This window comes from Pseudonaja textilis, chromosome 7, assembly GCF_049901715.1.
Source record: "Pseudonaja textilis isolate UNSWEBS1 chromosome 7, rPseTex1.2, whole genome shotgun sequence".
NCBI classification, from domain to species: domain Eukaryota; kingdom Metazoa; phylum Chordata; class Lepidosauria; order Squamata; family Elapidae; genus Pseudonaja; species Pseudonaja textilis.
The window spans coordinates 40,218,271-40,290,359 of record NC_141996.1 but is presented as its reverse complement, the minus strand read 5'-3'; positions in this window follow the sequence as shown (position 1 = coordinate 40,290,359).

Sequence of the window (72,089 nt, the reverse complement as noted above, 5' to 3'; positions counted from 1 at the left end):
TTGGATGATTCTGAAACTCTTTCTGCCTTCCCTCTTGCCCTTCCCCTGGGAGGTGGCGGCAACCTGTACGTACTAACATTGAATTTAAGGTCTTGAAAAACATAAAAGATGCAGCCACTAATTATGGTCTGCGCTCACCTTACACTAGAGGCATACTTGATTCCTTAGTTTCTGGTAATACTGTCATGTTGCTCTATGATTGGAAAATGTTGTTTTCTATGCTCATGACCCCAGCACAATATGTTGTATGGCAGTCTGAGTATGAAAAATGTGTTGATGTAGAAATACGGCGAGGTTTGCCGGCAGCAGTCACGGAAGGCCATCTTAAAGGGACAGGACAATTTGCACTTTAGTTCAACAACAGACTTGTCCCCGTCGTGCTTTTGCCATCATTCATATGTGTGCAATGAATGCTTTAAAACGGGTGGATGATACAGACTCACAATCCACCCAAGCCTTTTTAAAAGTAATGCAGAATCCTGATGAATCCTATGCCTCTTTCATTAGTCGCTTGCAAAATTGCATTGGATCGTCAGATTGACAACGCTACTGCTAAACAGGAATTACTCATGAAATTGGCCTTTTCTAATGCTAATCATGACTGTCAAAAGATTTTGCAACCTGTTGCTAACAAGCCAGGGGTTACTTTGGCTGAGTTTCTCCAGCTTTGTAGAATTGTTGGCACAACCTCCCATAAAATGGATGCGCTCGCAGCGGCTATCTCTTCTTCTTTACCTACCCCCGCTTCCTCTCCTGACGCTTTTGCTTTAACTCGTAATGGTAACTGTTTCAATTGTGGCAAGCCTGGACATTTTAAAAATCAGTGTGGATGCTGGGAGGAGGAGGGCCCTCCGCCTCCTGATTCTAAAGCAAAACCAAAAACTATCTGTCCTCGCTGTCGTAAAGGCTTTCACTGGGCTTCGCAGTGTCGTAGTAACCCCCTCTGCTCAGCCTTCGGAAACTAACTATGGGGCCCTCAGCTAGCCCCGCTACCAAGGCTGACCTCCCACTACCACTTTCCGGTAGTGTTATCTGAAGACCTTGTGTATGATGACCCTGGTGCTGTTGTAACGCTTCCTTTAACTGCAACTCTTTTAACACCCTTGCCTCCCTCATTGCCTATTCTGCTCATTCCCAATTCCACTCTTACCATAGAAGGTATCGTTGCTGCTCCTTACCTATATGACTCCTCTGCTCTCAATAACTTGGCTCTTGCTGCAATAGGGGATCGCTGTTTTTCTTTAAAAAAGGGGACTGTGGTCGCTACGCTTATCTTAATGCCACTTACTGATCCGCCTTCCCTATTTGCATTACAGCAACCTGTGCACGCTTCTAAACCTACCCTGTCTGTTACCTTGAATGGTTACACTTTTGATGGCCTGATTGACACCGGTGCTGATGTTTCTATCATCTGCTCTGCTGAGTGGCCACCTACTTGGTCTCTTACCGAGGCTGCCTCAGTGCAAGGCGTAGGCAGAGCTCAAGCTGCTAAGGTCAGCTCTAATTGGCTCTCTGCTTCTACTCCACATTCAACTATAACAGCATACCTTAAGCCTTATGTTCTTCCCCTGCACTGCAATCTGTGGGGACGTGATTTGCTTTCTCAGTTTCATGCCTATATTCAGCTACCCTAACACCTCTGTGTAAAATCTTTGCTTTCTTTCAATATGTCTATTGCACCATTAACTCTCACATTGAAAACATCTTTGCCTGTATGGACTGATCAATGGCCTCTTACCAAAGAAAAGTTAGAAGCATTGCACCTTCTTGTTCAGCAACAGCTTACGGAGGGGCATATTGAGCCATCTACAAGTCCTTACAACACTCCTGTTTTTGTTATCAAAAAGAAATCAGGCAAATGACGTTTATTACAAGATTTAAGGACTGTGAATATTATCTTGCAGCCCATGGGACCTCTGCAGTGTGGTTTGCCTAATCCTAACTTAATTCCTGTCGGATATGATCTTATCATTATAGATTTGAAGGACTGTTTTTTCTCCATACCTTTAGCACAAAAGGACAGGATCATTTTTGCCTTCACAGTACCCGAGCTCAACAACTCAAAACCTACGGCTCGGTACCAGTGGAAGGTCCTTCCGCAAGGCATGTTAAATTCACCAACTATGTGTCAATTTTTTGTTAACGAGGCGTTACAGCCTTATAGGTCTCAGTTTCCCACTTTTCTTGTTTATCATTACATGGATGACATCTTGATAGCTGCAGATGGGCCAAAAGGAACAGTTCAGAAAACCTTTCCAGTCCTTTTAACCACATTAGCAAAAGCAGGGTTACACATAGCACCTGAAAAATCCAGTCTCATTACCCAATGCAGTATTTAGGTCACAAGGTATTAGCCTCCACGGCTTCTCCATCTATTCCCTCACTTACACTTCCTCAACCAACCACCTTGGTTCAGCTGCAACAATGCCTAGGGGTCATCAATTGGGCTAGACCTTATCTTGCATTGACCACACATATGCTGTCACTACTGTTTCAGGCACTAGTAGGATTAAAGCATCCAGCAGACAAAATTTATCTTTCAGAACAACACTTACACGCTTTGCACCAGGTAAATACAGCTTTAGCCACTAGATGGGTGGACCGTGCCCTCACTGATAGACCACCCTCCCTTGCCATTCTCTCTACCCAACAGCTATACACTGCTATAGTGATTCAAATTTTGGATGAAAAACGCCTCCACATTTTGGAATGGTTACACCTACCACACACTCCCAAGACATCTATAACCACTAGAGCAGCTCAGATGGCTTCCCTAATAGAGAAGGGACGAAAACGAACCAAAGCCTTGATGGGAATGGATGTTTTTACACTATATATCCCTTTTAAGATTGCTCAATGGGAACCTCTCCTGCAAACCTCCATGGTATTGCAGGATGCATTGGAAGATTGGTGTGGTCAAGTGTCATGCCATCTTCCCCTGATACTCGGCTACAAGTTTTGCGAACAGTCCCTTTTGTTCTGAAGTCACCTTTTGTTCAACAGCCCTTGAAAGAAGCCCTTACTGTGTTCACTGATGGCTCTAAGACTATTGGGGCCTGTGTGTGGTACATAGATGCTCAATGGAACAAACGCTTAACTGCCCCGCAGAAATCAGCACAACAGGCTGAATTGGCTGCTTTCTCATTGGCCTTGTCTCTTTTTCCACAGCAACCTTTAAATGTCATATCTGATAGTATGTATGTCACTCAAATGGCTGTTTGCATGTTTGATGCCTATATCTCCCCTGTTACCCCTCCTCTCTCATGACACTTTTTTACAGCTCCAAGCGCTACTGAAGGAAAGAAGTAAGCCCTTGTTTGTGGCTCACATTAGAAGTCATCAACATTTGCCTGGATTTTTATCAGAAGGCAATCATATGGCCGATGAGGCCTGCAAAATCATGACCTCCTCCCCTTTTCCTCAACCACTTTCGGCTGGGGAGAGTCATGACTATTTCCATCAAAATAAGAAGGCCCTGGTACAGCAATTCGGGATTACGTGCCAGGAAGCCACAGCAATAATCCAACAATGTCCCACATGTAGTCTCCAGGCTAGAGGTATCCCTGAGGTATTAATCCCAGGGGTATCCAAGCTTGTGACACATGGCAGATGGACGTTACTCACTACCCTCCCTTTGCTCCCTGGAAATACATTCATGTGTCCGTAGACACTTATTCAGGGTTTATTATGGCAACATTGCAAAGAGGAGAGGCAACTAAAAATGTTATTAATCACTGTATTCAAACATTCGTAACGTTGGGATATCCAAAAATTCTCAAAACAGATAATGGTCCTGATTATGTCAGCTCTCCCTTTGCTGAGTTTTGTCATAAGTGGGCCATCACTCATAAATTCGGTATACCATTCAATAGCCAGGGTCAGGCTATTGTGGAAAGGGCAAACCAAACTCTGAAAAATGCCCTTGATCAGCAAACGGGAAAAAAGGGCTTAGGCCCCCCGAACCTCCCGGCGTTACAAAACATCTTGAACATTACACTCTATGTTCTTAACTTTCTTAACTTCACTGGCTCTCCTCCTTCTACGGCTGCTTCTCGCCATTTTACCAAGCCAGTGCCCCCCTCCTCTCGCCCTCTTGTCTATTTCAGGCAACTTCCAGATCCTGCGTGGAAAGGCCCTGCACAGGTCGCAGCTAGGCCAGCCCGTGTCTCAGAGCAAAGAGTACCCTGTTCTCCTGAAAATATGACCCACCAAGAAAGTAAGTCCTAGTTTGATTTTTACAAGTGTGTCCAATATAAGCCCTACCCCCCTCCAAAAAATAAGCCCTAATTAAAATACTGTCCACTCCAGAGTGGGTTGGTAAAAATGAAGGTAAAGTGGGGGTGGGGGTGGAGCTGCCCTACTACTTATCATTGGACAGTTGTAGCCATGCCTTGAACACCCCAACATCTTCCTTGCCAGTCTATTTCTTCTGCAGTCAGCACGGTTATTCTGAAGGCTGATCAGATTGATCTGGAGCTCTGTTATCAGCTGCAGAGGCCTTCAGGAAAGCCTTGCCAGCTGCAGAAGAAGTTCCTGAAGGCCTCTGACAGTGAAAAGGAGGCTGGGAGCAAACACACAAATGAGGTTAGTCAGTAGATGACATTCCCCGAAAATAAGACCTGGTGCATTTTCTGGTGAAAATAATATATAAGACAGGGTCTTATTTTCAGGGAATCATGGTAGGTTGTGCATCTCCCCAAGCAACCAAGATGTGCCCAGCCCAACAAAGCCAGAAGAAGCTCCAGCAAGAGTGAGGCACCAGAGAATCAGCCCCAGCCACCTCTACATCCCCCACCTTACCTTCTCAGGCCAGGCAAAGAAAGGGAGGGGATAGTGAGGGGTGGAGCCAGCCAGTGATGGGACAAGGAGCCACAGCAGAGGGTCCAAAGAACTGCATGCAGCTCCGGAGTTATGGATCTGGTCTAGGCAGTAGTCATTAAATCCTCTATAGCCAATGAACAAAATATTACAGTACCATGGTGATTCTATAAAGCCATTTCCTTTCCCTGTAAAAGAACAGAGTACCATCCAGATTTTTAAATATTTTAAGCAAAGGAATTCAGCTGCTGCCACTGCTACTGATGGGTGTGCAATAGCTCATAATAATGGTGTATTCTATTCTGCAGTTAAAGCATTACAATTTATTTTACTTCGCTGTCATAAACCTGTTAATATTTTGCATTATCTCCCTGTTATTTGTTTTTTTAAAAAATTCTTGGCTTCATTTCAAATGCCATTTTTCTTGTCATTTTACAATTTAACCTGGACAATTTGGTTTATAATCAATCACGGAGTTTGATCTGTGAATGTCATGTCATCCTAGAAAACTGTCAACCACACAATAACTGAAGCTTGCATTTAACTTTCCATAGACACGGGAAATAGGAAGTTGCCATATGTTTGCTGAGATCATTGGACCATTTATCTAAATATTGTTTTCATTATGTTCTCCAAAATTCTGATAAGACTTTCTGTTATCCCATTTACATATACCATTGATGTCCTTGGCTCTTTTGATTGGAATGAATATATTCTACCTGTCAGCCTAGCATTTTTAATGTAAGATAGAGAAGTTACAGAAAAGGAGACTACCATGCATACATTTTTTTAAAAAAAAGAATGGAACTAAAACTTTTAAAAGGTTTAAGCTGCCATGCAGCAAGCAAGTAGTACAATATAGGTAGTCCTTGATTTATGAGTACAGTTGTGACTAGAATTTTTATTACTAAGTGATGCAGTTTTAAAATGCAATGTCATGTGATGTATCACTTAGTGACAGCAATCCTAGCACTATCTGCTGCTACTGTTAAGTGAATTCTATCAAATGCATATTCACCCCAATCAAAGCCATTCTAGGTTTGGACTTTCCTAGTCCCAAAGTAATGATTCTTCCAAGATATGATACTATCTTCCCTTCAACTCTTCTCCAATTGTCTATTTGCTCTAATCTTTAAATTTTTGTCAGAAATAATAATGAACCATAAAGCTTTGGGGGCTGCTTTTCCTGCAATAGCTTGGCTCTTTTTCTTCATGTGCCATGGCTCTGGAGATGCAAGAAGCCTTTGTACCATGGTGCAGCATAGAGCCTTAGCTGCCCCTGGAAACCTCAGCCCCACGCTTCTGCAATGTCATTTGCAAAAATGAATCAGGCAAACAAAAATTCATTTATACTATAAATTCATTCACCAAGAGTAACACCAACCATAAGAATCTCCATTCTCACCCTGACCTAACCTTACAGCAATGTGTACACTCCTGTGAACTACGCTCTGAGCTCAAAAGACTAAGAACAAGGAAATACTAACCTATACATTGACTACCGCACAGAATGTATCAAAAGCAAGACTTTCAACTTACATCCCAATAACCATCACCCCAACATCCAACATTAGGCAAACATGCCTCTTACTTCTTCCAGGCCTACTACCACATATCTAAAATGCAAACTACTCAGCACAAGAAGTCTCACAAACAAAATGCATAAATTCCTCATCTTACTAAGCATGGTCACATTCAACATTATATTTGTGTGAGATGTGGTTGAATGCATCTTTTCCAGACTCCATTACCACAGTCAGAGAATATCACATTTATCGGTCAGATTTCCAAATCTGTAAAGGAAGTGGAGTTGTTATATTCTATAAAAAAAAATCCCTAAATCTAAAAAAGATTCAAATTACACAGGAGTTTGCTCTTCCAGAGACCATCATCTGTGAACTGTTCTTAAATACCACAATCTGCTTCTTACTATGTTACAGAGCCCCTGATTATGACATAGTTCATGCAAACAAACTAACTTGCACTGCCTCTTGCACACACCCTCCTATTTTCCTTGGTGACCTCAATTTACCTCTTATAGATTGGACCCTAAATGAATATACATCTGAACCCATACATGCAACCCTTTAAAGGCCATTACTACACTAGGACTGGATCAAATAGAAACTAACAACACTAGAGTCAACAACTGCCTCAACCTGATTTTCTGCAACAGCTCAAACTCAATATATGGCCTACAAATACAAGAACTTTTTTCAAACAGTGACTACAGTATGATTGACTTTTGTCTCAATTTACGCCCTCACAAAGAGAATCATAATGATGGATTCCCAAAATACAACTTCAAAAAGGCAATTATGATCTCATAGATACCAATCTATCATCTCTTGATTGGCACTTTCTATTCTCTAGCAGTAATACTACAGAAGACCTTTATAATGCATTCTTACTTGAACTTGAAAGAGTCATTAAACTATATGTACCATTAGTAACCCCAAAAACAAAACAAAAAAAACCAAATTACCCATAACAATAAGGAAACTTCAATAAAAAATCACTCTGGCATAAAAATAAAACTAGCTACATAGCAAACTTTAAAAACTGATACACCTTATGCTGTCGGATAAAGGCAGAATGCACAAATTACTACTGCAAGCAGGAGGAAAGCCTCCTACATACAAAATCTACCCACGCCTTCTACAATTTTGTAAACACCAAACTTTAAGACTCAGGAAACATACCATCCCCCAAAGGATCAAATGGGAAAGACTGCAGCGATGAAGCCATTAAGGCCAACCTCTTCAACACATTATTCAGGTCAGTCTTTGTAAACAGCAATGGCTCATGCCACACATTTCCCAGTCATACCACAGCTGACTACAACGATCTACTATATATTGACTTTACAGAAGATAACATAGAAAAGGCACTACTCTGCCGTAACAGAACATTATATATGAGATATCATTTAGAAACAGCTCCTTACTGAACTTATGGTCCTTAGCTACGGTCATACCTATCTTCAAAAAAAGTGACTCCAGCCTGGTTGAAAACTACAGACCAATCTCACTGTGTTGTGTCATGTGCAAAGTCATGGAATCAATCATTAACCAATTCATCACCCTCCACTTACAGTCAAACAACTTACTCTCCAAAAAACAATTTGGTTTCAGGAAAAAATTGTCCTGCAACCTACAACTCCTACACTGCAAAAACATATGGACTACTCTACTTGACCAGGGTAAAGCAATAGATGCAATTTATATAGACTTCTGCAAAGCCTTTGATTCAGTGGTACATGACAAACTACTGTTAAAACTAAACTCTTACGGCATTTCTGGATCCCTTCATAAGTGGATTATTGAGTTCCTGTCAAACAGGCAACAATAGGGAGCGCTATATCAAACCCTGCTCCAGTTAACAGTGGTGTCCCCCAAGGCAGCTTTCTAGGACCCACGTTGTTTATACTCTATATAAATGACCTTTGCGATGACCTTAGAAGCAACTGCATCCTCTTTGCAGATGACATAAAACTATTCAACACCACTTACAATGTTACTGTCTTTCAAAGTGACCTTGATTATGTGTCTGAATGGTCAAACAATTAGCAACTCCAAATCTCAACCAACAAATGCTTTGTCCTACACATTGGTAAAAAAAAAAAATCAGTACACCAAATACAAGCTAGGTGGATATGACCTCATATACAACCCTCACTTTGTCAAGGACCTCAAAGTACTCATATCTAATGACCTAAGCACCAGAACTCACTGTAACAGCATTGCCAAAAAGGCATTAAGAGTTATAAATCTAATCTTATGAAGCTTTTCCCCAGAAATATGGAATTGCTTACAAAACCTTTGCTAGACCAATATTCGAATACAGCTCATCTGTCTGGAATCTGCACTGTATATCAGACATTAATACAATTGAGCGAGTCCAGAAGTATTTCACGAGAAAAGTATTAAATTCCTCTGCTTGCAACAGAATACCCTATATCAGAGGTCACCAACCGGTGGTCTGCGGACCATTGGTGGTCCATGAGAAAATTTTAGTGGTCTATAGTGCACCTGTGTCTACAACAGGGTGATACTGGCAGTAGATGTACTGTTGTGTGGGGGGAAGGAGGATAGTGTGTGGGAGATCATAGCAGTGGAGCCCTTCCCGGGTGTTTCCTGGCCCGTGAGGGGAGGGTGTGATCTCCCGTGCAACTCCCTTCAGCAGCCACAAAGCGCTTGCAACCCCTCTGGCAGCCACCAAGCCTCCTCCCATTGTGCTTCTCTTTCTCAGCACCAGAAGTGCTCATGTGCTCAGCAGGAAGGAGGAGGCTTGGTAGGTGCCAGAGGAGTGGGGAGTGCTTTGCAGCTCCTGAGGGGAGGGGTTGAGCCTTTCCCTCACAACATCTTCACCGAGGGCATCGCTGGCAGCCGCTTCCTGCGGCTCAGGAACTCCATGCTGTTCCCGCTGCTGCTCGCCTTCTCGATACACAGAGGCAGGAGGCAGCAGCCATGACATGGGTTTGCTAGGGAGACTGCAGGATTGCCCACCTCCCTGCCAGGCATCTGGTCTTCTACACGTGGCTCGTCAGCCTCTGGACATCAGAATCCCACCACCCAGCACCATTTGAGAGGTCCCTCCCCCCCCCACCGGGACAGAAACAGGAGGGGAAGAGAGAGACAAAGAAAGAGAAAGAGAGCGGGGGGAAAGAGAGAGAGAGACATTACAGACAGAGACGGGGGAGAAAAGGAGGAAGAAAAGACACAGAGAGAGAAAGAGGAAGAAAGGAAGTACTAGCAGAGAGAAAATCAAAATGAACTCTGGGATTCCCTTCATTGACTGAGCCATGTAGATCTTCCCAATAAAATGCTGTTGAAATGTTGCTCTCAGCAATTCTTGTCAGCAACCACCACACTTATATAGTTCCCAGAGGTAGAGACACTGGCAGCAAAAAGTTACAAATACAAGCCTGTCCTTGCAATGTTTAAGATTTATTATCAGCAAGGTGCATAGTCTCTATTCTTACTCATTGTAAATAGCTAATGTTGAGTATGTCAAATGCATTACAGCCAATTTTCTTACTGCTAGACACAGCCTCTTACTTTTATTTCCCTAATTAATTGAATTTATCTTGCATTTCTAGGTTTCTTAATAAGCAATAATTCTCCTGAAAAGAAAAAAGAAAAAAGAAATTGACTTTATACAGTAGATGTCCACTGTCTGTAGACAGAGAAATAAAATAATAATAAAAAGAATGATCTTCTAAATTCTTAACTGTGCTGATTAGCACAGTAGGTAGCTGTTAAGAATTAGTCTTGGCATACAAAATATTATTTATACATGAACAGTCTTTTCTTTAGCATTTTTCCATATTGTTTGCATAACTGAAATTAATGTCAGAATGCACATTGAAGGGCGGGGCGAAGCTTTCAGTTATCTATGATCCAAAGTTTACTCCATAATAAGCATCCAGTCATCTGCTCTGCATGTGCACATACTCATTTTTATATTACTAGTGTTATATTTTTGTTACTGTTGTGTACTTAATGCAATTTTTATTTGAATGCTAGCTGTCTTGAGAGTCTGGAACTGGATGAGATATAAACATAAATAACTAAAAGTAATCCTTTCATAACTTTACTATTTACTAATAAAAGTAATGCTTTACATATCTTTCCTCTCATAGCAGAGAAACTTCAGTTCTGTAAATCTCATAGTATAGGTGAAACTCAAAAAATTATAATATCATGCAAAAGTTCATTTATTTCAGTAATGCAACTTAAAAGGTGAAACTAATATATAAGATAGACTCATTACATGAAAAGCAAGATAGTTCAAGCCATGATGTGTCATAATTTAGATAATTATGGCTTACAGCTCATAAAAACCCCAAATCCACAATCTCAGAAAATTAGAATATTACACGCAATCAATAAAACAAGGATTGTACAGAGAACAATATCAAACCTCTGAAAAGTATAAGCATGCATATGTACTCAGTACTTGGTTTGAGCCCCTTTTGCAGCAATTACTGCCTCAATGCAACATGGCATGGAAGCTATCAGCCTATGGCACTGCTGAGGTGTTATGGAAGACCAGAATGCTTCAATAGTGGCTTTCAGCTCTTCTGCATTGTTCGGTCTCATGTCTCTCATCTTTCTCTTGGCAATGCCCCATAGATTCTCTATGGGGTTCAGGTCAGGTGAGTTTGCTGGCCAGTCAAGCACAGTAATCCCATGGTCATTGAAACAGGTTTTGGTGCTGTTGGCAGTGTGGGCAGGTGCCAAGTCCAGCTGGAAAATGAAGTCAGCATCCCCATAAAGCTCATCTGTGGAAGGAAGCATGAAGTGCTCCAAAATCTCCTGGTAGACGGCTGCATTGACCCTGGACTTAATGAAGCACAGTGGACCAACACCAGCAGATGACATGGCTGCCCAAATCAACATAGACTGTGGAAACTTCACACTGGACTTCAAGCATCTTGCAGTGTGTGTCTCTCCATTCTTCCTCCAGATGCTGGGTGCTTGGTTTCCAAATGAGATGCAAAAGTTGCTCTCATCAGAAAAGAGGACTTTAGACCACTGAGCAACAGACCAGGTCTGTTTTTCTTTAGCCCAGGCCAGATGCTTCTGACGTTGTTTGTTGTTCAGGAGTGGCTTGACAAAAGGAATACATTTGGAGCCCATGTCCAGAATCTGTCTGTGTGTGGTGGCTCTTGATGCACTGACTCCAGCCTCAGTCCACCCCTTGTGAAAGTCCCCAATACTTTTGAATGGCCTTTTCCTGACAATCCTCTCCAGGCTGTGGTCATCCCTGCTGCTTGTGCACCTTTTTTTCCCCACACTTTTCCCTTCCACATAACTTTCTATTAATGTGCTTTGATACAGCACTTTGGGAACATCCAAATTCTTTTGCAATTACCTTTTGAGGCTTTCCCTCCTTATGAAAGTGTCAATGATGGTTTTCTGCACAACTGTCAGGTGAGCAGTCTTTCCCATGATTGTGATTCCTACTGAACCTGACTGAGAGACCATTTAAAGGCTCAGGAACCCTTTGCAGGTGTTATGGCTTAATTAGCTGATTAGAGTGGGACACTTTGAGCCTAGAATATTGCACCTTTTCACAATATTCTAATTTTCTGAAATTGTGGATTTGGGGTTTTCATGAGCTGTAAGCCATAATCATCACAATTATGACAAATCATGGCTTGAACTATCTTGCTTTGCATGTAATGAGTCTATGTCATATATTAGTTTCACTGTTTAAGTTGCATTACTGAAATAAATGAACTTTTGCACGATATTATAATTTTTTGTATATTCACATTGCATTTACTTTTAAACCATCATTTACAAACTATACGGACTTGTTTCACATAGTAGACCATAACATCTGTCAAGGACTCAGAAAGAAATAAGAGTATAATATTGCACAAAAGAAATGCATAAGAACAACAAAAATGAGAGAGAGAGAGACTTTAAGCAGTATAATTAATAAGATTCATAGTATAATAATACTTTTGTAAATCAGAAGTGTTTAAGCAATAATTGATTGAGGAAAACTTTGGATGATAGCAGAAAATGTTCATTTATCTTTAATACAGAAGATGCACATGTCTGAACTGATATTATCAGGATGGATTTTGAACTTAGACAAATTATGGTCCCAAGAGATAAGATTTAATTTTTATTGATTAAATTTATAAAGTAGACTCCACAGATGCACTGAAAGTTTCCAACTTGACACTGACTAGCTAACAGAATTTGGAGTTGTTGATATAAAACTGAAAATGTTGATGACCATGCAGCTAGTCTGTAAGTAGCAATTTGTTGTTGAAAAAGAAATTGTAAATAAAATTTCCAACATTGTAATATCTTTGCTATAGTGATTGTTCAAAGTAGGATCACCATATTTTCAGGATGTTGTCAGACTGAAGAAAAAAAAAAACAGAATTCTCTGGGGGGAGGGGGATGCATTGTTTGGATTTTTACTAAAACTAAAAATCGAGATCATGTTAGATATTGTATTTACTGGTACATACATACATACATACATACATACACAGTTTTCTTCATGATATTTCAGAAGTAGTTTGCTATTGCCTCCTTCATAGCACTGAGAGAGACTGACTGACCCAAGGTCATCTAGCTGGCATTCTGCCTAAGCTGGTATCCTGACTGGAAGTTATAGTATCCCTAAATCATTACACAAACTGTCTTTCAACAATATCATATGCTTCTCAATATCAATTGCTTACTCATGTTCTCCTTCTGAGATTTTTGTAGATATTCTTACATTTAATATAGCTTCTTTATAAATATATTTCACTGTAATTTTTTTTCAGTTGTCCTATCTGATAGTTCTAAGAGGCTTTATTGTTACAATAACAAAAAGTTTTATTTGCTTTTCCAACCACGTCCTTTCTCTTCCTGGTCTCTACTATATTCATTTCAGGGCTGATGTTTCTAGGCTTGGCGGTCTTTTAAAAATCAGTTTCAGTTAATTTATTAAATATTTTCTGATTATGTTTATGCACTTTTCGTATCTGCTTCATCCATTTTAATAAAGAGCTGACTTACCAGCAGTCTTTTTTCAAGTAGATGACTAAATAGTTAGAGATTTTACTGGAGAAATGGATGAGGGAAGGACGAGATAGAATGATGATTTCTTGCACATGTATAAAAATTCAGTCAATGAGAAAGGAAATGCAAGTTAGGAAAGTTGATGCTGTAGATAACCCTAAATATATATGCCTAAATTATCAGAGATAAAATATTGCACCATACGGGATTTAAACAATGGCATATTACGTAATGGCAATAGCTGGCTAAGAACCTACTTTAGAATCAAATATCTGTCCACTTTTTTTAGTGCTATGCTTTACCACCATAAATGAAGGATGAAAATAACATTGATTTCTGCTGTATGTATGAATTAAAAATCAGTTCTTACTTCTCATTGTCTAAATTCAATGAATGCAGGGCTGTAAAATAAAATAAATAGTGTTGTATGTAAATTAGAATATATAGTAATCTCATTGTTATTAACACCTAAACACCTTATATACTAATACCAGAGATGTCACTTTTTTTCAGAAAAAAAGAAATAGTCACAAATTATTCTACTATTGGGAACCATTATATTACAACTGTTTTTTGCCTATTATTATTTTGTTATAATTATTGCATAATTACATAGTGATGAAGCCTGAATGAAACTCATTGCATTATAACAGATCAAATGAATCTCATGCAAATAGGGCTTTACATTAAATAACAACAAAACATTCTTTTAAAAATGATTTTAGGTCAATGTGGTATATATTTGACTTAAGATATATCAATGTATGTTTGCATTTCTGGAGTCAGTAAGTTCAGGGAACACATATGTGTGTTAGTATTTACTCAATGTACCATTCATTTATTCTATACAACTAATATGAAAAAAGAAGAGAAAAATGTGTGAATTAATGTTGGTCTGCTTCTGTCACTCATGGCCAATGGTAAGGCTACATTTGGGTTGGCTTTCTTTAAAAAAAACGTTCAGTGAAGATGAGACTGACTAAGTTTTGAAATATCCCATCAAGAAATTATAGCAAAACCTGGATGCAATCCTTCTATTTGAACTTTTTTCCCCATTCTGTTGATGTCTATCATCCTTGAAATAAAAGGTCAACATTTTAAAATCTGGCAACCTTTTTACACTCCTACTTTTTCCCTCTATCCAATTTTCAACTCTTATCACATACTGAAGAGCAATTTAAAGTAGAACCTACTACCTATTCCCTACAATACAATCAGATTTTTTAAAATAATTGAGCTAAAGCACATATCACGATAGAGCAAAACTTATACTCTATCTCTCTGCCATGCTGTAAAGTTTCATACATCTTTGGCTCCACACCCAATTAATTTCCTTCTTTAAAAACTCCACTGGTTCTTAAAAGAGTCACAACAAAAAATTCTCCTATGTTGTAAGTAAAAAGGAGGACTAGTATTTCAGTAAACAAAAAAGAGATGAAGGCATTCCAACTGCCAGTAAAATAAATAAATATACTTCCATTTCATTGTGCTACAAAATAAATAAAATAAATGCACTATAACAGATAACAGATAATCAGAGTTGGAAGGGACCTTGTAGATCATCTAGTCCTTGTAGATCATCTAGCCCAAGCAGGAGACCCTTCACCATTTCTGACAGATGGGAGTCCAATCTATTCTTGAAGGTCTCAAGTGATGACGCTCCCTCAACTTCCGAGGGCAAGCTGTTCCATTGATTGATTGTTCTTACTCTCACAAAATTTCTCCTTATTTCCAGGTTAAATGTCTCCTTGTTTCCATCCATTATTCCTTCAGTTTCCATCCATTAAGTCTGGCCTTCAGGTGCTTTAGAAAATAGCTTGACACCTTCCTCTCTGTGGCAGCCCCTCAAACATTGGAAGACTGCTATCATGTCTCCCCTGGTCCTTCTCTTCACTAGACTAGCCATGCCCAGTTCCTATAACGGTTCTTCACATGTACTTCATATGTTATCCAGAGCTATCCGCTGCCATAGCTGAACCTCTAAGCATAATCTTTGAAAAATGTTTCAGGACCAGCTCCTTGCCAAAACCATGGTCACAAGCCATGGTATCCCCATCTTCAAAAAGGGAGACCCTGGCCTAGTTGAAAATTACAGACCAATCTTCTTATGCTGCATCATCTGTAAAGTCATGGAATCAATCATTAGCCAATCCAATATCCTCCACTTAGAGACAAACAATCTACTCTCTAATAAACAATTTGGCTTCAGAAAAAAAAATACTATCCTGTAATCTGCAACTCTTACACTGCAAAAACATATGGACTACACAACTCAATCAGGGCAAAGCAATAGACGCAATCTACATAGACTTCTGTAAAGCCTTTGATTCAGTGGTACACGACAAACTACCACTAAAACTAAAATCTTATGGTATCACTGGACACCTACATAACTGGACAGAAGCATTCCTGTCAAACAGGCAACAAATGGTCAAAATTGGGGATGTCCTATCAAATTCTGTACCTATCAATAGTGGTGTCCCCCAAGGCAGTGTTCTAGGACCAACTCTCTTCATACGCTACATAAATGACCTCTGTGATCATATTAAGAGCAACTGCATTCTCTTCACTGATGATGTAAAGCTATTCAACACCACTGACAATACTACTACCCTCCAAAAAGATCTTGACTATGTATCAGAATGGTCAATCAAATGGCAACTTCAAATCTCAACAAATAAATGCTCTGTCTTACATATTGGCAAAAAAAATATCAGAAAATAAAATACAAGCTAAATAGTCAAGACCTTGTTGAGGATCCAAACTCTGTCAAGGATCTTGGAGTACTCATTTCTAATGATCTAAGTGCTAGAGCCTACTGTAACTACAAGACAAAAAGGCATTAAGAGTTGTTAATCTAATCCAAGATAGCTTCTTCTATGGTAATATCACACTACTAATTAGAGCATACAAAACATTTGCTAGATCTATACTTGAATACAGCTCATCAGTCTGGAACCCATATCATGTATCTGATATTAACACAATTGAGAAAGTCCAGAAATATTTCACAAGAAGAGTTCTCCGCTCCTCTACTCATTGCAGAATACCTTATGCCACCAGACTTGAAACTCTAGACCGAGAAAACCTAGAACTACGCCGCCTTTGGTCCAATCTAAATATAGTATATAAAATCATACATTGCAATGTCCTACCTGCAAATGAATACTTCAGCTTTAATCATAATAATACAAGAGCACATAATAGGTACAAACACAAGGTTAACTGTACCAAACTCGATTGCAAGAAATACGGCTTCAGAAGCAGAGTGGTCAATGTTTGGAATATTCTACCTGACTCTGTGGTTCCTTTCCCAAACCCCAAAAACTTTAACCTTAGACTGTCTACTGCTGTCACCCCTTTCCTAAGAGGCCTGTAGGGGGCGTGTATAAGTGCACCAATTGTGCCTACTGTCCCTGTCCTATTGTTTCTTTTTATTTTTCTTATAAGTATCCATCTCATGAATTCAAAACTATGTTTATTCTTATACCGGTATCTTGTAAGCGATTGACAAATCAAAAATAAATAAAATAAAATAATAATAAAATAAAATAAAATAAAATAAAATAAAATAAAATAAAATAAAATAAAATAAAATAAAATAAAATAAAATAAAATAAAATAAAATAAAATAAAATAAAATAAAATAATAAAATAATAAAAATGAAATGAAATGAAATGTCTCCAGTCCCCTAATCATCCTGGTTGCTCTTCTATGTACTTTTTCTACAGTCTATGCTTGTATGTATAATGGCATGTGCTTTAGATCAATTGTTTTAAAAACATTTTAGTTGATTTGATGAATTCTGTAAAATGTACTTGGATGTACTTCTTATTTCATGTATTGCCCTATATTACAAACTTTATTTATAAGACTTAGAAAGTAAAATAAAAATAAACAAAATAGTTACCTACAAAAAGGAATTTTTTTAAAAATATACCTTCATGTCAATGTTAATGTCTAGATGACTGTCTGTACAGGTTCCTGCAGTTTTATTGGAAAGATTTTGGAACTGTTTTGCCACTGTCTTCTTCCTAGAGCTGAGAGAGCATGACTGGCTCAACGTCATCCAGCTGGCTTTATGCTTCAAAGTAGATCTATTGCAAGAGTGTCAAACGTGCATCCTCGTAGCATCATCACATGATGTATTGTGACTTTTTACACTTCACTAAACTGGGCATGGGTGTGGCCAGTTTGTGACACATCTGGCCTGTGGGCCATGCATTTGACAGCCCTGGTCTAGAGTCACATAGTCTCTCTGTTTCTATCTTGGTACTTGGTACTACAGGTAGTCTTTGACTTATAACCACAAAATTTTGGTCATGTCATTGCAGTAATAAGTTGAGACATTCACATGATCACTTCATTCAATGACTGCAATCCTGGCCCTCCCAGTTGCACTCATTGAGAAATCGCATGAGTTAAGTGGAGCATGAGGGTGCCTAACTCAGGCTATGCAGTTCCGTACAAAGCTGCAGAAATCCCAGCTGCATTGCAGTCCTCATGACAATTCTAGACTGGGTCCTTCAGCAGTCTTAGACAGCTGCTGCCACCTCAGACCTCTACTTCAACCCTAGTGGCACTGCTGCCACACATGAATGTCACCTTGCATCATTTTCCAAAGCATGTGAATCTTGAAGAAAATGCAAATGCCTTTACCATCCAGTGTTTCCAAGGATCTGCCACATACTGCATACATTCAGGCATTTTCTTCTGCTGTGAAAAGACCCATGCAGTTCATCCAAGGCAGACCCTGATTATACAGGATTTCAAAAGCCTTTGGAAGCTCCACAACAGCTTGTACAGAACCTCCAAAGGCTTTCCAAATAATATAGGGCTTTCAACTTTAGAAAGCTTTATATGTTTGGCATAACTTCAGAAGGCTTCAGAGCCTTTGCAAAAATTCACACAGACCACAAAGTTTATCTAAGTTGTACCATACTTCTAAAGGCTCCAGAAATCTAATACAACTTTAGAAGGCTTTGGAAGCCTAGCACAAATTGCAAAACTTCAGATGCTGTGTGAGATTTAGCAATTGTTGATAAGAAAAATAAAAAAGACTGGATAGTACTTGGAAACAATAGATTAGAAGAAGAAGAACTGGAAGAATCACAAAAAATACCCCCAAATCTGCAAATAGAACAAATGTAGCAAAAGACAACATAGGTAGTACTAATCATAATAGGTGCCTAGAGTTCTATTTCAAACTTCTAGAGTACCATTTGCACACTGTTTGCATGGTGGATAGAATCTCACCATCTGTCAATTGCAAAAGACAGATTTACAAGGAACATCTACATCTTGTGATGATACCATTATTACCTCAAACTACAATATCAGCATATGCCAGGTCCTCAGCAAGGGTTTGATAGGTAGATAAAAATGCCAAATCTTGCCTAATCTGAAAATGATTCTTATTTTATTGTGTAAAGCTAAAAATCAAAGTAAAATAACAAAACCCAAGTCCTGGAAAGAAAACATAGTTAATAAATTGTGAAAGCTGAACATGGTATTAAAATTCTGACCCATAATAATATTTCACTCTTTTCAGTTGAGGTTATTCGAAGTGAGTGAACTTTTCTTTTTATGGAAAAAGGGTGAAAAAATCAATATCAAGTTCATAAACTTACCAGGTAATTGAGTTGCTGCAGAGTAGTTATACAGTAGTTCTTTACATGCATATATACATGAAAAGTTACAATAAAATGGAAAGTAGAGCAGAAAAGGTTAACCTTAGAAATTAACTTTGGAAATTAGATCCAGAAGCAATATCCAAGCATAAGACTGTTTATAGGCACAGGATGGAATATATAGTACATTCCTCAGAGTAGATTGATGAGTACATAAAGTCTACATGTATCCGTTGTAGCCAATAAACTTAACTATGTGATTTTAAAATAAATTCACTTAAATTAATTGTCTGAAATTCTTAGTTTGCTTTGCAAAGTAGCTTATTGCGACAATGACAAAAAATACCAAGTAAAAGAATAAAAACTGTAGGAAATATAGGTTGAGGTACATGGTTGCTATTGTTATATTCTGTTATTTCTAAGCACATTCAAAAAAAAAATCTCCCAATGTTTTTAATGTTGATCTTGGCAAATTAATTTGATAGAAAAAAACAACAATCCGATCGGAAGTTTGTAGAACTAACACAATATATTTGCAAACACTGCTTCAATGCTTTGTTTCAGAAATGTACATGCACAATGAATATGTAAAGGGAGGGTACCATATATATCCATTTTGAGACTGTATTTGAGATGTATGTAACTGTGAGGGTAACAAAAAACAAACTCAATGGAACAAAATAGTTTAAAACTTTGTCATAGATTTATGTGGAAAGCCAATTTTGCAGGATGAACATATTCAGTTACCCCAATGGACAATTAGCAGCTTTCAGAACATATTCCTTCCAATCAATATCAGTGACGTGATCTTTTCAACCTTCACAACTAAGCATACAGTCCCTAAACCCACATAGTTTTTTCTTCTCATTATCTTTTCTTCCCTTTATATCCATGCTAATTTTTGTTAGCCTGTTTTGTTGCAAAGTATTTATATTCCTCCTTTATTATTTTTATAAACAACTCAGACATTCCTTCCTCTTCCTATTATTTTCTGATAACAAATTTGTGAGGTAAGTTGAGCTAAGAGACAGTGACTGACCCAAAGGCACCCAGTAGGCTTTTATGCCTAGATTCATGGTCCCAATTTCTAGCCTCATATTTGTAAAAGAAGGAGTGACAGTACTTTGTGGTGGAGTTAAAAAGGGGATCAGCCTACAATCCTTATGTAGCCACAAGTGTAACCTCTCTTGAATTCCATTGACCCTTTTCTAACCCCAAGCAAGTGCTGTTAGTTAAGGATTCCTGTGCATAGGCATGATTAGTTTAATTGGATCTTCACATGTGGATCATATCTCTTTGACTTGATAGTGCTTTAATTAGTAGACCAAATTGACCAAACTTCATGTAGGAACATAAAATAGCTGAGGTAGTAGTTTCAATCAGAGGAAAACATCTCACTTGCCAGCTCCAGAAGCATTTAAAATTAATCATCATCATCATTATCATTAATCACATAAAGCCTGTCAAAAGCCCCAAGATGTAAAAAAAAAAACCCTCAACTTATAAAACTGTCTGGAAAGAAATGCAGACAAGTATTTATCTAACATGTGAATGACCTTCATCATTTGCTCTGCCCTCACTGCCTGATGTAACTATGGATATAAGATATCACTTGGAACATACAAGCTAATAAGTTTCTTTTACATAATCTGTGATAGTTGCAGATGGTGATTATAAACATGATGAATTTATAGAAACAAGTCTTTTGCATTAAAAGCAATATATTTCTGTTTGTGAGTTTTTCCCAGTTTTAGCCATATTGTAAGGCATCACAAACTTGTATATTTCCAAAAGTTTAATATAAAGCTTATTCGTGCAGTACTGGGAAGATGAGCTATTCATAATGTAGATTTTCAATGTATACTTCAGTATATTAATGCAAATCCCAAATGAATGTATTTGAATGATTATACTTTCATTTCTTGACAAGTTATCACATATTTTTAGCCCTATAGAATTAAAACCTTCAGTATGGTATAATAATGCAACCAGTTTTAGTTTTTGTCTTCACTCCACACAAACACACACACACACACACACCACCAACAACAACAACAGCAACAAAATAAACAACAACAAAAAATTAACCAATCTTTTGAGTTCAAATTTTGCTCCCAACGGGTTTTTTTAAAAAAAATTCAAATAAATTTCTTTAATATGAAATTAAATTCCTAGAGCTTCAAATAAATTGTTCTGGTTTTTACACAAATTTTAAAAGGCAATCCATGATCCAGAGTGACAATGAAACTAATTTAACACTGAGCTCAGTAAATCAGTTGAAAAAGAAATGAAGGCATTTATAGCCAGTATGATAATCAGAAAATCAACCTTTTTAATTAAAAATAGAATAAGGTTATGGATGTTTCAATAAATAATCCTCAATTTCATGAATTTTTATTTCTCTAATGTTTTAATTACTTTAGTGATATTTCAAAGTCTTTATTTGTTTATTTCTTTTAAGCAGTTATAGCAAAGAAATTTTATATATAATTCTTCTAAGAATAAAAGGCTTTCTACAAAATATCTAGTTGTCTTTACTCAAATTATTTAATTTTTTAGTCAATATATATACTGATACTTATAAAACAAAATCAGTTGTCTACTTATTACTTTTATAGAATTATTATTTATCTTTGCTCTTTGCAAACAGTTTTATAACTACCTGCAACCTTCATTCATATTGATATAGTACATTTTGTTTTAACTGTGGCTCCTTTTTTACATTCATTTATTTCCATTAATTGATTTTTAAAATAAATAATTATAAGTGCAATACATACTTACTCATTAGTGAAATCCAGACAGCTGGATTTTTCCATCTATAGATATGGTAAAGAAATACTGGAGAGAATTTACTTTTTCAATCAACAAGGAAAAAATAGCTTGATTGGTTTACAGCTGTATAAAGTGAATTTTGAAATGGTAGACACTGAAACAATCTTTATCAAAATAATTATTTGATGTTAAATGATTATTTGATGTTCATAAAATGTTAAAATTGATTCACAATTTTTTATACAAATAGTACATTTTCTAATGGGGTGTCAAACTCACATTATCATGTCATATCATGACTTTTTCTCTCTTCACTAAACTGGGGGTAGGCGTGGCCAACACGTGATTGGTCTGGCCCACAGACTGCAAGTTTGAAACCCCTGTTCTAATGAAACAATCCTATTACAAAACATGGGACAAACACTCAAGTAAGTAGTTCTGCTCACATTGTATACTTTAGAACCCATGAGGAAATAGAACAATCTGTGCCAGTAGGCTGTTCTTTCAAGTAGGAATGTGAAGTATTTAAGCCTAAGAGGGTGTACAGTTGGAAATCAAACAAAACAATGTACATGTCCTTTCATGATATGACAAGTGTTGCAGCCTCTTATAAGAGCTATCTTGAAAATATGGATACACTGACATTGAATTTTGGCTTTTTAGAAAAAAGAAAAATGTGTCAATATGTATCATGGTAGTCAAGGAGATGTTAGAAATTGATGCTTTGGTCAAAAATAAAGCCAGCATATACAAACTCTGAATTCCAAAAGAATTTTGCTTTTGTAATAGTTTATTATATTAATAGTTGACTGTGAGCTTTCCTTTCTTCAGTAAATGGTTCATAACCTTCTTCTGAGTCCACTTTGACTTAAAGGGAGAATAGCTGTAACACTGATATAGAGAAGCAGAACTTATTGTCTATTAGCAAGTTTAAAAGGATGTACTTCTACTCTGGTTAAGGTTGTGTCTTTAAATTCAAAAGATACTAGGGAAGAAATCTTGCTTCTGCTTGACATCATTCTGCATAAGCAATAGTTATTTCCTATTTCCTGCTCCAAAATACAAAGTTGTCTCTTCCCTTCCCTTAACTGAAGTATAGAATGTTTCCATGGGGAACATCTGGATTACTGGAAAATTTAATCCACTAAGATTTTGATTATGAATTTATTACAGTGATAATAATAAATAAATTTATTAACATAACAGTCACAACAATTTAGAGAAAAATATATAGTTTCTCCTTATCAAATTGAAAAATGAAATGCCTATATTTTAGCATTATATCTGAAAAATCTTGCAACAGAAAATGTATAGGAAAAATAGTAAATAAACATGCTTTCTTACCTACCCTTTCCTCTTCTGTCCTGAATTAGCATTACATAATGAAAATGGGTTTGATGTTTTTTTTTCAATGTCCAGCCTACTGAAAGTGGTTAGAAGCCCCAAACAGAGTACTCCAGATATTCACTTTTTGTACATGTTTAGTCTCAACAGACAAACTATATTGAAGTCTTAAAGGTTATCAGTGGGAACTGCAGTAAATTTTGTCCTTCAGGAGAACAATGTGGGGGTGGATGAATTACTAAAAGACATGAAAAAATCATGCTGAGTAGGTCATGATCAGGTTAAAGAATGCAAGTTGGAAGACAGCAAATCTCACAGCAGTGAGGAAGATGAGGATCTGAGAAAGAATCCATAGTAAATGTAAAGGTCAAGACATGTTCAACATGGAACTAAAAGATAATCTTTTCCACTTATACAATGAATGCCTCTCATTAGATATGGGAATTGGTATAAAACCCTTGCTATTTGCCTTAGTATAATATTTCTGGTTTTGGTTAGGATGAATACAATCTGACTTTTTTAAATTACCAGATTCAATTACACTAAATTCACTTTCAAATAAATAAAATTAAAATATCCAGTTCAAAGTATGTTTCTTTTACTAGAGTTTATTCTGGTCACAAACAAGTTGACAAGAAGCACTGAATTGAAAATAAAATATTAAAGATACTATGTACAGATAACTTTCATATTTTAATTTCCTTGGTAGAAATATCATATCATCAACTTTGGGAGGAAAGAGTGTGTGGATAAATGACTAATAAAAGAGCTATTAGATTACATTATTGTCACATCTAACAAGAGGGTAGGAAATTAAACATGTACAACAAAAAAGAAACAACAAAAGGCATTAAGAAATTGTATGCGTCAAGAAAGGAATTATTGGACTCTCAGTAAATAACTCCACATTCCCTAGGATTGCTTCCTTCTAGATTTACATGGATTTCTATTCATAGAGTATGAAATGGAATTGGCTATTTCATGAAAAAACAGGAAAGAAAAGTAGTCAAATTTCTTGATCACATTAGTCAATAGAATAACATCAAAAAGCTTTCAAACTATTTTGTTATATTTTTTTCCTATGTTCAATTAAGGTAAAAAGGGTAAGGAGTCCCTGAAGATTTTACTTTACTAGTTGTTGCCAATTATAGGGAGAAGTGCTCATTGAGCCAGCTCTGTCTGAAGATATTTCCATGGTCATGTGGCCAGCACCAAAGTGGTACCTATTTATATACTCACATTTGAATGTTTTCAAACTGTTAGGTGGATAGGAGTTGGTGCAAGTAACAAAGCTCACCCTGTGACATGGTACTCAGGTCTCAAACCTGGTCTTCCAGATTTCCAGATGACAAACCCAACATCTTAACGGATGAGTCACCATGCCATCTTCAGTTAAAAATGGGATATAATCATGTCCATGATTTGCAAACGGTTTGGCATGCATTTTTATGGTATGGGAGAAGCAAAATACATGGGTAATTTCAAAGGCATATGGTCAGAATGCATTGTTACTAGCATAGGAAAAAACTTAGAGAATGACATTATATGAAGATACCAGTTTGGTTGTCAACAATGGAAGCACTTATACATTCAAATGTTTGTAAAATGGGAATTATTGCTAGATACAAAGATATTTTAAATGAAAAGGGTGAGCTCAGAACAAAACAAGAATTGAATGAACAAGGGTTGGAAATGCATTGGTATTCATATATGCAAATACAATCAAGATATGAAAAAGACATTAAAGCTAAAGGGATTTATAAGGAGTTGACAGAATTAGATAAAATACTAACAGGAATGGAAGATAAGCTGATTAAAAAACTATATTGTCGTTTATTAGGTGTTAAATTAGAAGAAGAACAAGTTAAAGAAACAATGATAGCATGGGCAAAAAATGTTAATATGCTATAGAACTAGATAAATGGGAGAAGTTATGGGATAAGAACTATAAACTAACTATGTCGACAGCATATAAAGAAAACTTGTATAAGATGTTTTATAGATGGCACTTTGCACCAGCAAAATTAGCTAAGATGTTTAAAGATAAATCAGCCAAATGCTGGAAGTGGCACCAAACACGAGGAACATACTGTCGTATGTGGTGGTCTTGTATAAAAGCTAAAAGATATTGGACAAAAATACACACATGGTTGGAAAAACAACACATATATTTGAAACCTGAAATATTTTTTATTAGGAATGGTACCTGAAAGTTACAGCAAAGAAAAAAACATGTTTAATTATATACGTACTAACAGTAGCTAGAATTGTATTTGCTCAGAACTAGAAAAGTGATAAGATACAGACAGAAGGGAAAATAATAGACAAAATATGTGAATGTACAGAAATGAATAGATTAATATTGGAAACTAAAGGAAAAAAAGAAATAGAATATTATATGGTATGGGATTTATTTTATCAATGGTTAGAAAATAAAACAATTAATATGGATTAAATGAATATATAAAACAATAAGATAAAATTGTTAAAAATGACAGATATATTCGATACTACCTATAAAAATGTGATTATTGTTATATTTATAGGAAAAGTATTATGTACCTAGTTGACACAGCTGAAATAGAATGGAATTAATGTGCAAAAATATATTCTGTTTTGAAGTTTATTTTACCTTGCATAAGTTGAATTCACACACACACACACACACACACACACACACACACACACACACAGACCCACCAGTGGTGAGATTCAACCGGTGTAACAACTGGTTTGGTGAGTGCATGATTTGAGCATGCTTTGCACATGCATGAAGCATTTGAAAACTGCCCATTTTCAGCTCTAAACTCACTTTCTACTGCAGCCCTGGCGAGTACAACAGTTGATTCGTGAGACAATCTGCTGTGCTGTGCGAATCAGCTGAGCTGCAAAACATGGAAATATAGGACAGACTAGAGAAGGGGTGGGTGGGTGGAGTCAACTGATTGCCAGAATTACTGGTTCACACACACACATCTCTATGTGTATTTATACATTTTTTTAAAAAAATCCAAATTCTAAGCACATATGTATTCATATAAATTTTGTCCTTCTCTCCCCCCCCCCCTTTCTCTGAAACACACCCAGTCTTCAACATACAAACACATACACACACACACTTGCACATGCACATTTGTAAATTAGAAGAATTCTCACCAAAATGGTTATAGAGAAAGAGTCAAAGAAGCAGAGGGTTGAATTTATTTATTTTGATTGAGTCTGGCAGTATAAATGCTTATGATTTTAGTGATGTGAGCATGACTGGCAAAAAAAATCAATTTGTTTTCAAGATAGCTCAGTGAAAATAGGAACTGCAAAATAATGGAAAGAGGAAGCTGGTAATAAATACAAATGAAGCAAGACTCCAAATAGTATTGTCTATTTGAGGATCAACTTTACCAGTTAATCATTACACTTCATAGAACTGTTAGAATGTATATCCATTGAAACTGTCTAAATTTAATGCCACTAAAATACTATATAATTAATATTCAGTATTGAGTCCTTTGGTTAAGCAGTCCAGTGTTACGGTTTCTTAAAATTGTGGAGGTTAAACTTGAGTAACTATTTGCATGAGTCATGCTCTTATAACTTCTTCATTTGGATTACCGCAATACACTAATTAAAAGAAAAGCAAATACAGATGAAGCGGTGTTTCCCTTAACTCCTAATTTAGTAAACTAAACAATGGCTGAAGTTTAGAATGAGGTAGAATATATATTTGGGTAATTAGTAAGAAAAATATTTTTTTTTAGCACTTCATATATAAGAGTATATTCATTTATGTTTTTCCATTTTCATCATAGTTTACAGTCCTCGGCTTTCCTTGTAGTTTTTCATCCAAGTTGTCATCAACTCTGCTTAGCTTCCCAGACCAAACAAGATTCATGAAGTAAAGTGACATTCCCAGAATTGCTTCATTTTATTTTATATTTCATTTATTTAATTCTCCTTTCCTACTGCACAAAACTGACATGTTTTATCTCAGTAAAACACATTGCACCACAGAGGCAATACAGTTTTTCCCAACAAGGTCAGTCTATGATATTAATTTTCTTATTAAGTGTTTTATGTTGCTTCTGAGGTCTTTGTGAACATATACAATAGCTCAAAGAGACTTCCGTATTTCTGTGGTGCATGCACAAAAATATTCTTTTATCTATTAGACATGCTAGAGGTCCTAGAAGCAACATGAAATTAAGTAACATAACAGCTTCTCTTTGCTGGTAAAAGTGGGAAGATATTTGATTCACAAAGGATTTTTTAAAAAATATATATTTTTTATTTTTAAACACAAACATACACATACAAAAACATAAAAATATAAAATCCTCTTCCATTTTATATACATACAGTGTGTCAGTTGGTTACATATCTTTTGTGCTATACTTTTGTAGTCATTTACTCACAATTTATATCAGTCTTCACATTGTCAAACTAACATATGTTAATATATTTATCAGTTATTAATCATCCATGACTAAACTATTTATTCCATCATTGTATACGAGAAGTTCCAAGTTTTATTTTAAAATTTATGTTATACTTTCAGCCAGTGGTTATACATATCTATATTATGTTTTATATCAATCTATTAGATTTCTATCACAAAATTATCTAGTCTATTATATTACCATGCCTTTTTATCCAACCATTGATAAAACAAATCCCATATCATATAAAATTGCTTATCTTCTTGTTCTCTAATTTCAAATGTCAGTTTACTCATTTCAGCACAGTCCATAATTTTTTTGGTAACTTCCTCCTGCATAGGTATTTTGTCATTTTTCCAGTTCTTCACAAATACAATTCTAGCCACAGTTAAAACATTTACAATCAAATATTTCAGTTCTTTATTGTATATGTCCGGTATGACTCCCAATAAAAAGATCTCTGGTTTAAAGTTTATATGTTGTTTTATCATTTTTTCCAACCATGTGTGGATTTTAGTCCAACATTTCTTTGCGTCTGAACATGTCCACCACATACGGTTATATGAACCAGGTATCTGATGACCTTTCCAGCATTTATCTGATTTATTCTTAAACATTCTCGCAAGTCTCAATGGGGGTAGGTGCCACCTGTAAAACATCTTATACAAATTTTCTTTATATGCAGTTGACATTGTCATTTTATAATTTTGAGACCACAATTTTTGCCATTTTTTCAAATAAATCCCATATCCAAAATTTTTCCCCCAAGCAATCATCATTTCTTTAACTTGCTCCTGAGTTGGCGATATATTTTACTGCAACTGATACAAATGGGCTTTGGTAAGCAATTTATTCAAGCCATTGAAACAATATATCATGAACAACCTGCAAAGGTGATGGTGAATGGAGAATTAACAGAATCCATAGATATAAGAAAAAGGACAAGGCAACGCTGTCCATTATCGCCTCTGCTGTTTGTGTTAACATTGGAAGTATTGAACAGGAATATCAGAGAAGAAAAAGAAATTAAAGAAATTAAAAAGGAGGAGTATAAATTGCAAGCTTTTGCAGATGACCTGGTATTTATATTAGAAGACCCAATGGAAACAACACCCAAATTAATAGAAAAAATAGAGGGAATATGAAAAAGTAGCAGGTTTTAGAATAGATAAAGACAAAACAAAGATATTAACAAAGAATATGTTAGCAAGACGAAAGAGAGAGTTGGAAGAAAATTTAAAAATACAGGTCACAAACAAGTTTAAATACTTAGGGATTTATATTACACCAAGATGCAGTACCCTGAAGGAAGATAACTATGTTAAACTCAAACAGCAGATTGTGACAGACTTGATGAAATGGGGAAAATTGCAACTAACGTTGATTGGGAGAATATCCACAAGTAAGATGAATATATTGCCTAGAGTTTTTTGAAGATTTAAATAGAATTGTGTTGAAATATATTCGGCAGGGTAAAAAAGCAAGAATAAAATTAAAGCTGTTACAAGATGCAAGAATAAGAGGAGGAATTTGCCTTGCCCAATTGGGAGCTGTATTACCAGGCGACAAGTTTGATGTGGGTAAAGGAATGGATAACACTAAGGAACAGTAGATTATTGACTTTAGAAGGTCAAGACTTGCTGCTGGGGTGGCATGCCTTTCTCTGGTATAAGGGAACTAAAACACGGGCATATTTTAGAAGACATTATATTCATGAGGTACTGTTTTTGAGTTGGGAGAAGATTAAAAGACAATATTACTTAAAAATTCCAACATGGATATCAACTAGTGAAGCTTTTTCTTATCCAATAATATATAAAAAGGAACAAACAGTTAGATATGGGGAGATATTGAATGAAAAGGGTGAACTTAAATCTATGCAAATGTTGAAAGAACAAGGTGTAAAAATGAATTGGTTTTCTTATTTGCAAATACAATCTAGGTTTGATAAAGACTCCAAGGCAGAAGGTATTTATGATAAGTTGACTGACTTAGATAAAATTTTGATGGGTACTGATGAAAAGGTAATTTAAAAACTTTATGGACATCTATTAGAATTTAAATTGGTTCACAAAGGATTTTGAAGGGGTACTTTGCTCAAGATATCAAAGTGAAGCAAGCCTTCTAAGCTTTGCACAGCCCTATTTTCTCCTTAACATGCCTGAAGGCAGTTTTTATACTATTTGAAATACAAAGGGAAGTAATAATACCACTCTATAAAGCCTTAGTAAGAGTACTGCATCCAGTTTTGTTCATCACATTATAAAAAAGATGTTGAGACTCTGGAAAGAGTACAGGGAAGAGCAACCAGGATGATTGGGGAACTGGAGGCTAAAGCATACGATGAACAGTTGCAGGAACTGGGTTTGGCTAGTCTAGTAAAGAGAAGGACCAGGGTAGACATGATAGCAGTCTTCCAATATCTGAGGGGCTGCCACAGGGAGGAAGGGATCAAGCTATTTTCTAAAGCGCCTGTAGGCCAGACTAGGAATAATGGATGGAAACTGAACAAGGAGAGATTTAACCTGGAAATAAGGAGAAACTTTCTGACAGTGAGAACAATCAACCAATGGAACAGCTTGCCCTCAGAAGTTGTGGGAGAGCCATCACTTCAGACTTTCAAGAAGAGATTGGACTGCCATTTGTCAGAAATGGTATAGAGTTTCCCGCTTGTGGGGGGGGGGTTGGACTAGATGACCTACAAGGTTCCTTCCAACTCTGATTATCTGTTATCTGTTAAATCCATAGGGATTTCTTTTCCAGCTTTACACTACATTTCATTGACAGTAACTTTTGTTTGCCAAATTATGGCTTGGTTACCTTGAAATGCACTTCATCTGTAGCCTTCATCTGTCAGTGTGTCAATGCAAATAGTAGTCATGAAATGTAAAATACACTAAGATGTCATTAACCTGATTTAACCTGATTAACCTGATGATTCATTATCTAAAATCTACCTTGTAAAATTAATTTCTGCCTTAAAGCTATACACTGAATATAACCTAAATAAAAAAAGAAATAAGTTGTGGTTTTATTACATATAATTCTTTTGATTGAATTATAAAACTGGAATCTTGTGCACATGTGTCCATGTGTATAGTGTAGTTCCCTATCAATAACCTCAACGATTACAGATCAATGGCACTCAGTCATATCATCATGAGGTGACCAATTGAGAAATTGGTCTGCCGGAACATCATTTCTGGTCTTCTGCATACATTTTATAAACACCAGTTTGCATACAGAAAAAATAGATCTACAGAGGATGCTATAGCCATCACTCTTCACACTGCTCTGACTCATCTAGAACAGTGGGAGGGCTATGTGAGGATGCTTTTTGTGGATTTTAGTTCTACGTTTAACACAATTCTTCCACATAGACTAGTGTCTAAAATTCTGGACCCTGGGCTTTCTAATTCAAGCTTCCTTTGGATTATGGATTTCCTGTCTGTCCACTCACAGAAGTTCAGATTAGGTAATCATACCTCTTCAGCCCTTATTTTTAACACTGGTACACCACAGGTTTGTGTGCTGAGCCCCTTACTCTATACTTTTTATGTGCATGACTGCATTCCCACTCACGTTAGTAATACTATTGCTAAATTTGCAGATGATTCAACAGTGGTGGGACTTATTTTGGGGGGATGAGTCTGCCTACCAAGATGAAGTGGACCGGTTGCTTTCATGGTATGGAGACAACAACTTGGTCCTCAATACCAATAAGACCAAGGAGCTTATAGTGGATTATAGAAGGAGCAGATCAGACATCCAGCCCTTGCTTATCAATGGAGACCGAGTGGAGCAAGTGGCCAGTTTTAAGTTTCTGGGTGTTACCCTAAAAGAGGACCTGACCTGGGGTGCCCACATTGCAGCCCTGGTCAAAAGGGTTCAGCAGAGATAATACTACCTGAGGCTTCTCAGAAAACAACAACTGAATGAGACACTGCTGGTGACCTTCTACCGTTGACCATAGAGAGCATTTTAACATACTGCACCTCTGTATAGTTTGCCAATTGCACAGTGGCAGATAGGAAAGCACTCCAGAAGGTTGATGTCATTGCCCAGAAGATCATTGGTTGCCCTCTCCCCTCTTCGGAAGAACTTTATAGATCCCACTGCCTTAAGAAAGTTCAAAACATTCTCAAAGATCCATCTCATCCTGGGAACCCTTTTTTTGAACTATTACTATCTGGCAGACGGTACAGAATAATAAAAACAAGGACAAATAGGCTGAAAAACAGCTTCTATCCCAGGGCAGCAGCTCTTTTGAATTCTGCTGTACAGTGCAGTGTTGGTGTGGTGTCGGGGGTTTCTGGTTCAATGTGTGAAGGATGAAGGATGTGTGTTTGTGTTTATTGTCATGGTCATGGTCATGATGTGCACTGAAGATGGTGTTTGATTTTGTTGTACGAGGTGCAATGACAATAAAGTAAACTAAACTAAACTATACAAATCATTTGCATTTGAAGAGAGTGTGCATTTTTTATAGATTGTATGTAATTCCTTAAAATTTCTTATATCACAGAATTTTGAATTTAGAGAGTATAAGTAAAATAACAAACAATGGCATTTATTATAATAAAACGAGTAAATATGTGTACATTAGAGGAAACTGTTTATATATTTCAGTTGCTTACATACATAAATACAGACTTTTGAAAAGTTTCTTATACTCTGAGTTTACATATTATCGGTTGTGATTCTGTACATGGAAGATGTGTTCTTTTTGTTTCCTTCACAGCTTTTTGTTGTCTCTTTTGAATGGGGTGTAAATGGTGGTTTATCTCTATGTGTCTGTCGCTATTGATGGCTGATTTGTCAAACAAATTGTTACAACCACATGGCATTACTGTAAGACACAAACTTCCAAGATATCTTAAGCAAACCAAAAGACCCAGTAGCCAAAGAAGAAAAATCAGGAGTCATCTACAACAAATAATAAAGGACTATAACAGCCAATATATAGGACAGACAAGCAGAAAACTATCAGACCACAACCATAAATACCAATTAGCATCTAGAAGATCCAGTGAAAATTATTCATTAATCTCAAAACACATGGACATATTCAACCAGCATTTAAACTCAGAAACTGTTAGAATCTTAGACCAAGCCAAATCCAAAAGTGCTCGGGAATTCCTGGAATCAATCTATCTATCTATCTATCTATCTATCTATCATCTATCTATCTATCTATCCATCTATCCAAAAGAAAACAATATTGTAATCAAGGAACTACCAAGCAGTAAATCATACCCACCAAAAGTAGCAGAGTAAGCCACTGTATGGAAACAGTAGGCAAATACCACACTTACTTGCACTGATTATGTCACCAAACTGGGTAATTAAATGTTTGCAAACAAACAACAAAACTCTAGAGGCAAATTGCAGTGGTAAGTTGGCTGCAGCGAGTTGGCTGTGGCAAGTTGTGCCATTCTGACACCTATGAATATTATGCTAGAAAAGAGATATCTTCCCAAAGAAATGGCTTATTTAGCTGGGGTTTTAATCACCATCCAGATGCTGATCTCCAAAAAGGCACTATTTTTCCACCTGGATGGCTAGGATGGGTAGGATAGTTTACTTTTTTTCTCAAAAAAGCCCTAAAATTGCAGACATAAGAAAAACATACATTCTCTTGTCTCTAGTTATGGTGCAAATAGTATTTAATTGTGGGAGAGGTGGTTGTTGTTGCTGTTTTAGAAAAGCCCACTTTCTGGATTTCCTTAACTGAAAAGCAAATTAACTTGTGTTTCTACCAACACTATGATTCTATTATTCTTTCCAAATTTGTATGTCTGGTTTTGCACTTCGTGGGTGAATTAAAAGTTGGATACTCAATAAATTTCATTCTTTTCTGAATTAAATAAGAATATCCTAATACCGTGATGGCGAACCTATGGCACATGTGCCAGAGGTGCAAACAGAAGCTTCTCCCTGGGCGCACAAGCCGTCACCCTAGTTCAGCTTTGCCACATGTACCTCCCATTGGCCAGCTGGTCTTTGGGTCTCTGCTGCACACATGTGGGGAGCAGGGTGTGCACAGGGGTTGCACGCATGTGCAGGGGTTGCGCACACATGCATGAGGGTGTGGGGGGGTCACACATACATGCACAGGGCATGCATGTTTGTTGCATTTTGGGGATGCACATGCATGCGCTTTGGGCACTTGGTGCCAAAAAAGGTTAACCATCACTGCCCCCCTAATAGTTTAAATATACTAAATTAAGTTATTAACATGTTTCTTTAGAGAAAACATTTAAATACTTCATTAAAATATTTCAACAAACAGATAAATGATGAAAAGAAAGCATGTAAATATGATATGGCTGAGAATTAAATATTATTTGATATATTTCTTTAGAATGATTGGCCTAAACCATTTACTCCTATTTACCATTGGATTTACCATTGGATTTTCAATTCAGAAATGCAGAGTAATTTTACAATATCATCAAAGCAAAGTTCTTGGCAAAGTTATCATTTTTTAAGTTTTTCCACTCCCAGTGATTAATGTTTTTAAATTTAAATTAACAATTAAATTATGTGAAGATTTATGGATTTTCATCAAACTACTCTAAACTAAAAGTAGAAAAATTTATACATTAATTTACAAAACTTGCTAATTCTCTGTTTTAGTATTAGAGATATCAGGCAACAAATATAAATACTAACAATGCAAGGGTAAAAGGAACAGACTTTTCATCCAAGTAAACCAGTATGCTGTTGCATTGTATAGGTTAAAAGCATTGCACTTCTACTGTTACTCATCCTAGAATATTTCATTCCTAAAATAGAAAATAGCTTATCATTCAATTAAATGCTTCAGTCTGATTTAGAATACATTACATTGGAATTCAGCTTGAAGGATTAATATACACTTTCTCTGTACCAATTCAAAGAGAAAATAAAAGAATCATGAAATCAATAAAATGCAATATAATTAAATGTTTTGACAAGTGCTTAACTACTTTAAATGTTTAGGAAACAATATCCTTGAAATCTTAAGGTTGTAGTCATTTTCTGTTATACAGCTGGCAGTTATGAAAAGGCTACTAAGTTTTCTGAATTAATTCTGCAATATCAAGGCTGTGGATGCATAATTTGCCCAGACCCAGAACCATAAAATAAGCATAGCATGAGAATGGGAATAAGACCCAGAACCATAAAATAAGCATAGCATGAGAATGGGAATAAGGCAATAAGCTGTGCATATTCAGAAAGCCAAATGATTTTATATATTCCATATGGTGCCTTATTTTGAAAGGCTATATGTAATCTTGTTTCTAAACATTACCTAGATGTCCCAAGCAGAAAGAAGATGAACATATTGCAGACATATCCAACCTACAGTTTTTTTACATTATCTATTAGATTTCAGTTAAGCAATGGTGCAGAATATATACAAATAGTTTAATAACTATTATTTATTATTATAAATTAATTTATTATTTTCAAATAATAAAACATTGCATTCACTTACAATGATTAGGCAACCAATGACTCCCACTGGAATATTTCAATATTGTAATCAACTAATTAAACTAAAACATCTAATAACAGTTTTCCAGCAGAAGCATTTTAAAACACAGTCCTAACATTATCAGTTCATCTTTTAAGTGAAACTTTGTATCAGAAGCACTGCAACATGCTTGCTTCACAGTTGAAAGATGTGAAGACAGAAAAGGAATAAATAAATGATTTTATTGGGATAAATATTTGAAAATATATGCTTATAAGGACGCAGAAAATTAAAGATCACTTATCAGAGTTCAAAATCACAGTACAATTCTCATGCCATATAATTTAATAAACTTAATTTAGAGATAGATGTTCTATTTTGGAATATGAAATTTATTTTGAAGTGTGGAAAGGGAACTTCACCAGGACAGTGGTGACACCCAAGCAGGAAAAGCGCGAGGGGAACATCAGGCTAGCCATAAAAACAAACTTGCATAGGAAAAGAAATTTAATAAAAAATATTGAAAGGAGCCCCCTAGACAAAAGCCAAGTAATTAAGAAAGCTAGGAAAAGAAAACAGGCCCAATCAGCAAAACAAACAAACAAAAGACACAGAATAAATTACAAAGGAAACAGACAGGAGATTGCCAGGAAACAAATAGAAAAAAACCATTATAAAGGTAAGAGATTAAGAAAGAATCAATAGGGCAATCAAGCCACCCCGCAGAGTTATTTTCCACACCTCGCTAAGTATGCCTTCTGGCAAAAATTAAACTCTGACAGGATTTTTAATATCTAAACATTAAACATTAAATACTAAACGAACATTCACACACAAAGGGAGGAAAAAGGTATAAAGAACCAGGAATTCACCATTCAAGGTTAGCTAGCTAGCCTCAGGAACGCAGACTTCTTGCTATCTCTTGCCTTCCTGAAAAATAAAAGGAACCCGCTTCCAAGCAGTTGTCTGTGTCCTTGCACCAGAGCCCTCCCAGCAGGAAAACGGAATCCTCAGAAGAAAGGCATTTTCCAGCCTTTCAACAGAAGCATCTAAAGAACATTTGTCCAAAGAAATAATTCCCAGAATAACCCCCTTAACAGTTTGAAGAAGTTAAAAGATTAATTTTAAAAAAAAGAAATTAAAGAGAAAGTGTGAAGTCCCTGATGTTCACTGAGCTTGGTTGTTTGCTTACACACATTTTTTACCAGGTTAGGTAATGTCCTCAGTACTAGAAGAAAGGGTTTTATCTCTCTGTTTATATGCTGTTGTCCTGTCAATGTTGCAGGGTATATTGTTTCTCCTCAGAGTTCTTTGATTAAGTTGTTGTTTAATAGTTGTTTGTTTGTCTGGTGTTATTCCTATTTATCTGAGCATTGATTGTTGGCAAGGAAGTGTTCTGGGGTTTTGTTTCATTGCTAATTTTTTCATTGTCTCTTTTAAATGATTTGTATGGTGTATAAATGTGGTTTATCTCTATGTGTCTATTAATAGCTGATATGTAAGAATATGAAGCTTCCAGAAATTTCCTAGCGTTTTGATTCTAGTTTTGTCTAGGATGCTCATAGTTTCCCTGTTTAAACTATGGTTAAGTCTGTTCAAGTGTTCTGAAATTAAATTTTAAATTTTCATTGTTTCTGAATGCTAGTTGCATTCTGCTAATCTTCTATCTGCCTGTCATACATAGTGGTTGTAGCAGTCTTTATACTGTATTGTAGATAACTCCTATTGTTTTCTTTTTTTCCCTTCTATTTGGGCTACTGGATTGTTTGGTTTACTTAAGATGTTTTGGAGGGGGTTCATTTGACTTGTATACTATGGTAATGTTGTGTGGCTATAACAATTTGTTGATTGAGGTTGAGAAATTCTTTTATATATAGAAGTACTAATATGTGCTGGTTGTGCTATTGTAGAGGACTAGTCAGACATTTTTTAATAACATTCAGAGGTGCTATTCAGCAGGTTCTGACCAGTTCTGGAGAACCAGTAATGGAAATTTGACTGACCCCATCCCCATCTATTCTCTGCCTCCTGAGTCCCAGCTGATCAGTTTGGTCTTCTTTTGTTGCCCTGCATAGGAAAGCAGAGCTGGAAAGCAGGTTAGTGGGGTGGGGAGGCAATGGGATTTTTCAGTAACCTTCCCCTGGAGTGGGTGGAAATGGAGATTTTACAGTATCCTTCCCCTGCCATGCCCACCAAGTCATGCCCACAGAACCGGTAGTAAAAAAAATTTGAATCCCGCCACTGATAACATTGCATGGGTGCACATTTTGGAAAATCTACAGATAATCTATTTCCTTTTTCTGGTGTTATGGATTACAGCAGTGTGCTTGTGTTTATCTAACTAATGTTACCCAGCTCGTCTTGTGGGAGGTTGAATTGTTACTTTGGTAATGGAGCTTGGTTAGCCTAAGTGGGTTTTTTGACAGACTTGTGTTTCTAATTTGCTTTCATTTTCTGCTACTGAAGATATCTGTAAAATGTAGTATGTGTTTCCTTTTGCCCTTGTGAATTTAGTTTCTTTGAAAAAGTTGTTGATAGAGTCATGTGTCTTTTCTAGTTGTTAATTTTTCTGTTATTATGTTTTCTGTTATTATATTCTGTTATTTTTCTGTTATATACCAGAACCATGCTTTTGCTCATATGCTAAAGGAGTGCTATTGTTTCTTGACACCATGCTACCATCTCTGCTATGTGTGTTAGAAGTGCGGATCCTATGTATGCTCCTCTGATTTGTTGGTATATTTGTCCATCAAGCTGAAAGTAGGTAGTGAAGTAGAGGTTGATAAGGTCCATGATTCTGGATATTTTGATCTTACTGTATTTAGATTTTAGTTTATTTGGTTAAGTCAGGTGTATTTTGTTATCAAGAGTGTTGTGACATTGAATGAAAACATAATTTCATCTTCTATTGTTAGGTCTTTGATTTTGTTAAGATACTGTGTTGGAAAGCTGATAGAATATTAGCTCCCTTCTGTCAGATGTCTGAACATTTCTGTAAATTCTTTAGCTATGTATGATAACAAAATTATTAGACAAGGAAGGCTCTTTGAATTATGAATAATATTTATTTATGATTATGTTTTTGCTATCCCTTGTGTTTTAATAGGTACATGAGTTAATTTTTTGCATAATGACTTCATTCCTAACATTTCCCCATCTTTATTAACCTCCAATGATTTCAGTGGCATTCCAAAATTGGTTGTTGCACATTTTTATTTTCTAATTTTTATTTTGTATTGCTATATTAATATTTTTAATTGTGTTCACTACAGGGCCACCTATATAAATTTAAATACACAAATAAATAAGCAAACAAGCAAATAAATAAATATTGGCAGCTAGTCAATGCCCCTAATTTTTGTATTTATTCTATTACATTTGTTTTAATTTTTTGCTTTCTTCAATAATAACCTCCATTTTTAGTTTCTAATATTATTAGGAATAGGATTGCATTGAATTTTTTTGTATGTATACCTTTGTGTATATGTGTATAGTTGCATATGTGTGTGTGTCTGTGTGTCTGTGTGTACACACTTATGTAGGTTTCTTTATGTCCGCTGAAAATGGTTGAAATTATTTTTAATATTAGTAAAGATGACTCTCAGAATTTCTTAAGAGTTTTGAATGCATTCATATGCCTGTTGATTTTCATTTTAATAAGCATTTATCACAAGTAAGCATAAATCCCAAGCATTTATGATATATTTTTTCTTTCTCCTTCAAGCCAAATTTCTCCATACTGCTTTGACATTATATTACCTGCCATATTGATATCTAAATTAATATCTTCCATAAGTTCACAATAATATATGATAATGACTTTTGATTTAGTGTCTGATTACTGTACTTAGCTAGACACAGATGTTTGAGGTTATTAGTGTGTGAGTAATTCAGAGTTATTAAATAATGACTACCACAATCATTGATTTTCTGTAAGAATGCTCTTTTCACCCTTCAATATTCTATCACATTGGAATAATTCATGGTATCTGCAACTACTTTCATGATTGAATTCAAATTTCCATAAATGTTATATTATTAATAGTCCTTAAATGTTGTTTCTTTTTCTGTCCAGTCAGACTTAATATTAAGTGTGTATAAACACTTTTGAAAGGCTACTAATATAGCTATAGCTATGGTCATGCTAGTAGGAATAGAACAAAAGTAAAATTTGGAAGAAAGATTTAAAAAGCTACATGTTTTTAAACTTGATAAAATATATTTGAGGGGAAATATGATAGCATTCTTCAAATGCCTGAGTGTGTGTCACACAGAAGAAGGGCAAGATCTAATCTTTCTCATTTCAGACTACATGACATGAAATAATTGATTACGTTTTAAGAAAGAAGATTCCTACTAAATAATTAGAAATAACTTAATAATAAGAGTAATTTGGAAAGTGGAATCACGTGCCTATGACAGTGGCCCTTTTATTATAGTTTATCCGAAGCTATACAGCCATGAAACTTATGGTGAGGATTTGTGGTGAATTAGATGTCCCTGAAGTCATGGGAATGGCAATATGTCAGAGAACAGTGTTCAGCAAAGAATTCCACCCAACACATTCTCTCCAGATTAAGGTTAAATAGTGGTGTTGCATGTACTCTGGACAGTAGTTCTTCCTCATTAGTCTGAAGAAACTGAGGGTTTTATGGCCACCTGTGAACTGGGTGGCTAGAAGTGAAGGGATTTCAATCAAGGTTACAGAAATAAGGTTGTGGATGCAAGGACAGATTTTCTATTAAGCAGGATAAAAATTCTACTTTGTGAGTCATCATTCTTTCTGGAGTACAAAGAAAGGTATAATGTTTTAAAAACTTAAAAAGTTTTGGTCAGAGGTTAATTAAGAATGGATGTAAGAAAGTTTAAAACAGATAAAGGGGATAGTTATTTTGAAATATTATTTTGAAAGCACTTTTGGATAAATTAGAACTAAAATCAATAAGTGGACAAATAAATTAGATCTTCATGGGAATGTTTTTTATTTATTACAAAAAAGTGCAAACAATTGGTGGATCTTACAAAAGAAAAGATAAAAATAATATGATAGTGCTGGTTACCATTTGAATCAAAAGTAATAAGAGCAAAAAAAAAAAAAAATAGAAAAAGGAGGGAGCTTGCCTTTTTCCTTTCCTTTGTTTGACACTTTTTCATTTTTGGGATTATATCATAATGGAATCCACCAGAAACAAATTAAAAATCAACAGGAGGAGCAGTACGGCAACCAGTATAGAGAGGAATTATAACATATTCCTCTGAAAAGCTTTTAGTACATTTTTTTAAATTGGGATGAGCAGGATGCAAAGTTAGAAAATTATAAATTATATAGAATAAATATAAGATTTGTAAGAATACTGTATGATGTGTTCCCAAGGATATTTTTGTGTACTTTATTGGTAAGAAGACAAGGGATCACCTAACTTTCTAAAAGACATAGATTCTTTCCAAGAATAGACATTGAATTTGAATTTCAAAGAATGAATAAAGTTTCTAAGGTAAATATATTACCAAAGAATTTTTCAGATCATAATCCTGTGAGTTTGGTTTATGAAACAAAATCTAATTCTGGAGACTAAACTAAATATTGCTATAGAAAGATGGAAGATTATAAAGAGACATTAAAATAATGTACATAAAGGCACTGATCTAAGAATGGTTTGGGATGCAAATAAGGCTTCTATTAGATGTGGTGGTTTTTTTTTTAAACAAGTTTTATTGATTTTACAAACAAACAAACAAGACAAAACATCATTAAACATTAAAGACATAAAACCTCTTTCCATTGTAGATCCTTACAAGGCAGGTAACATATTGCTTTATATCACGTACTTATAATTTATCCCATTTCCATATAAACACGTAAATTCCCTTTACCAAATTCCACATTGTTTCTCTTTAATCATTATTCAATCATATTTCCTTTCTGATTTATATACTATCCAGTCATCAACTTTATATTTCCCTCTGGCTTGTTTATAATTATTCTCATCTAGTCTTCTTCCGAGATTTTATTATTTAATTCTTAATTAAACACACACACATAAAACACAGACATAAAAACATAAAACTTTCTTCTAGAAAGTAACTTGGCCCCAGATTACCTCTTTTTGTATGGACTCAGTTGTATTCACGCTCTTCTTATATACCATTACCCATCTTATTTACCATTCTATATCTATTATATAACTCCTCTCCACTTTTGCCTCATCTTAATTCTGTTTTATATATTTAATCTTGCTTTTTTAAAAAAAAATTTTTATATCTTTTGTCCATTTCTCCATTTACATCTGTCTCATTTCCAATTTAAGAAAGAATAGTTTCCCCTGGAATCACTAATCGGAGTATGATGCCTTTCTATCATTCCCCTAAATTAAAATTTAAAATAACACCTAAATCCCAATCAGATTCTGCTTAGTACATTCTACTATTTCAAAAACCAATACTACAATAATAAATCCATAACAATCAACACATTAATCCATTAAACTCTATATTCAAACTAATATCTTAAACATTCCCTTTAGTATTTTATTAAAACTTATTATCATTCATTATTAAACCTTTTAAAATTATACCTTGATATTTTAGCGTTTTATTAGATCTTTAAAAGTTCTGGTTATCTACTTATAATACAAATACCACTATTACAATACTCATGTGTACTTTGCAGAATCCCCCCCTTTTTTTAAAAAAAACCCCATATATTACCCATTATCCCTGAAAAAAATTTCCTTATCTCCATCTTGTCTTATATCTTTGTAACTTTTTCCCCCTTTTCCCTTTCCTTCTTAGCCCGCCTAAACTTTTTACCTCCTCCTCTCAAAACCTCTGCCTTCTTGATTGCCTTCCCCTTTCTGTTGCATTCCTCTTTCCTTTTGTTTTCTAGCATTCTGTTGTTTTTGCATCTTCTTTTTCTCTTTCATAAACATTTTTTTATTTCTTAAGTCCTTCCTTTTCGCTCCTCTCTTTCTCCTTTCTTTCTTAGTCACACCGTTTAGTTCATTAAAAATGGCTTCTTCTTCCTCGGCTTCTTGCAGCTGTTGTTTAATTTGCTGGCACATGACAAGCGCCATATCTAGAAAACAAAGGGCTTCTCCCATAACATCTTTGCCTTCTTTCTTTGTTTTTAGATATTGTTTTTTTAGTTCATCAAGAGATAGAGCCATTTTAAACTGTTTCTTCTTCTCTTTCTGTATCCTCTTCTTAAACCAATCAGTTCTTTCCAAGCTTAAAACAGTTCCCGAAAGTCCCAAAGTCCCACAGTCATCAAACAGTCCAGGCAGAGTAGAAGCTTCTTCTTTTTACAGTTTCTCTTCTAGGGGTGAAGTCAAATTAAGGAAAGAAAAAACTTCCAATCTGTGCTTTAAGTTTTTCTTATAATTAATTTCTATTCTCTTTATCTTCAAGGCATCTCCTCCAGCAAAGTCTTAGAGTAAAAATTTGTTTTCCCAAGCCTCTCCCTTCCCACTTATAACAAAGGAATTTAGGTTTTACCTTCTACCAAAAGGCTGGTTTCCCTTGTCCATTTGTTAATTCCATAAGGGAGGGAGAGTAACTTCCCCTTTTCGTCACTTTTCTTCGCAGCTGAAAACATCAATCGGGAACATTATAGCTTCCAAGTCATTACTTTCCCAGGTGTTAAATATATCCTTAAGGTCCCAGTTCGACCAAGAAAAAACTTTCTTTAAAAAAAAAAAAGAAAACTCCTTCTCCCTCCTGCGCATTCTTTATCCAATTGCCGGCTTCTTTATGGTGGCCATAAAAAGACCACCGCTGCACCGTCTTGAGAGAAGGGGGTTATTGCTGGCTGGGGCGGGGGGGGTTTGCAATGCTCCTCACCCCTGTCCGGATCCCCCCTATCTTCAGCTGCCCCAACAGGGCAGCCTTAGCCTCCAAATCCGTCAGGATCGGAGGCACCAAGGCGGCTAGCACAGCAGGAATCTCAGAGAAGGCGAATCCCTGCTGTCACCAAAGCTGACAACTGGAAGTGACTATTAGATGTGGTTTTATATAACATAATAGTGAAAAAGAAATCCAGAGAAAACCCAGGGTATTTTGGATGAAATAAAGAGAAAAAAGAATTAAATAAATTTCCAGATACAATAAGTATTTCTCAACAAATTAAGTTTTGAAATATTAATGATCTATGTTAACAGTAAGAAAAAGTAAAAATGAGTTATTAAAAACAAAAAATGATTAAATAAACCAGGAAAATGGCTAATGTAAATTATACAGTATATAAAAAAGAAAATGGTACTGAAATTAAAAAGGAAGATATTATATAATGGACAATGCAACCATAGAAAAAGAATTTCATTAGTGTGGACTTCTGATTGATGTCACAGCAAGACTGACTTGAAAATTAGTGGACTCAGCTGGACCCCACAAAAGCCAGCCAACAACAGCTGTCATGAAACCCCACAGGGTCAAAGCCTCCTTGTAGGGGTGGTGAAGAAAGAGAGATACTTCATGGACCATGAGGAACTTGCAATTTCCTCCTTAGGTCAGAAGCAAGCTCTCCTGAGCTGCAGCAGGGACTACAGCCATTTTTGTCAGTCACAAGCTGGGACAGCCAAGACTGTAAGATTTGTGCTGGAGTGGAAGGAGGGTGGAGCTGGCATTGCAGCAGTCCTGATGGGTGATCTTGGACCTCCAAGGTCGCCATCAATATCTCAGCCACTGGACGGTCCTGATGGACCTAAACCGTCCCGTAGAGACGGTGATGATAAGGGCATGTCCTGCTGATCCCAGGGACACTGCAAAGTCCCTGGTTGATCCAGGAAATGCCCTTTTTGCTGGCAGCAGAGAGGCAGCCTTCCAAGCTGCTGAAGCTGGGACAGCTCCGGAATGGAAGAGATCGGAAAGAAAGTGTGTCCGTTTGGTGAGATGAACTTTTACTTATTATTTCTTGGAGAGAACATCCTAAAAAAATGAAAGTGGACTAAAAGTGAAGAGAAAAGAATTTAAGGCTGTGATTAATTATCAAAGTGAACTTTTTTTTCTTTTTTCCCTTTTTATTGCAACTTTGAATTTGGCAAAGCTGTTTAATTTTAAGCTGGACTGGTACTTTTTAATCCTTTTATTTTTATTTTTATTTCTCTCTTCCTTTTTTTAAGAACCCTTTTGAAAATCCCTTTTTGATTTAGATTCTTCTGCTTGACTAAGATTTATTTTTTTCCTTTTTTTAAAAAAAAGGGAAAAGATTTTAGGTTTTTTTTTTAGTTCCTGGTTCTAGATTGAGGAGGGGGAAGTGAAAGTGAAGGAAAATAAGTAGCACTGCTGCCCAGAAGATTGGATACATTCTTTCTTTTTTTTCTTACTAGCTTATGTTACAGTCAAGGACTCCAAGCTTTGTTTTGGAAAAGATAGAGATGACTATGGCAGTTTGTTTAGTGAGGTGCTCATTTGTGAAAAGATAGCTGGAGTCTGGAGCTGAACTTGAAAGAAAGAAGATTGAAGTGACCTTGAAAAATTCTGAGCTGATTTATCAAAGAGCCTTGGATATTTGGTGGCAGAGGCTTGTTTTTTTTTTTTTTATATATAAATTTTTATTATTTTTTTAACATAAAAAACACAACAACAAAGCATAAAAGTATCAGCTCCCCCATATTTTTGTACACACCGTAAGTCGGTTGGTCCATCGGTTTTGTGCATTCACCTCATAGTCACAATTACAGTTACTTTATATAATACTCTTATCAATACAAATTTATAAATCCTAGTATCTCTATTAAAGAAAAAAAGAAAAAAATTGACTAAACTTTTATTCGGTCATGCCTTTATGAGATAACTATATTTTAAATATTTTATTCTAAAACAAATCTTATAATCATACCAATTCTATCCCAAATATGAAAAAGAAAGAAACAAAGAAAGCTATTATATAAATATAGTATCAAAAACCAATAAAAGGAAAGGGAAAATAAAGTCATTATTATTCCTTATTATCTAACTTTATATTTTAATATTTCATCATTCAACCATTGATAGAAAAGATCCCAAACTAAATAAAATTGTTTATCTTCTTGCTCTCTAATTTCAAAAGTCAATCTACTCATCTCAGCACATTCCAAAATTTTCTTTACAACTTCTTCTTGCAATGGAATTTTCTCATTTTTCCAATTTTTTGCAAATACAATCCTAGCAGCAGTCAATACATTTACAATCAAATATTTCAACTCTTTACTATAAGTATCTGGTAGTATTCCCAATAGAAAAAACTCCGGTTTCAAGTCTATATGCTTCTTTGTCATTTTTCCAGCCACATGTGGATTTTAGTCCAATATTTTCTAGCATCCTCACAAGTCCACCACATGTGATAGTATGAACCAGGTTTCTGATGACATTTCCAGCATTTTTCGGATTTGTTCTTAAACATTCTTGCTATCCTTGTCGGGGAAAATGCCACCTGTAAAACATCTTATACAAGTTTTCTTTATAGGCTGTAGACATTGTCATTTTATAATTTTGCGACCATAATTTCTGCCATTTCTCTAAATCAATCCCATATCCAAAATTCCTCCCCCACGCAATCATAGTTTCTTTAACTTGTTCTTCCTCAAGCTTAATTTGCAATAAATAACCATACAATTTTTAATCACCTTTTCATCAGTACCCATCAAAATCTTATCCAAGTCAGTTTGCTTATCATAAAATCCCTCTGCTTTGGAATCCTCATGGTACTTTGAATATATTTGCAAATATGAAAACCAATTCATCCGTATACCTTGTTCTTCCAATTTTTGCATCGATTTAAGTTCACCCTTTCATCTAATAATTCCCCATAGTTAACTGTTTGTTCCTTTTTATAGATTATAGGATAAGAAAACGCTTCTATCGTCGATAACCAAACTGGAATTTTCAAATAACACTGTTTTTTTATCTTTTCCCAATTCAACCACAGAGACTCCCGTATATAATGCCTTCTAAAATACCCCTGTGTTTTAGTTCCCTTGTACCATAAAAAAGCATGCCAGCCCAACAACAAATCATGACCTTCTAATGTCAACAATCTGGTTTTCCTTAATGTTATCCATTCTTTAACCCACGTCAAGTTTGCAGCTTGGTAGTACAACTCCCAATTAGGCAGTCCAAACCCTCCTCTAAATCTAGCATCCTGTAAAAGCTTTAACTTTATTCTTGCTTTCTTACCTTGCCATATATACTTCAAAACAATTTTATTTAAATCCTCAAAATATTCTTTTCCAAGCCTAATTGGTATTGTTTGAAACAAAAATAAGACTCTGGGTAAAATGTTCATCTTAATTGTTGAAATCCTTCCTATTAATGACAATTGTAAGTTCTCCCATTTTTTCAAGTCTTGAGCTATCTGTTGTTTAAGTTTAATATAATTATTCTCCTTCAATGTACTACATCTTGATGTCAAATATATCCCCAGATACTTAACCTTGTTTGTAACTTGAATTTTTAACAGTTCTGACAACTCTTCCCTTTGTTTCAGCAACATATTCTTTGACAAAATCTTTGTTTTATCTCTATTTATTTTCAAACCAGCCACCTCCCATAGACCTCTATCTTTTCCAACAGTTTCAAGGCTGTTTCTATAGGGTCTTCCAAGATAAAGACTAGGTCATCTGCAAAGGCTTGTAGTTTAAATTCTTCCTTTTTAATTTTCATTCCTTTTATAGTTTTATCTTCTCTGATATTTCTATTCAACACTTCCAAAGTCAATACAAATATCAAGGGAGAAAGAGGACAACCTTGTCTTGTGCCTTTTCTTATATTAATAGGATCTGTAAGTTCTCCCTCCATCATTACCTTAGCTGTTTGTTCATTATAAATTGCTTCTATTGCCTGAATAAATCTTCTAGCAAAGCCCATCTGTTCCATTAAAAGTAACATAAATCTCCAATTCACGTTATCAAATGCCTTTTGAGCATCTAAAAATATCAAGGCCATTTGCTTTTCAGGATGTGCCTCATAGTATTCCAGGGTGTCCAGAATTACTCTCATATTGTCTCTGATTTGTCGCTTGGCAAAAACCCATTTTGGTCTGAGTGGATAAAGTTATTCAAGTACTTTTAAGTCTTTCTGCTAATATTGAAGCAAAAATTTTATAATCTGCATTTAGTAAAGAAATCGGTCTATAATTCTTGATTTGCAGTAGGTCCGCCTCCTCTTTTGGAATAAGTGTAATGTAAGCCTCTGACCATGTTTTAGGTATCATCTTTTTAACATAACTTCATTCATAACTTCTAACAGTGGAATACACAGTGATTCTTGAAAGATTTTATAAAATTCTACAGGAAACCCGTCTGGACCTGGTGTCTTTCCATTATTTTGTTTCTTAAGTGCTTGACTTAACTCCATCATTGTTATATTACTTTCTAGCATTTCTTCAATCTCTTTGGGTATCTTAGGTAGATTTGCATTCTGTAGGTATTGTTTAACTTTCTCCTCGTCAATGTCTTCTTTCTTATACAAATGCTTATAAAAATCATAAATAATCTCTTTTTTTCTTTGCTGCCATAACAAATTTTACCTTGGTCGCCTATTAACTGCGTGTATTTTCCTCGACTCTTTCTCCTTTCTCAATTTGTATGCTAGCCATCTACCTGGCTTATTTGCATCCTCAAAATAATTCTGTTTAGCATTCCTAATTTTCTGTGCCAGTTCTTCTTTCTCTATTAAATCCATTTTATGTTTAGTTATATCCAGTTTCATTTTAACATCTTTTCTGTGTGGCATTTTCTGTAATTCTTTTTCAAGTCCCTTATATTCATCATCCAAGGCTTTAAGAGTTCGCCTTTTCCTGTTGTTCTTTTTCTTGTATAGTCTATTATCAAGCCTCTAACATAGGCCTTCATTGTGTCCCAAACATTCTGTATTGAGGTGTCTTCTTTTCTGTTCTCTTTAAAGAAGAAGGCCAATTCTTTCTCCATCCATTGTATAAATTCCTTATCCTTTAAAATAGAATTATTTAATGTCCATCTCGATCTTTTCCTTTGTCCCTTCCATTCAATTGTCAATGGGTTATGGTCAGCCCAAGTACTTGTTTCAATATTTACTTCTTTGAATACTAGACATTAAATCTGTTGAGATCCAAATCATATCCAGTCTGGACCATGATAAATGCCTATTTGAATAGAACGTAAATTGCTTAGATTTATCATTTCTTTCTCTCCATATGTCTTTTAAAGTTAATTCATCTATCATTTTAAAAAAGGATTTAGGAAGAGTTTTCCTGTTATGCTTTACTGTTGTTGCAATATAGTCAAGTCTATTATCCACAATTCCATTAAAGTCTCCCATCATAATTACATTAGCATAGTCAAGTTCGGCAGTCTTAGTATGTAATTTTCTATAGAATTCTTCCTGTTTATCATTCGTGCATAAATTGCAATCAAAAGTATCTTTCTATTATTGTCCATTATTTCTACCATTAATATTCTCCCATCATCATCTGTATAAATCATTTTTGCTGGAATGGCCTCTTTAATATATAAAACCACCCTCTTTTCTTGGATTGTGTCAAAGAGGTATACAATTTCCTAATTTTGGTTGTAATAACAATTGTTCATGTTGCTTTTTAATATGAACTTCTTGTAAACAAATTATGTCGAACCTTAATTTCATTAATTTATGGAAAATCTTCCTTCTCTTAGCAGCTAAGTTCAGTCCATTTATATTCATTGTAATCAATTTTTTTTCTTCCATAATTATGTTTTATATTTAGATTTAACCACTCTCGTGGGTCTTGCCTCACGTTGATCTTTAATATCAACTTGTCCACCTACTGCACCTTCTTCTTTTCCAACCTCCATTTGTTCCTCTTGAGATTCAATTGATGGGACCTCCTTTCCTGCTCCTCCTTCTCTGCCTCCAAAAACCTCTCTGCGCAAAACAGTTCTGCTTTCTCAATTGAATCAATTCTATGTCTCTGTTCCTGCCACGTAAACATCAATCCTTCTGGAATCAACCACCTGTAAGACACCTCTTTTTCCAATAACCTTTTAGTCAGGAATCGTATTCTCTTCTCATCTCTCTCACTCTTCTAGGTATTTGTTTTAAAACCAAAATTTCTTTACTTTTGTATTTCAGTGGCTTCTCTCTTGCTACTTGCAATATTTGTGTCTTCAAAGATTTTTTAATAAATCTAATATGAACTTCTCTGGGTAGGTTATTTCTCATCGCATATCTTGTAAAAACTCGATATATCTCATCAATTCCATCCATCATCTTCTCTTCTGTTATCTCGAGTGCCTCCGCCAAGATTCCTACCATTATCGCAACCAAATCTTGTCCTTTTTCTTCTTCTATATTTTGGAATCTAAGATAAAATTCTGATCTATCCAACTCCCACTTTCAACATCTCACTTTTTTTCTTGTTCAATCGCTATTAATCTATTGTCGATATTTCCAATTTTCTCCTCTCTTTGTTTGCCTCCTCTTCAACATTTTGGAGTCTCTCTTCATATTTTTCCATCATCTGTTCCATCCTACCTGTTCTTTGTTCAATAGTATCCATTTTTACCTTAAGATCTTGAATTCTTGCATAATCATCTGAAGGATACTCTTTCTTGTTCTTTTTCTTTCTCCTTATCTTGCTTTAACAATGTCTGAATTGAACGCTGTCCAGATGGTGGGGAGGCAGAAGCAGACATATAGAGGCACCTGAAGATATAAATTTCTTACTCATTTTAAGTGGTTCCAACTCTTCAAGTTTTTTCAAATTTTAGTCCACAAAAAAAAAGAGAAAGAAATATGAAATTTTAATCCAAGGTAAGAAGGCCAACAATAAAAAGCCAAAAGTGAGAGAGAAAAAGAAAAAAAGAAAAAGAAAATTCTTCAAATTCTTCCTGACCTTAGTTCAATAAAAAAGAATGAGAAAAAAAAACCATAAAAAAAAAAAAAAAAAAAAAGTAACAGTAAAAATAAAAACCCAATAATAATAATAAACAAGACAAAGCCAAAAGGAAGAAGGGAAAAGAAAAAGAGAAAAACAAAAACAAAACAAAAACCAAGAAAAATAAGTTTCTTCAGATTCCACACCTTAGTCCAGCCAGAAAAAAAGAAAAAGAAAAACCTCAATTAAAAAAAGGAAAAAGAAATAGTCCGCTAATGTACATTAAAAAAAAAAAAAAAAAAAAGGAAAAAAGAGAAAACAGGATCCAAATAGACAAAAGAAAAATAAAATCAGTTAAATCAAAATAAAATATAAGTAGAAAAAGAAATTCAGAGGCTTCCTTTGCAAATAAATCAAGCTTAAAAGTCAGGACCTTGATGTTAGTGAAGGGGTTGGCAGAACTCAAAAAAACAACAACACTGCACTCTATTTAATTATCCAAGGCTCTAATTATAACTCCCTTCTCTTTCCCACAAGCTTCAAAGCTGAGCCATGTATATCCAGAAAGACACCTGTAATAATATTCCACAAAGTGCTTTCCTCTATCTTATCAGGGGATGTCCTTGAGAAGAAGAGTCTATTTTTCTTTTTTTAAATATTTCCGAGCCTCTAGGTGGCAGTGTTACAAAGTATCATAGTTCTCACTTTCCCCCTCCTCTCTTAAGGGAAAGCCGTCTTGCAATACACAAAACAAACACCGAAAAATCAAACAAAATCAAGAGAAGCCTCTAGCCCAGAAAAATAAAAATAAAAAGTCCAGAAAAAGAATAAAACATATGAATATATAGAAAAAGAAAACAGTCCAGTTATCCAATAAGTAACAATAGAGTCCAAAGCAAAGAAAAGAAAAAAATGGATTCTCTCTTTGACGCTTCCCTAAGAAAACGCTAAATCAATTTTGTCAAAAACAAAACAAAAATCACACAGGTTTCTTCAGATAATTAGAGTAAACTTTCCAAATTCAAAAATTAAATAAAAAAAAGAAGTTCTCACCCAACCGACAAACTCTTTCTCAAACTCTTTCCGTCTGGAGTCGCCCGGCCTCAGCAGCATAGGGCTGCCTCTCCGCCGCTGGCAAGAAGAGCTTCACCCGGCTCTCCAGGGATTTTGCGGTATCCCCGAATCCTCAGGATATGCTCTTCACGATGGCTGTCCCTACGGGACAGCGTAGGTCCGTTGACCGGCCAGTGGCGGAGATATCGGCTGCAATCGAGGAGCTCGATTGCAGACCGTGATCGCCACGGCGCAAGCTCCTCCCATCTCCCGGCAGAGGCTTGTTTATTTTTTTTCTTTTTTTAAAAAAAAGGGAAAAGATTTTAGGTTTTTTTTTTTAGTTCCTGGTTCTAGATTGAGGAGGGGGAAGTGAAAGTGAAGGAAAATAAGTAGCACTGCTGCCCAGAAGATTGGATACATTCTTTCTTTTTTTTCTTACTAGCTTATGTTACAGTCAAGGACTCCAAGCTTTGTTTTGGAAAAGATAGAGATGACTATGGCAGTTTGTTTAGTGAGGTGCTCATTTGTGAAAAGATAGCTGGAGTCTGGAGCTGAACTTGAAAGAAAGAAGATTGAAGTGACCTTGAAAAATTCTGAGCTGATTTATCAAAGAGCCTTGGATATTTGGTGGCAGAGGCTTGTTTTATATTATAATTGCTTTTTACCTTTTGCCTCCCTTTCTACACCCCCCCCACTAGTTGGGCTCTTTTTTTTTTCCTCTTAAATTGGATTTTGATTTTTTAAACCAGGAATGTAAATCTTTTGTTTTGGTTTTCTTTTTGTTTATTAAGAAGAACATATAGAATTTTTTTCTTTTTTCCCTTTTTATCTTTGATTTTTTACTTTTTACATCTACTATTGGAACTAATTGGATTAAGGTATACAAGTGCCTGAAGATTTCCTTTTTCCTTTTTTCCTTTGAAGTGGCAATTGTTTGCCTTTGGTTTTTTTCTTTTTCCTTTTCTTACAAGAAGGGTAGAAAGATGACAGCCTCAGCTTCTTTAATACCAACCCCCTCACCATCTGGAGGACAATAATCTATACAGACAATATTACAACAGGAAAAAGAGAAAGAGAAAGAGAAGGAAGAAGATTATTAAGACACAGATACTCCAGGTGGCGAAAGAGAAAACACTAAAATATAAAAATAAAGAAATTGTGGTGCTGAAACAGATATCAAGAAGAGTAAGAGAGATGAGAAGAGAATATTTATTCTTGACTAAAGAGCTACTTAAAAGAGGAGTAAACTACAGATGGCTGATGCCAGAAGGCCTTTTGTTCACTTGGCAGGAACAAAGACACAGAATTGACATAGTTGGAAAAGCTGAGTTATTCTACTTATAGTACTTTAAAGAAAAGGAGGAAGAAGAAAGAAAGGAAGAGTCACTAGTTGAATTCCAAGAGGAGTGTATAGCAGTAATTGAAAAAGAAAAAGAAGGTGCATTCAGTGGTGAACCCAGAGAACAATGAGAATTGAGATCTACATGAGCAATAAAACCCTCTTACAAAGCTTAACATGGATAAAAGAAAACTGATTACGATTAACAAAAATGGACTTAATTCAGCTATTAAAAGAAGGAAAGTATTTTACAAATTAGAAAAATTAAAATTCGATATAATCTGCTTACAAAAGGTACATATTAAAAAGCAACATGAATATATACTAAAACAAGGAAAATTAGGAAAATTATTTACATCGCTGGCACTATCTAAAAAAAGAGGTGTGGTATTATATATTAAAGAAACAAGAATTCTATAGAAAATTGCATACAAAAATAATTGAATTGGACTATGTTAATATCTGTATGATGGGAGATTTTAATGGAATAATTAATAACCAGTTGGATTATAAAACACAGAAAACAACAAAGAAAGTTAGAAAGATACTACCAAAATCCTTCCTTCAAATAACAGAAGAATTTAATTTAAAAGATGCATGGAGAGAGAGAAATGTGGAAAGTAAGCAATATACTTTTTATTCAAACAGACACACATCCTGGTCTAGAATAGGTATGATATGGATGTCAGCAGAATCTAATGTATGACAGATTGAAGTAGAAACAAGCACCTAGGCAGATCATAATCCAGAATCAGTTATTTGGAAAGGACACAAGAGGAGATCTGGATGTACTTTAAATAATATGATACTGAAAGAAAAAGACTTTAAACAGAAAATAGAGAAAGAACTTCTTTTCTTCTTCAAAGAAAATAGAAAAGAGGATACAGAATCTCTGGGACATGATGAAGGCCTACACAAGAGGCTTGATAATAGATTATACTAGGAGAAGAAACATAAAACAGAAAAAGACATTTAAGACATTGGAGGATGACTACAAAAGACTGGAAAAAAGATTTATAGATGTCCCACAAAAAAGACATTAAAAATAAAATGGATATAATTAAACATAAAATGGGACTAATGAAGAAAGAGGAATTAGCACAAAAAATTAAAAATGCAAAACAGAATTACTTTGAAGATGCAAATAAACCAGGCATTGGAAACAGCACCTAAATTAATAGAAAAAATAGAAGAATATGGAAAAGTAGCAGGTTTGAGAAGATTTGTGCTGGAATGGCTTGTGGACAGAGCATTGAAACTGGGTGATCTAATATTCAGCTCTTGCTCTAAAGACTTATCTTAAATATAAGCATTTAAAAAATAATCTCCAAGTGCTAAGGAAGCAGCAATTAGACACACAGAGAAGATAAAAGATTGAAAATTAAGAGGCAAAAAAATGCCCAAAGGAAGCTTTAAAATATAGAAAACTTTAAAAGCTTAAACAACTTGAAAGGTGATTTTTGGGAGAAATTGTCTTTCTTATTTTTATTTTTAAACCTCCTGGATTTATCAGAAAATTAGCTGTTTTAGACATAGTGTTTAATGTTGGAACTTGGAAGGAGAGCCATTTACTAGAAGAAAAGGTACACTACAATGTGAGAACTTTAAATGAAAGCGAGGAATGTTTAATACACATAACAGAAGAAAGTAAACAATACCTGGAAGGTGGCCTGACCTTAGAAGATGACTTGAATATTTTGAACTACTGAGTGCATTTCTTTCCCCTCTTGAAGATTTTTAAGACAAATTAAATTGCAAATAATTAAATTCTATTGAAACTGGCTATTAAATTGAGGACTTGAAAGATTGGAGAAAACATAGTGGATTAATTTGGATTTGGATTACCAATGTTATTTGACAGAACATCTCATAAGGCAAAAGAAGAAAAGTGATAGAAGAAAAGAGAAAAGAAGAAAAATCAAATAAGACTTTAAAATTTGTACAATTGGGAAGACAAATAATTAAAAAGCCAAAAGACTGTAAAATACTAAAGAATTTTTAAAATTATAAATTTAGTAGATTTGAAGGTCTAACTAAGACATTGACAAAAAGGGAACTGTAAAGAGAGAATGGTATTGTTAAAGTTGGAAGATTAGGATTATATATGTTTATTTGAATTATCATTGTTAGCATTGTTTTAAAAAGGACATTGACCCAATGTCCACAAAATTTGTATGGTATGAAAAGAAAACTGTAAATAAAACATGAATTATAAAAGAATTTCATTAGTATTATTCCAACTTGGATAAAAGAAGTATCATAGATGAATATCTTTACAGAACTCAATGGACTTTATCTTACAGGAAGAAAAGATATTGCAGAATTGTAAAGATATATATAACACTAACAGCTAAAGAGGGACAAGATAATAACAACTCTATAAGCCAATATTATTATGAAAAATTGCTCACCATGATTCTAGCTGATAGACCAAAACTAATTTTGCAATAATCTATTTATGTATTAATCAATGTGAATTTTTACCTAAAAGAAGGCTAAATGGACAATGTTAGAAATGTATATATTCTGGAATATTTGGACCAACTTCTTGAAAAACAAACAGCATTATTTTTTTGGATGTAGAGAAGGCCTTTAACAATTTCATCCGGGCTTTCTTGATCAAGTTTTTGGAAGATGCCACTATATCCTTTCTTATTTATTTAGTTTTTGAAATACTAAACAAAGATATGACACCAAATAAGAAATAGTGGAAGTAAAGATTTTAAAAGAAACTTATAAAAAGATTTTGCAGATAATTGGGCATTGTTCCTGGAAAATACATTTAAACAGAAACAGAAATAGCTATCTAAATTTGTTTGCAGAAGAAAAAAAACTACAAGTTAAATATATGGCTGTACAAGATGAAAGCAAAAAAAAGGGTTGAGTGGATCTGATACGAAACTGCATTTTGCAGCTTGCTCTTTAGTTTGAATGAAAGATCAGTTACTGTTGATAAATAGAAGGCTTTTAGGGTTAGAAGGTCATTTTCTAAGATTTGGATGGCATGAATATTTATTGGATAACAAAGTCAAGGTTAACGCAGATTTTTAAAAATCACTGCAGGTTTCCATACTGAAAATATAGAATACATAAAAACACTACCTGAAAACACTTTTCAACACAAGAAACATTTTATAATGAAAGATAATAGGCAAACCTAAATGGGTATTTATCATAAGGTACTACAATTTTGCTAAGGAAAGTGTAAAATAAAATCAAAAGAAGACCTGGCTAGCAGAAATATATTTGTCAATGATTCTCTTATTTACAGTTATTAGAAATATTTAAACTGGAAAAAGAGTTTGTGTTTTTGAATACTGAGACTGATTTTAAAATAAAATTGCTTAGAAAGATGAACGTATAATTGCTAAAATGTCTTTCACTGGAATTTGAAACAGGAGAAGAAAGAATGCAGGATAAAATGGGCTTTGATTGGGAAAATATGTGGCTGAAAACATTGTTATAATTTTATAATCTTAATGAAAATATTTATAAAATGATTATCAAGAGCAAGCAACCAGTTGTGAATACTTTATTGTTTGCTGACTATGACACAACAATGCTTGTCTTCCCCTGGGAATAACCAGATAAGGCTTCATTGATCTTGGGGGAGATGAAATTTATATTGCTTGCACCAGCATAATGATTCCAAGCTAGGCCCTCACTTGACCCCTCCTTCCAGTCAAGCTGGCAGTTTACTAACAATGATGTAGTATATGTTACCAGAAAAATGTTCTACACTGTATAAAGACAATTCAGATTTACACTGGCAATGTAACAAAAAGAAGGGACATTTTATCATGGTTTGAAAAATAAAGCTAGGAAGTTCTGGATTCACTGGTTCAGAGGATACTTGATAGTAGAGGTTTTTCTTATGAGACCTTTGGAAAAATATCTGACTTTTTGACATTACTTTTAACATGGCGACTTCAGTGAGATTACTGATTACTGTATGTACAGATGTGTTGCTACCTTCAAGGAGAGAAATGATTTTTGATGCTCCCTTCCAGCTTCCCACAAGCAAAATCAATTGGGAAACTAGCAAGAAGACAAAAATAGTTCCCACTGCTGTGCTCAATCAGCTGGCAGCAATGCCTGATGTGTGGGTGGCAATTGGTTGTTTTAAAACAGAAGCTGAAATTTGAAATCTCTTAATGGAGGGTGGATGGAAAGGGAAGGATAAAAAAAAAATGGCATAAATGTTTACTTGTAAAATAAGGCTAGCTAGGGTTTGCTGGTGGTCAGTGGGAAAGTCCACTTCCTCCCTGGATGAAGGGAGGCTTGGGGACATTCCAGGATGAAAATTGGAGGGTGCAGTGGTCCACTGTTCCATTTATTCCCTAGCAAAGTGCCAGGCAATTCTGTGAATCAGCTGTGATAGAGAAGGAATCATTTCCAATACACTCTGTCAGCTTCCCACAAGCAACCAGTGGAGAACCTGACAGAAAGTCACTCCCACTCCTTTTTTTTTTTTTTTTTACCATGGTCATTCTGTTTCTCTGGTTAGGTAAAGAAATATCTCTTACAGCATGACCCAATGAGTCTGTGTGATTGAGAGAGAGAGAGAGTGGGAGTGGGAAGGGACGGAGGGAGAGGGAGAGGGGGAGAGAGAGAGAGACAGAGAGACAGAGAGAGACCAGAGGTGGTATTCAGCATGTTCTGACCAGTTCTGGAGAACTGGTAGTGGAAATTTTAAGTGGTTCGGAGAACCAGCAAATACCATCTCTGACTGGAGATTTTACAGTATCCTTCCCCTGCCAGCCAACCAAGCCATGTACACAGAACCAGTAGTAAAAAAAAATGGAATGATACACACTGACAAACACATATACAACACACATAAAAAGAAGCTACCTGTATATAGCCATGTACTTCCTATCATGACTTAGTCTGAATTTTTGCACTGAGCTGCAGATTGATGGCATGAAATGATCTTTTTTCAATGTTTTAATTCAATGTTCAGTAAGAAATAAACAAATACTGATAGTATTTTTATTTAGATGAGCCAGTTCATCAGGTGACCTCACCTGTGTTTAGCACAGGTTCACCTTTTCTTTTACAGCCAGTATATACATGGCATTTTATTATTAAAAAAACTAGTTTAAGAGGAGAATTACAGGAAGATAATGGTGTTTTATTGAACAGACTGATCTTTTCAATGGTTCTAAAGAGCAGGATTTAAATATATGGTAAATTGCAGGTAGAATATATAACCATATGTACATTATAAATAGTTTAATCAATGTACTATAGGATAAGGCAAAACACATTCTACTCATTTTAAATGGAAACCCTCTATAATACACAAAATGAGAAAATACAATACAAAGATAAATAGTTTACTTTTAATGGTTAGAGTTACATACTATATGTTTCATAAGAGCCAGCATATTTCTAAACAACCTGTGTTATGTTCATTTTCCCCACTATATAATTCTGCTTAAAATATCAGAATAAATCTCAGAAATTTATTTCTGAAACAAGTATAGAAACTAATAAAGGAGAGAAGCAATCTAGAACTAAGGAGAAATTTTCTGACAGAACAATCCATCAGTGGAATGGCCTGGCTCCAGAAGTGGTGGGTGGTCCATCATTGGAGGTTTTTCTTAAATAAAAGATTGGATAGCTATTTGTATGAAATAGTATAGGGTGTCTTCCTTGAGTAGGGGGGTTGGACTAGAAGGCCTCCAAGGTCTCTTCCAACTCTGTTATTCTGTTAAATATTTAGTAATGAAAATTAAAGAACGATCTTCATGTACTCTATCTTACTACCTGGATAACTGAAGAACTATTTGAAGATTATCATATTTAAAGATATTATCTGTAATAGCTAGCAAGATCCTAGCAAGGTCATCATAGCTTAATTGAAAACACTATATTCAAAGGTGCAGATATTTGTTTTAACTGAAAAAAATGAGTTAATTTTTAGAAAGTGAATATTGTTAGTAATGTAAAAAAATAAATATTAAGTAATCACAAAATACAATTATTTTCAGTACTCATCACTCATTGCCACTTTTTCATTCATTATATTTATTTTTTATAACTAAATAATCTTTAAGCTTACCATTGTTATGAAAATGAGCCAAGATATTGTTAATGACCTTATGACTTATAGGCCTCCCATCTATCTGTTCAAAGTGTGGGTAGATGTGTAATGATATGACACAATATTGGAGCCTCTGATTAATTTCCACTGTTTATTTCATTTATATGTCATCTTTTCTTTAAGGGTCTTAAGGCAATGAGCACTGAACCACCTCTTATTTTATCCTCACTGTCCATATCAAAGAATTTGGGCTGACAGATCTGAATAAGTCATCTCTTGAACATTGATGAAAAAATAACAGTTAAAAATAATTCTGCAAACAGGGCCTTGACTTTCTTGTCTCCTTCAATGTCTTAACCACTATGCCATACAGACTTAATATAGATATAGACATAGATATCTGTGTCAAAAATTATGAAGAAACAACTATTTTCTAATTTTTAAAGATAAAATAGAGGACTCTATAAATTGTGTCAAGTATCAATTGCCATAAACTGGTATAATTTTGTGTGATTTGTGAAAAGATTTCTGAGATGGTAGTTTAAAAGTGATATGGCAATAAGACAGTAGCATTGTAAGTGACCATTTTGTAGACATATGAAATATGGATACATTTTGCTAGACATTTAATAGTAAAATCTGGGGACACCCTATGCTTTTCAGAAATTACCTATATAGAAAATAGGGGAAACTATCAAATAACCAGGATATCTGAATATATTGAATAATTCTTATTGACCTCAGAGACAAACTGATATCAGTACAGGCTAAACTGTAAGTACATGAAGATTTAGTGGTATCACTTGTGTAGAACTATGAGTAGAAATGGAAATCACCTTAAATTCTAAATCCTAAACTTAACATTTTAAAATGTTATTGTAGAATCATTTATTTTTACTAGCTCATTCAATTAAGCATTCTTTCCTAGATTTTTATTTCAACTGATTTTTTGTTAATTTATTACAAGTGGTTCACCTTTAAAAGGAATCACTCCAAGTTATGCCATATTTTAAGTGAGCATATCACAGCGTAGAACCTCATAAACAACTGTGAAACATAAATCATGGGATGCAATGTTTTCAGCATAGCCTTTCTGTGACAGTTTGTTCATGCATATTAATTGGTAGAATTCCCATAGGCATTTTTTTCTCTAAATATTGAAAAGCTTTAGTGCTACAAGGAGAAAATGCAAATCATATTAAATTACAGAGAACATACAATGTCACACATCATAGAATAATGATCAAAATTGCTAAAGGGAATCTAGCAGAAAATAAAAAAAAACCACAATGTTATGCCAAAATGAAATTAATTTTTTTCTGCTACTTGATACTTAAAGATAATTAATATGCAAAGTTGTCCATAATAGTTGTAATATTTTAAAAAAAGACTTCTAAAACGTTTCCTGATTAAGTAATTCCACAGGGCTGTATCTTGTCCTCCATCCTATTCAATGTGTATGGAAGATTATTGGGCAGAAGCCTGAGAAAATTTAAAATAAAGTATCACTAGTACACAATCAAAACTTCCTTTCTGTCTCTTATCTGCATTAGCCTGCAGTCTCTTATTCACTGATCAAATGTAACAGTACCTCAGATTATATTTTATTTATCTATGGTCATAAGTTTCTTTTTTCATTCATAAATTTAGAATAAATATATTACCTACTATCACTTAGTTTCAATAATTATACTATAGAAAATTATATTAACTATGTTCTTATATAGTAACCATTGTTTCTATTTTGGGTGAGGTTATGTCAAATACTTGGTTATGCTGCACACTATAGCTTACCAAACTACCAAATATGAAGGACCCCTGGTGGCACAGTAGTTACAATTTAGTATTGCAGGCAAACTCTGTCCACAGCCTGGCGTTCGATCCTGACAGGGCTCAAAGTTGACTCAGTCTTCCAACATTCTGAGACTGATATAATGAGGACACAAATTGTTGGGGAAAATATGTTGACATTGTAAACCACCCAGAGACTGCTGTAAATGTATGTCTAAGTGCTATTGCTATTACTTTGTATAATTTCCAAAAATATTTAAAACCACACACATGTATGTGTGTGTGTAAAATTTTATCATTTTTTAAAAGTTGTGGTTAGCTTATTTTCTAATTCTATTCCCTCCCCCGCCCCCGCCCTAAGCATAATAAAAAAAACTGGCAGGAAACAACTTAAGCCTTGTTAATAGCCATGACTAGGTATCACCCTTTATGATGAGCTTTATTAGACTGCAAAAATGTTTGTCTTATACAAATGTGGCTAACAACTGGTGTTGAGGTTTTCAGGCTATATGCTGTAACATGTTGATGTTGAGCAGTTAGATGGAAAGGCTGTATTACCTTAGTTTCCTGATTGTTGCTTACAGGTTGCAAATAGAGGAGCATTTGTAGTTTAGTAAAGAGTGAATTTTCAGCTAATCATCAGAAAATTGAATTTTTCATTGGTATTGCTGTTTATGGCCAAGTGAAACATGTCTTGTTTCTCTTTCATGAGTTTTTTAATTTTACCATTTGTGATATCAGAGTGGGGAAAATAGACTTAAATTGTTACTTCTGTTGTTTCTAACATAATATCCATAGAATGATGGATATCTAGCTTGAAACAAAACATATTTTCCACAACTTTGGCTGAGGAAAATAGTTGAAAAATAAATATTCTGCTAATAGATTTCACAATACTTAATATGACATTGTAAGATCCCTAACTAATTGTTATGTCCTTGGAACTCTAGGAGTTCTCACTCAGGTCCATTCACTTTGCGGGGGCGTTTTTCCCCCTCACTCATTGGTTGGTTCTCCCCAGCAGCCAGCTATAAAAGCAGGCTGCGGGGTCCAACCAGTTGCTGATCGCTGCGAGCCAGTTCCAGGCTTGGCAAGCACGGTCAGTCCTTTATTGCTATAATAAAGTATTGTTGCACTCATGCTCTGGTTCAGCCTCTCATTTCCCAAACTTAACACTGGCAACGAGGATGGGATGGCTACCAGAAGCACCATGCAACCGCTGAGTCACTAGCCGCCGATCCGCAGCCAGAGAGAGCGATCGGCCGGCGATAAGAGCAACGCTGATCCGCAGCCAGAGAGAGTGGTCAGCAAGCAATGAGAGCGAACGCTGATCCGCCGACAGAGAAAGCGGTCAGCAAGCAACGAGAAGCGAACGCTGATCCGCAGCCAGAGAAAGCGGTCAGCCGAACGATAGTAAGAAGCGTCTGTAGCCTCTTGTTAGCCCAGCTACAGGAAAAGTGAAGCGCTGCGAGCCGCAGCCGCTCGTTGTTTAAGGCGCGAAATTCAAACGGCTGTCATTTGAATTTCAAACCTAAAAGGTACAGTGCGGTGCTGTAAGTCAAGTCACTGACGCCCACGAAGGCGCGAATTTTAAAACGCTGCCAACGGCTGACAGCCTAACCTCGTGCTTTGCCCAGAGAGAGAGAGAGGATTGTGACAAAGCCTCCTCAGAGCTGAAATCACTTGCCTGCCACAGGCACCAGAAACTTTGCTGCTGCCCCAGAGAGATTTTTTTCCACAGATTGTACAACCGATCTTATCACTATGAATTCCAATCCAGTCTTCCCAGCGTTCAAACCAGATGAGGAGAAGTGGGAATCATACAAGAACTGCTTTAACCATTACATCGACGCAATTGGGCTGGCTGATGCTGGGGAGCACCGGAAAAAATCATATTTCCTGATCTACTGTGGAGCCATCGTCTTTGACACTGCCACAGCTCTCGTGGCTCCACGTGAGTTAAAAAACGTTCCATGGTCTGAACTGTTAGAAATCCTTACTAACCACTATTCTCCCAGACCTTCACAGATTGCCAGGCGATTCACCTTCCGTATGAGGAAGCAGTCAGACAAAGAGACCATCAACCAGTACATGGCAGCCCTCAGGACAGCAGCACTCCATTGTGGGTTTGGAACCTACCTGGAGGACATGCTCCTCGATCAACTAGTCTGCGGGGTCAAGGATCTACACCTCCAAAGGCGCCTACTCGCTAAGAAGGACCTCAACCTCGCACAAGCCATCGAGGAGGCCCTGGCAGCAGAACTGGCAGCACACTCAGCCACCGAAATCCATGGCCCAACTTCCAAGCTAACGACAGTTCCAGTCCACTCCGAGGAGGTAGTAGCAGAGGAAGCCCTTAGTGATGAAAACGACATCCACCGCCTCACCAACGCCAGGCATCCGCAGGTAGGAGCCAAGCAAGAAAACACCGGTCCACCCAAGCACATCACCCTGTGCCTAGCCTGTGGTGGATCTCATCCGAGGGCCACCTGCAAATTCAAAGGAGCCACCTGCAACACCTGCCACAAAAGGGGACACATCGCGAGAGTCTGCCAAGCCTCTCAAAACTCAGCACAAAGGCACACCCCCTTCTCACACTCTGGACCTCAGAGGCAAGTATTGAACTGTCGCACTCACCACCATGCCAAACACACTTGCCACACCATTAGTAAAATCTCTCTCTCCGTTTTGTTAGAAGGTAAACCGTGCCGCATGGAGGTTGACACAGGGTCAGCGCTCTCAATTATCTCGTGGAGCACCCTCAAGAGGCTACAGCCCAGCCTATCAACAAGCCGGCTCCAGAAGTGCCAGTTTAGCCTGAAGGACTACCAGGGGAAGGTCATTCCTGTAATCGGCAGAGGCAAGTTCCTTGTCAATTTTAAAGCTTTCAAAGGTCACCTACCTCTAGTGGTAGTTAACGGCAATCTCCCCACATTATTGGGGCTCGATTGGTTTCCCCATCTCGGCCTAGGGCTAACAGGAGTCCATGCTGTCTCAACCTCTGACACTGACTCCTTATTCGCTGATTACTCAGATGTATTCAGCGATGAGCTGGGGTGTTATAACGGTACCCCTATCTCATTCTCAGTCGACCCCCAGGCAGTCCCAATCAGACTAAAACCGCGTAGAGTCCCATTCATTATTCGGCCAAAACTAGATGCTGAATTGGATAAACTATTAAAACAAGGGGTCATTGAGCCAACAGATTTCGCCAAATGGGAGACGCCCATTGTCACACCCCTCAAAAAAGACGGTAGCCTGAGAATTTGCTCGGACTACAAGACCACAATTAATAAGTTTTTACAAGTTAGCGCTTACCCAGTGCCCGTCATTCAACATTTATTGCACACTTTTGAACCTGGCAGCATTTTTGCCAAATTGGACATGTCTCAAGCGTATCAACAGTTCCCTGTTGACAGCCAAACAGCGGAACTCCAGACCATCGTCACCCACAGGGGTGCTTTCCGATGCAAGCGTCTCCAATTTGGCGTAAGTGTTGCCCCTGGCATTTTTCAATCCCTCATGGAGCGGATTTTGCAGGGCCTCCTGGTGTAGTACCCTACTTCGACGACATCTTAGTCTCGGCCAGGGACAGACCCCAACTCTTCCAGAGAGTTCGAGCAGTGTTAGAGAGGTTCAGACAGCATGGCCTCAAATTAAAAAAAGAAAAATGTGCCATTGCCACTAGACAGGTGGACTTTCTGGGTTATAAAATTGACGCCTCAGGCATTCACCCCCTGGAGTCCAAGGTTAAGGCAATTCACGAGGCACCCACTCCAACCTCCAAAACTGAGCTGCAGGCCTTCTTGGGGCTATTGAACTTTTACGCGTCCTTCCTGCCCCATAAAGCATCAGTGGCAGAACCCCTACACAGACTGTTGGATAAAAAATCACCTTGGCACTGGGGTCACAAAGAAGACTCTGCCTTTCGCGCCGTCAAATCACTACTCACATCAGAGGCGGTACTTATTCAGTTCGACCCCAACCTTCCATTAGTGCTAGCAGCAGATGCATCCCCTTTTGGAATCGGGGCAGTATTAAGTCACAGGCTCCCCAATGGCTCCGAAGCTCCCATTGCTTTTTTCTCCAGGACGCTCTCTGCAACAGAGCGAAATTATAGCCAGATCGATAAGGAAGCTCTAGTAGCTGTTGCAGCAGTGAAGAAATTTCACGAATTCCTCTTTGGCCATTTTTTCGAGCTAGTCACGGATCACAAGCCTCTCCTGGGTCTACTAGCTGGGGACAAACAGACCCCTCAAGTCCTTTCTCCTAGAATGACGAGATGGACCCTTTTCCTAGCGGCCTACTCGTATAGACTCATACACCGCCCAGGTAAAACATTGTCCCACGCTGATGCTCTCAGCCGCTGCCCCTTGCCGGCTCCAGCTGAAGACCCTGCTCCAGTCCACGCTATTTTTGAGGTCACCCAATTGGACCTCCCCATCACTGCCCTTGACATTGCTGCTAAAACCAAGGCAGAAAAAACACTCGCCCAGGTACTGGACTGGGTGAGGAGGGGGTGGCCGGGTGGTGATGTTGAAAACAAATTTACACCTTTCAAGACCCGCCTGCAGGAATTATCCAGTTTGCAGGGCTGTCTGCTGTGGGGCACTCGAGTGGTCATCCCGACCTCACTGCGTACCCGAGTTCTGGAGGCGTTGCATGAGGGGCACCCTGGCATCGTCAGAATGAAGGCATTAGCACACAGCTACGTATGGTGGCCGGGCCTCGACGAGGACATCATCAGATGGGTAAGCTCCTGCAACCCCTGCCAGGAATCCCGTCCAGCTCCTCCTATTGCCACCCCTACTAAGTGGGAAAGCGCCAGCGCTCCGTGGTCCAGAATTCACATCGACCTAGCCGGCCCATTGCATGGGAAAATGTTCCTAGTGGTTGTGGACTCCTACTCTAAATGGATTGACGTAGCACAGCTATCCACGACCACCACACTCGCAATTACCAAGGTATTAACTCGCCTGTTTGTAACACACGGGCTGCCTGACTCCATTGTTTCCGACAATGGCCCACAGTTCGCATCAGCCGAGTTCAGCCGTTTCGCTGCCAACCTGGGCATCCGCCACATTTTCACAGCCCCATTTCATCCTGCCAGTAACGGATTGGCTGAAAGAGCCGTCAGGACCACTAAAGAAGCCTTGGCTAGGTTCAGCAAGGATGACTGGCACCACAAACTATCGCGTTTCCTGATGAGCCAGCACTCAACTCCGTGTTCAGTCACCAATAAGTCCCCAGCTGAGCTCCTGATGGGCAGGCATCTGAGGACTGTATTGGACAGACTTCACCCACATTACTGCCCTGACTCTCCCCTCGCTTCCACATCGGGGTTAGACATTTTATCTTACAGGAACCCGTATTCGCGAGGAACTTTGCTGGAGACCCTCTGTGGATCCCGGGCGAGATCGTGGCCATCACCGGACCCAGGTCATATCGAGTCAGACTGGAGGACGGCCGAGTATGGAGAAGGCACCTGGACCAGCTGCGTAGGCATCACAGCACCCTCGCCAGCAGTGACCCAGAATTGCAGACCGAAGCGAGGCCTCAGCATCAACCCCACATCAGCATCAGTCCCGGTGACCAGCTTACGCCAGCAGCCATTCCGGGGAATCCAAACACGGACAGCGGCATCCAGATGGCTGACCAGTCCGAACCAGTCAACGGGAGCACATCCCCAGTGACCAGCCCTACGAGTCCCGAACCAACCCGATCCGAGGGGCGTGTTAGGGACTCTCTACCGATCCTGCCTTCCCCTACAGACTCTGAACTGACAGACAACCCACCAGAGTTGCGCCGTTCTGGGCGCCAGCATAAACCTCCTGTCTACCTCAAAGACTATGCGTGTTCGCATCTGGGGGGAAGGGGTGTTATGTCCTTGGAACTCTAGGAGTTCTCACTCAGGTCCATTCACTTTGCGGGGGCGTTTTTCCCCCTCACTCATTGGTTGGTTCTCCCCAGCAGCCAGCTATAAAAGCAGGCTGCGGGGTCCAACCAGTTGCTGATCGCTGCGAGCCAGTTCCAGGCTTGGCAAGCACGGTCAGTCCTTTATTGCTATAATAAAGTATTGTTGCACTCATGCTCTGGTTCAGCCTCTCATTTCCCAAACTTAACACTAATTTTGTAATTCAATAAGATTGTGTTCTAACAGCAGAAAAACAGGTGACTGCTGTAATGATTAGCAAACAAGTACTGCATTTCACTTATACAAAGTATGTAATCTGACCATTTTTGACTCCTGTACAACCCAGGTTTTGCATGTGCTTGTTGGACATTAAAACTTTCAGTATCTATATGAAAGCATGCCTGACAATAATATTTTAAGCAGTGCTTAGTGAAACAAAAAGGAGTTTAATTTATACCAATTATATTATATGAGTAGGCAAAGCTGTCTAACTACTTCCTACTAGAAGAAAGTGATTTGTGTGTGTTTACCTGGAAGAAAGGCAGAGGAAGGTAAAAAGAAGGCAGCAGGATAGCAAAATTGGAGTCATGGAGTAAATATTTAACTGTTTACTCTCTAAGAGCCAGTTTACATGATAGTTAAGACACCAGGCTAGAAACTGGGAGACAAAAAATATTAGTGTGTGTGTATGTGTGTGGACACATGTGTGTATGTAAATTTTAAGGTGAGAATAAAGTACATGTTTTTCAGCTGAAGAATTTTGAGCTTGTAATGTTTTCCCTTTCCTATCACTTCTAACCAAATGGTTAAAATGAAACATATTTTGATTTTGTGAACTGAAATAGAATAAGTTGTTTTGTTTTCATATGAGAGAAAAAAATCCATCTAATAACTATTTATCCATAAATGAATAAATATCCATAAATGAGCTGGATATTTGATCTAAATGTAATGCAATAAAGAAAAAATATTTTATTTACCCACTTGTAGAAATTGAAATAAATATATGTAATGACTGATTTAAAGGTAGATTATTTTATACTATTTTTAATTCAGTTTTATAGTCACAATGATGTGTTTTTTATTTGTTCTTTGGAGGGGAGGTGCTGTACAGGTCAATAAATAGTCTTTACTGATTTAGAAATTTATCTTACTAGAAAAATTCTAAGATATTTTATATTTCACTTTTTCCCTTTAAAACACTCCATGTTTTGTTAGTGTAGAATATTATGAAAATAGACCAGAACTATCTATCATCTCCTCCTAAAACAAAAGCCACTATTTATAGAAGAAGAGAATCAGGTGATCTTCTGGAGTTCAGCTTAGGTCTTAGATTTGAAAGTTATCAGCCAGATTTCCTCAGCAAATTTGATATTTTGCAATAAAAGATGAAAATTGTAGGCAACAGCAATAATAATATAAAGTGAAATAACATTCAAACTATGAAATATTGAAATTCTCATTCTGTAAATAAACAGCATTCATCAATACATTTTTTTCTTATATTATATAGTTGCAAGGTAATTTGACTTTTATCCTTGCTTCCCATGGATTCATTCAGTAGACCTCTGGGCCATTTTAGACTTCTGTGAAGTAGGACATTATGGTATCAGCTGCTGATTTGCCTCCTTTTCATCACATCAACTTGTTTTCTTATCAAAGAAAAAGCAAACAATGAAAATCTAGAAATTTGGGGAAATGCACTTTACAATAATAAATATAATTTCAGCATAAATAAGTGCAAGTTATTCAAGTGTTCCATTACCACTTCACCCCAATATCTGATGCATATTGATAATCTCTCATCTAGCAGTGATTTAAAAATAATCTTGAATTATGCTTTAGGGAAAATATTGAGCTAATGTTTAGCTATATTTAAGAAAGCAAATTCCTTTCTAGGAATATTAGGAAAGGAATTGAAAATGAAGCCATCAGTAGCCTCTTTTCTACAAACCTGTGATATGACCTACTTGAAAATTAGGATCAGGTATGTTTAAAGCATTTGGAAAAGATACTCTCCAAGGTATATTATTTCTCCTAGAAATGTATCAGTCTTGAGCATAGATCGGACAGCTAGATGAGCTAATCTTACTTTATTGTAAATTTACATTAAAACTATGTTATATTATTAATATTATGTATTTATTTGGTCAAACACTTACAATATGATAGAAATAAGAATAAACATAAGGTTAAATACAAGAAATAGGAACTAATAATTGGGGACAATAGGACAGGGACAGTAGGCACGATTGTGCATTTATGCACACTTATGCATTTTGCAAGCTTGAAAGTAGATTTTTCTGCTCATGCCCAAAACAGCCCAAGAAACTAGGAAGGGTCCCTTATGGATCATTTGCCCTTCCAAGAATCGTGCTGTGGGTTAAGTTATAGTTCCCTTGACTGTGTCTTTTCACCCTGTCCCCCAGATCATTCCCCACATACAGTTGCATCTAGAAATATTAAAGTAGCCATGTTGTTTGAAAGGCTTATATGAGCAGAGAAGCTAGTATCATGTGTGGTGGACCTGGTCAAAAGCAAAAAAATATTGGAGGAAAATTAAAAATTGATTGGAAGAAATCACAAAAGTTAAAATTGAGTTGAAACCAGAGATACTTTTAATAGGAATCCAAAAACAGAAAATTAGTTTTATATATACATATACATATACATATACATATATATACACACACACACACACACACACACACACACACACACACAATACTCCATATATTAATGGCAGCAAGGTTCACTTTTGCCCAAAATTGGAAATGAGAAAACACCCCCCTCCCCAAATTTATGATAATAAAGAAAGCCTTAGAATGCACAGAAATGGACAGGTTATCAATGGAACTCAAAAACAAAGAGGAGTCAGAATACTATGAAATTTGGAACCTATGGTACAGTTGGCTGGGGGAATATAGGCAAGAAAACAATAAAAAGTCAAATAAAAGGATATGATAGAAATTCGTAAAATTATATGTAAATTTATTTGTGATAAATAATTAGAATGAAATTTTGTATTATATCTAAATAAATGAATGATTATTTGATACAATGAGAGAGTTGTCAATTAGAGTGAGCACTGTTTTTGCTCGGCTGTGACAAAGGGAATGTTTTGATTTTATTGTATGTATATAAATTTATTTAATAAAAAATTCTTTTTAAAAAAAGAAAGAATTATATGGCTCCTTTAAAGCATGTCCTCAGTTCCCTGCATATGTTTGCATACATGGATAATACTTCCCATGAGACTGACATAAGGAAGTGGTTGTACAAATCCACATACAACTAGCACAATACTCAATCGGATGAGCCTTCCAAACAACATAGCTGCTTTAATATTTTAAAGATAGGTAGTTTACTTGTACTAGCATGCTTTATGAAGCATCTTTTTCAATTTTCAAAACCCTAACATTGGGGGGGAAAGAGGGAGACATAAAACTTTCCTTATGTTAAGCTTACAATAGCTAGGTATGCACCTTGCATAGATTTTTGAGGTGAAGGAATTCAGTTGTATGGGAAACTTATATCCCTTCATTTGCTGGGAAACCAATTTTATAGCAAAGGATGGACCACAGGACGAAGCTTTCATGTCACAAATCTTGTCAACATTAAAGCTCAAAATAGAACAAATAGAACTTATATAAAGAAGCTGAATTGTATCTGTTTTAGGAGAAACTAAACTTGTAAGATTCAAGACATTCACAAAGAAGTTCAGTTGGCAGTGCTGACCACATGGCAGTAACTAGACCCAATCATTTCTTGGTTTAAAAGAAGAAAATATGCACATAGACATTCAACACACACTTAAATGGTCAGGAATTCTACCAACAAAAACATGTTTTACTCTTAAATTATAATTTTGAACTGGAAACCAACCGTGATGGATAATGCTTAGGTTGATCCAGGGTAATCAATTTATGGAGTCTTAGATCCAAGTCTTTTCAGAAGAATAGCTGGTTTCAGTAGTGCCTGAGTACTCACTATTTGCTTAAACTGAAGTATTGGCTCATCTTCCTTGATGACTATGAAAAATAAAGATCAGGGCAAGATCTCTTAACAATTTATTCTGTTCACTATTGCAGGCCTTCTTCAAGTCCTAAATTCAGTATCAAAAAGGAATATAGCTGTTTGATTGCCTATTGGTTTAGGAATACTAGTTAGAATGACTTTGCTAGAGAAACTTGTTTGGTTCCATATTATACAATTATTTAGTTGTTTCTATTTTTTTTTAACAAAAACAAGAGGATTTCTTTTTCTGTTTTTTTACATTATTTATTTGCTTTATTTTAATATGGGGTTGTATTTTCAAACATTCATTCATTTGTTGTAATGCTTTATTTGCAGTATATTTTTTAGTCTGGAATACTTTTCTATTATTGCTGTAAGTTGCCTTGTGTCCTCATTTTGAAGGGGGAGGATATATCTGTATCTGTATCCAATTTCTACTATAGTTGTTTGTCATAAACAACACATATTTTTGTTTCTGATAGCTTTCTATCAAATTTTCTTTTCATTTTAAAAGCAGTAATTATTCATCATGACTATTTGTAAGTTGATTCATTCCTTATGAGCAAGGGAATACTCATAAACGATTTCCAAAATAGCAAATCTCAGTATACATTAATGGGAATCACCCCTGTGTAGTTAATATTAGTTCTTACACTTTCATATAACAAGAAAAGCAGTGAGCTTAGCTGCTATTTTATGAGTTAATAATACAAGATATAAGAAGGTTGTATTTTTTTGCTTCTGTAAAACAGAATATTAAATGTGACAAAACTGCTAATTTTACTATACCCTTCCAAAATGCCTTAAGGGCCATTTATTAGAATGTGAATGATGCTGCTGTTTCTACAACTGCTGTATAAATTCCTAAATATTTGAAGTTCTGAAAAGAAAATATTTAGACATATGGCAGAAGTAAAATTTTATTAGTATGTAGCTTTGGATTTTCTCCCTGAAAAGTAGTAAAAACACTTATTTAAGATGATTTTCTTGGCTGCAATAGATTTGCACAATTTGAAATGATCTACCATGTTGTATTGGTATATGAAAAAGATATTGAGAAATGGGATGAAGAAATGCTACCTGTCAGAGAGGACATAATCCACATCTGCATAATAGGCAGAGAAAGAAGCACAGAAGGGACCTTCTCTAGCTTTTCAGGCTATAGCAATAGCACTTAGACTTATATACCGCAATAGCACTTAGACTTATATACCGCTTTATAGTGCTTTCCAGCCCTCTGTAAGCAGTTTACAGAATCAGTATTATTGCCCCCAACAATCTGGGTCCTCATGTTACCCATGTCAGAAGGATGGAAGGCTGAGTCAACCTGGAGCCTGGTGGGATTTCACAAGTTTTTTAATATTAAATCAGGATATATTTTTTACAATAAATTTCACATGTTTCGTATTTGGTCTACCTAGGAACATGTGTCACCATGATGAGAAGAGAAAAGAGGAGAGAAGCTGAGAGGAGAGGAGACGAGAACAGAGTAGAATTCTTTATTGGCCAAGTATGACTGGACACACAAGGAATTTGACTCTGGTGCATAATTTTTCAGCGTACATAGAAATAACAACAAACAAAATTATAAATCAAAGATCATAAATCATAAGATACAAATAACAATTGATAAATCATAATATATCAATAGGAGAAAGTAGTAGGAAAGATGAGAAGTGAGAAAGATGAGATGAGAAGATGGGAAAGATGAGAAGATGACAAGGATAATAGCAATATAGCCTACTACATGGGTAAGTAACTTTAGCATAAGATAGTACTGTGGCAGTTAGATGTTTAGCAGAGTGATGACATTTGTGTCTAGTTGTTTTGGTATACAATGCTCTATAGAGGCATCCTGAGGGGAGAAGTTGAAACAGTTTATATTTTCATTTGAAACATTTATTTGCAACCACAGGTTTTAGCAAAATCCATATAAAATTAAAGTCCATATCAGTTCAATACATCCTCTCTAATATTCAGCACTATTTGTTAGCAGGTGCTTTTGTATCTCCCTTGCAGCCATTGCAAACACCCGAACTTGTTTGATCATATTATTCTTGATCAGAAAACAGATTTTTTTCTTCCAATCCAGACTGATTCAGTTAGATCAGGGGTAT